The following is a 72,089-nucleotide window of genomic DNA, read 5'->3' on the forward strand; positions in this document are numbered from 1 at the left end:
AAGGAAAGCCAAAGTGAACTGTCAGGGTCCATACACAGAGGTGAAAAAGGCTGACTTATACAATGTCCTACAGTAGTCAGATATGAGATGAGCTATGCCAGTCTCTTACCTGTGTCTCCTGGAAGTACTGCATGGTGATGTTGTTTCGGTTGTCAATATCTTCTTCCTCTGCCTCCTCTTCCTCAATGTCCACAGGCTCAACAGCTGCCACAAGACCAACATCAGGGCCATCCTCCTGCAGGAAAGGCACCTGGCGTCACAATGCCAGGTTGTGCAACAATGCAGCATGCCACGATTATCTGGCACACCTTCTTGGTTGAGTAGTATAGGGAGCCACCTGTTAGATGGAGGCACCGGAATCTGGCCTTCAGGAGGCCGAAAGTCCGCTCAATGATCCTCCTAGTTTGGCCATGTGCCTCATTGTAGCGTTCCTCTGCCCTTGTCCTGGCATTCCTCACTGGGGTCAGTAGCCATGAGAGGTTGGGGTAACCAGAGTCACCTGTAAATGTCAAGGGATATCGGTTAGACATACACCAACCCTTAGGGACTACCCCATACCCAGATACCTATTCATACTGTGTGGGGACCTTGGGCTCACCTATTAGCCACACACAGTGCCCCTGGAGTTGGCCCATCACATAAGGGATGCTGCTATTCCTCAAAATGTAAGTGTCATGCACAGAGCCAGGATACTTGGCATTTACATGAGAGATGTACTGGTCTGCCAAACACACCATCTGCACATTCATTGAATGGTAGCTTTTACGATTTCTGTACACCTGTTCATTCCTCCGGTAGGGGGGACAAATGTCACATGTGTACCATAAATGGCACCAATGATGTTGGGGATATGTCCCAGGGCATAGAAGTCAGCTTTCACTGTGGGCAAATCCTTCACCTGGGGGAAAACAATGTAGCTGCACATGTGTTTCAGCAGGACAGATAACACTCTGGACTACATGTTAGAGGACATTGGCTGAGACATCCCTGATGCCATGGCCACTGTTGTTTGAAAGGAACCACTGGCCAGGAAATGGAGCACTGACAGGACCTGCACTAGAGGGGGGATACCTGTGGGATGCCGGATAGCTGACATCTGGTTTGGCTTCAATTGGGCACACAGTTCTTGGATTCTGGCACAATCAAGTCTGTAGGTGATAATGATGTGTCTGTCTTCCATTGTCGACAGGTCCACCAGGGGGCTGTACACCAGAGGACGATGCCATCTCATCATCTGCCCCAGCGGAACGGCCCTAAGGAGGAGAATGGTGAGCAGAGGGTCATGTACCACATAGGTTGCACAAGGGTTTTTGCACTAATGTGAGTAAATTGGTGTGTGGCGTTGTCTGTCTGTATTTGTGCCCAAATGTGCTGTGACACAGTTAGGTGCCCTGCCATGTGCCACCCTGAAATGGCGGCTGCCTGACCTGTAAGGAGGGACAAGGGGAAATAAGGTAACTGCGCTGGCGTTGTGCAGCGTCGCGGTAGGCAGTCGAAGACCACTGCGCAATTCAGCATTGGTTATCATTGGGCCATATGGGTTCCAGGAGCCAATGACGATGTGCGCCAGCAGTGACTGTACACACCGCCGCGGACGTGATTGCCATTTTCTATCTGTTCACTCACTTGATACCTAACCTTCAAAAGGAGAGGACCTCCACTGCAAGTGCTGCTGTGACTTCAGTCTGGAAGTGACAATGGCTTGAGTGTCGGGGGAAAGGGCCCCTGCCTTCACTGTGGGGTCCTCCCCAGTACACGCTACTCTACGGTCCTCCAGACAAACAGGTGAGTACACTGTGAGCATGATGCGTGGGACATGAATGTATGGGGTGGTGTGGATGGAAGAGACATGTTTGGGGGCTGAGGCCTGCATGTGAGGATGGTGAGTGTATGTGTGTCAGGGTATGGGTGGGAAGTGGTGGGCAATGAGTATGATGAACCGGACGGGGGAGTAATTTCCTTTCCTCCTGTACCTTTCCTCTAGGTCTGCGCCCACCAGAAGAAGGGTATTTGGCGTGCCATTGCCAAGGAAATGCGGACCCTGGGGGTCAATCATGGACGGAGCACCCACTGCTGCAAGAGGTGGGAGGACCTGCGCTGCTGGAGCAAGAAGACGGTGGAGTCCCAGCTGGGGATGGCCTTCGAACGTGGAAGGGGTGCCCATCGCACCATTACCCCACTGATGTTCCGGATCCTGGCGGTGGCATATCAGGAGTTGGATGGGCACTTGAGGACATCACAGCAGCCACAAGGGGGTGAGTACAGTCTCATTCAACTGTCTCTGCACGTTTTACAAGGTGTCTGGGTGGGGGATGTGGGATGTGGGCTGTGGGTTTCCCTAAGCCAGGGAGAACTTGCTAGGGTAGGTCCCTTCTTAGGCTGGCTCTGTGGTACTCCAACCCCAAAAGTGGTAGTGGACATCTACAGCTAGTCAGGCTTCTGTGGGTTCCAGGTGTCCAGCAAATGGGGTTAGGCATGGTCCTCCATGGGCAGGTGATTTTCCTACGAACTGTTAGTGCATGGCCTAGTGCATAGGGCTGCTCCCTGTGTGTTGTGTCCGCCAACGGTAGTGGTGTTGCTGGCACTGACCATGTGTCTCCTCTGTCTTTCTCCCTCCTTTTTGTTTTGTCACCCTCTCATTGTGTGCATTAGCATCATCTGCTGGATTAGCAGTGGCACCGGAGCAGGAGGGAGATGCAACCCACATGGCCCAGGAGGGTGAATGTACAGAGTCTGAAGGCACCACTGGGATGGAGGGTGAGGGGAGCTCCACGATGGGGACAAGAGGGGACACCACCGACAGTGACTCCTCCTCTGATGGGAGCTCCCTAGCGGTGGCAGGCACCTCTGTGCCCACCCCAACAACAGGTACAGCCGCCGCCCCCCCCCCCCCCACCAGCACCGCCCTCCCAGCAGCCCCTCAGTGGGTTTCCCGTGCCCAGGAGGGTGGGCATCTCCTTCGCCCCAGGCACATCAGGCCCTGCCCCAGTCAGCCCTGCTGCCCTCAGTGAGGAGGCTATTGACTTCCTGAGATACCTCACTGTTGGGCAGTCAACCATTTTGAATGCCATCCAGGGTGTCGCAAGGCATTTGCAGCAAACAAATGGATACCTGGAGGGCATTAATTCTGGTGTGGCAGCCCAACAGAGAGCATTTCAGGCTCTGCCCTCAGTACTGATGGCAGCCATTGTCCCTGTGTCCAGCCTCCCCCTCCAACATCCACTACCCTGACCCAATCCCCTCTACCTAAGCCTATCCCAAGCACACCATCAGACCAGCATGCACACACTTCAACACACAAAAGTGGCTCAGGCAAACATAAGCACCACACAGCCCACTGGTACTCACACAAGCACCATCCCCATGCAGACACACCAACATCCACTTCCTCCACTGTGTCCCCTCCTCCACATCCTCACCTCCCTCCCAGTCTCGTCTCCACTCACACATGCATGTACTACATCCTCAGCCACCACCTCCATCACCAGCACACTCATCACCACACACCGCTCACATGCAATCACCACCCCCAATACCATTCACACATCCCCTGTGTCCTCTCCCAGTGTGTCTGTGAGCCCTCCTCCCAAAGTACACAAATGCCAGCACACACCCACTCAACAGCCATCCACCTCGCAACAGCCTCCAACCCATGCACCTTCACCCAAACTCAGCAGATGTACACCTCCTACAACCATTCCTCCACTCCCAAACCCCCTCCATCTTCCCGTCCCAGTGTGTCTAAAAAACCTTTTCTGGCTAACATTGACCTCTTCCCTAAACCTCCCCCCCATCCTTCCCATAGGGCAAGGTTGTCTAAAGCCATGACCAGCACCTCAGCCACCAAATTGTCGTCCACTGTGGTCCCTGCACATCCGGGAGGATTGAGGGGGACACCCATCAGGGCTGCCAGTGTGCCACCTACTGAAGCTAAGGACCACCCTATTCCGCCACCTGCCAAGGTAAAGAAGGGGCCAGCATGCAGAAGAGAAAAGCCACAACAACCACCTAGCAAGGCCTCATCCGGAACCAAAGAGGACCGTGCCAAGGTCCCAGCAGCGACTTCCAAGGTGGGGGAGGGACACAAGAACAAAGGAAAGTCACCTCAGGGCACGGAGCCTCTGGGTGAGGGACTGGTGACCCCCATTTCTCAAGACAGGCCAACCACCTGCACCTCCACCGCCACCTCCACTCCCATCTTCACCACCACCTGCATGGCAGCTGCCACAACTACAGTTACCAGCATCATCCCCAGTGGGCAGCCTTCCGAGGCTGCAAGAAACGGCTTGGTGTCTCCCTCCACTAATACAGGCACCTGCACGACAGGCACCACTGGCAGCATCTCCATCGTAGACACCGCCGCAGCCACCGCCACAGCCACAGCCACTGCCACCTGCCTTCGAAGTGCCCAGCCAGTGCCACTACAGCGGACATCAGCATCATCCCCAGTGGGCAGCTGTTCTGAGGCTGCAGGAGACATCCTGGACCCTGCACACACTACATGAGGCACCACCACCAGCACTGGCACTACCAGCAGTTTGCAGCCTAAGTCATCGCAAGGTGGGGTGTGGCTCTGCCTCCATGGAGTATCATGCTACCTGTTACCAGAAAATCTCGTGGCTCAGACACCCAGGTGAGGGAATGGGAACTGCCACACCCCTGGTGCTGCAAAACTGTGCACCAAGCCCTCTCCAGAACCAGTGGCGAAAAACATCCATTATCACGGTCCTTGGCAGGATGAAGCACTCTGAGCACACAGCCCCCTCCAGAACCAGTGGAGAAAAGCATCCACTAACACAGTCCTTGGCAGGATGAAGCACTCTGGGCATAAAGCCTCCTCCAGAACCAGTGGAAGACACCACCCACTTGAGGGACTTTTCTTTGCACTCCCCAGGACCAAGCTGTGGGCAAACCCCCCCCCTTGAGAGAGACTGTGGCTTTGCACTCCCAAGGACCAAGCAGTGGGCAAAGCACCCACTTGAGAGACTTGAGAGACTGTGGCTTTGCACTCCCCAGGACCAAGCAGTGGGTTACCCCCCACTTGAGAGGATGTGGCTTTGCACTCCCCAGGACCAAGCAGTGGGCAAAACACCCACTTCAGAGACTTGATAGACTTTGGCTTTGCACTCCCCAGGACCAAGCAGTGGGCAGTGGACCCACTTGAGAGACTTGAGAGACTGTGGCTTTGCACTCCTCAGGACCAGGCAGTGGGCATGGAGCCCCCTCGAGGAGCAGTGGGGTTGTCCCATCATCCGGCTGAGGTGCCCCCATTCCCTCCCCCCTGAGGTGCCTGTTTTTTTTTTAACCTGATGCCCCTGCAGTGTTCTCTCCGTTTTGAGGCAGGTGTCATGTGTGGGCTTCGCCCATGCTTTTTGGGACCAATGGTCCACGGACATTTAATGGGACAGTGTACAGACTTGTGTACTTGCTGTTAATATTGATATATACTGATGATTTAAAGTTATCTTGGGCTATCTGATTGTTCTAATATTACACTTGTTAAACTCATTTCATTTGGACCTTGGTTCTTCCAGGGGGTGATGGGGTGTATCTGTGATGTGATTGCATATGTGTGTGTGTGTTGTTGGGGGTGGGGGGTGCGGTTGTTGCGTGCGTGTGTCACTCTCTTTTCCCTCCTCCCCTCCGCGGTGTGCTAGGTGCAGTACTCACCGTCATCGTCGCCACCGTCTTTGATGTTCCTGGTAGATGAGGAGGTAGACCAGCATCGGCAGGACCTGTAACTCTGGCTCCATGACGTCCTGGTTGTTCTTTGACTGTCGAGAAGTGGTTTCCCTTCCATAGACTGTTTCCACTGTGCTTTTGATGGCATTGGTACCGCCCCAGAAAATCTGACGGTATGGTGCCTTGTAATAGTGTGGGCGGTACATTGTCTTCCACCTGTCTGTTGGTGGTTACCACTGCGTTGTTTGTTTCTACCGCTGTGGCGGTCGGAGTGTTAAACTGGTTGTCTGTACTGGCGGTTTCTGCCATGGACGTAATTAAAAAATGTTTTTCTGCCGGCCTGTTGCCGGTATTACCGACGCTTTATCACCGACCGCCAGAGTTGTAATGAGGGCCCATATGTTGTGGTGCATGGATCTAGGCCTTCATGAGTCACATGCCCGTGAGTTACATGATACTGATGTGTAACATGGAGGTACAACACCCTCTTACATCGCAAATTATATTGTGATTCTATAACTGTTGTGTTTCTTACCTGCTCTCTGAGGTTAGAGTTACATTCCAATGGTATATGTAGTGGAGAATGAGTAGACCAAGAAGATTGAGGTGCAAAGTGTTATTGGTGATATTTACTAAGTGATAAGGATTGTATAGTTAATCTGTGTAAATGTTCTGCACAATTTGTAGTCTCCTGCAAACTCCTGCAGCAGTGTTATGTAGTTTCCCCTCAAATGACCTGCCCCATTGTCATCCTCCTCCTTGTTGAGGACATCTACCTGTTCATCCTAGGGAAGACTGGTCTGTATACATATATTGTGCAGGATTGCACATATCAGTATGATCTTACATACCAGTGGTGGAGCATACAATAGGCTTCCTCCTGTCAGGGCCAGGCACCTGCACCTTGACTTCAGAAGCCCAAATGTACTCTCCACAACATTGCATGTTCTTCTGTGCCCTTCATTATATGCACGTTGTGCCACCATTGTTGGATTGTCAAATGGAATCATGACCCATGGCTGTATGCCATAACCTTGGTTGGCTGCAAAGGAATGAGAAAAGATGTGTTTATAAATCTTGATAGTGGTTTGGTGTATACCATGGCAGTTGTTAGTTTTACGTGGAGTGGTGAGTCAGACTTGCTTCTGGTATTGTGTATGTTCTTGTGCTCTGAAATGGTTTAATAGGTCTGTGTTGATGGACATGACAATCTTGAGTTGTGGCTCACAGACATTGGGATTGTAATTTTCTATCCAAGCAGATGGCTCTGCACTTGAAAATATATGTTGTATTTTCCATAATTGTTCCACTGTCCTATTATTGGTGGATGCTTCCACCTCCTTGCACCACAGTGGTGTCATATGTAGAAACACCATGGGAGCCCTGCAAAGCCAAACTCTCAAAACCATGTTACCATACGGCACTAAGCATGCAATGCAACACATAGTGACCCTTTCACTATCGTGTGCAAGCCATCAAGTGTACCAGGGCGTGAATCACACATTTGTATGATAATCAAAAGTTGTTACAGTGCAATCTCCAAAATTCCTACACATGATTTATCACAGACACCTTCAATACATGCACAGTGCAGGCATTGCGAGGAGGCACACCATTCTTTTACATGGGTCCCTCTGCAAGGTGAATGAAAGGTCAAGTATGTCTCTTATATTCCTACAGAGTCATATAATAGCATCCATGATCTTTAGAGTATTGCACAAACTCTGTGCCATGGTGGACCGTTTCTTGTATACAGCACACACATGGTGGTGTCAGGGGGCACTAAGGGGCACGTGTGAGGTGGCTCTGGACTAGGTGCAGAACAACTTCTTGTCATTCTGCCCCATGGTCTTTAATGTCAGGTAATATTGTATTCCTATGTGTGCATCACAGTATAGCAGACAGGTGAATGTGCACACTACAGATATGTCAGGTATGTCAAGGGGATATTTAGTTGGTCAGCCAACGCTTGGGTGGCATTTGATATTAGTGCTGCCAGATGATTGTTCCCCCATAAGTGATGTGGGGCTGTGGCTATGTGTGACTTTGTTTACACTGACATGGCCTATGCAATTCACATTGAAGAGCTAAACATTGTAAGGTGTAATGTGTGTGGGATCTGTATTTAGTTGTCAACCAGTTTACAGATGTTGTGGTTCATGCCCAGCTTCTGAATGCAAAAAGGGGACATAGCTCTAACTGTCCTTATATGATGTGCCAATCAGGTTGTGGCTGTATTATGTACACGTGGATGTATATGCGTGTGTGATGCGCAATGATTACAGTGTAGTGTGGCATGTGGCATATGTGTTGTTGCCTGTACATCTGTGTTCCCCTGCCCAGGTGTGTTTAGTGTGGAGTATGTCTTGTTTGTCCTACATCGTGGCTGTGTTGTCTGTATACTGTTTGGTATGGTGGCTTACCTTTGAGTAGGCAATTGCCATACTGGCCATCCTGGAGCCGCTCAATGATGGTGGAATGCTGGAATATGTAGTCATCATGTACACTTCTGAGGTATTTTGCAAGGATGTTTGTGAAGAGCACACAGTGGTCCACAATGGCCTGATGATTTATGGAATGGGTGTGCTTGTGGTTCCTGTACAGGTATTCAGTTCCTGCAGGTGGCACCAGTTAGACATGGGTGCAGTCCATTGCACCCAGCACATGCTGGAACCCAGAAATTAATGGAAACCTTGCTTGGCCTCCTGCTGCAGTAGCTGGGTGTTTGGGAAGCAGATGTGGTGGAGTTTGAGGTGTATTATTGCACCCAGAACCTTTGGAAGGAGGACTGAGAAGGATGACTGGAAGATGCCAGCTGTTTGTTCGCCCGGTGTCTGAAAAGATCTAGGCACCATCATAAGGAGGACAGCGAGGAGTTTGGTCATGGGTGGTATGTTTGTTGGAGTTGCAAACCTAGCAGTGATATCTGGCACAATGTAGTGCAGCAGTTGTAGTATTGACTCCCTGTTCAGATGGTAAGTCCTGATGACATCTTGTTCTGTGAGCCAAAGGATGGTTGTAGGCTGTCAAAAGATCCTCTCCCACCTTCTGTGCTGCCTTTGTGGCTGCTGTGGTGGTGTTTGGGGTTGCTGCGGTGGTTGTGGAGGGACCTGTTGTCGTCACTGACATCTGCGGCATGTGCCAAGCTGGAGCAGTAACACTTCCATGTTGTCTTGGAGTTTGCAAATGCTCCTTCAGTTTGTTTTCCTTAAGTGATGGTGTGTGGGCCTCTTTTTAACGCCTGGTCTTACCAAGTATTACCGTTTGACGCAAATCGCCTTTTGCATCATTTTTTGGGTCCGCTTCCTTAGTGTGCTTTGTTTTTGCATTGGGAGGTAGATATGGCACTGGAGGGCTAACATAATTTTTTGGAAGGGAATGCCTACCTTGCATATCATTGTCGCAATACGATCCAAGGTGGGTTGGAGCTCCAAAAAATGGCGTTAACCCAGATATTTTGACGCTAGACAGGTTTAGCATCAAAATATAAATATGGAGTAATGTTTGAGCCGCTTTTGCACTAACAAAAATAATTCAAAGGTGGCACAATCTTTTCATCAATATGGGCCTGAATGTCTTCACAAATGTTCTCAACCTCTGCCACAGTACCATGTAAGAAAGCTCTATTCAAATCCTTCAAAAATGAAGCTGGACATTTTACATAATAAAGTCCCCAGATTCACAGTTTTGACTGATGCATACCTAATGTTATAAAAGGATCGAAAAGTGCTTCTACATACTTTATTTGAAAGACATGCCAATGAATGGTCTTGTAAGTTTGTGTATTTTCTAACTTTGCATGGATCTAATTCTTGTAGAATTTTTACTTTCTGTTTCAGACTTCTCCAATAAAATTCTTTTGAGAACATTTTCAATTTATCTATAGATTTCTGTTGGATACTACAAATACTACTAAACTTGCACTTGTACACAGGAGCCTGTTTATGCCTTCCTTGCACTTCTTCAGCTATCACTTCTTCTACATTCCTAGGAACTATCTCTTCTTTTTCTATGGGAGTACCGTCTTTTACTTCATAACAACAACCAGTTGTGTCTACTGCATGCACTAATGCACTCCCTTGTAAATAACTCTCTTCATTAAAAACCAGTTCTGTACTTGATGTATGCATCCATTCACCTTTAAAAACTAAGCAAAAATTAGTTTTGTTCATAACTCTTCTTCTCGATGTTCATTTTCTCATGTACATTACTTTTTTCTCAAGTGACGATATTCTTTTCAATATTAAGATACAATGTTTTCTCTTCACAACAAACACTTTCTCAGATGTATTCTCAATATGCTGATTTTGCTTTAGAAGAACAGTTATTTTCTCATACTTATTCACCTAATTCCATAAATTTTGAATAATTCTGTTTTCAAACATTTTTACTCCTAATTCCTTAAACTGTTTTTGTCTGAAAGTCTCTGATTTTGTTAGATTTCCTAATTTTCACAACATCAATTTGCTCTTCCTTCTCATTGTGCTTCAAGCTTTGTTTTCTTAATTGATGCCTTTGTCTCCTTTAGCATTTTATGGCATATTTTCTTTTTTAATCCTAAGTACTCTTACCAGTGAGTGTTTTCATTCTCTTGCCATTTTCCGCCTTGTCTTCTTTTTGACTGTCATTTTTAAGCAGGTAGTATTGTTACTACTTTTTTTTCTTATTTGTGTTTTGTTTGTGAATCTTCTAATATACCTGGAAGTATATATCTTAAAAACAAATAAACAATACCTCTACCTTTGCAGAACAAAACTTTACAAGAATATTTTCTAATGAAAAGTTGAGTTCATAGTAAATACACACTCATGCACCAGATCAGTATACGTCTGGGTGTGTCACTATGCATCAATGTGTGCCTCATTGTATCAGTGTATGCATCAGTTTGTCCTGGGTGTGTGAGTCTCTACATGACTGTCTGTCTGGATATGTCAGCATATGCATGAGTGTGTACCTCTATGTATCACTGTATGCATCAGTGTGTTACTGGGTGTGTTAATATATGCCTCAATATCCCCCTACATATGCCACTGTATGCACCTGTATATGCCTGGATGTCTCATTAGCATGCATGTGGGTGTATTACAGTATGCAGTTGTCTGTAATTGGGTGTGTCAGTGTGTGCATCAGTGTCCATGGATGTATCAGTGTACGCATCAGTATGTGCGTTGGTGTAACAATGTATAAGTTAGTGTGTGCCTGGTTGTGTCGTGAATGTATCAGTGTGTATCTAGGTGCATAGTAGTATGCATCAGTCTGGGCTGGATGAGTTAGTATATCCATCAGTATCTCCCGGGATGTATCACTAAATGTCAGTATATTCATCAGTGTGTGAATAAGTGTGTCAGTGTGTGTATCATTATCTACCAAGCTGTGTGAGTGTATGCATCAGTGTCTGCCTGGGTGTGTCAGTGTACGCATAAGTGTCTGCCTATGTGTATGTGTGTATGATTCAATGTGTGCTTGGGTGTATTACTTTATTACTGTATGTATTACTGTGTGTCTAGCTGTGGTAGAGTATGCATCAGTACACCCCTAGATGTGTAACTGTATGCATCTATGTGTGCCTGGATGTCTCATTGTATATATTATTGTGCACCTAGCTGTGTCAGAGTATGCATTAGTAGGTACTGGAAAATGGATTATTGGCAAGGGTAGGAAAGTACTTACACTTAGTAATAGGCCACTAAACCCCACTAGGTCCACTCAGGTCTCAATAAATTAATCCCTGTTCAACCCTTGGTTGCATGGAAATTAACAACAAGGCTTAACAAAACAGTAAACAAGTAAAACACAAAACACAATCGAAATCCTCCACCAACTCATAAAAAGGTTATATTTTTATCTTTAAAATGACACCAAAACAATTAAAATAGGATAAGGGGAACCGGAGATTTTAATTTTTAAAGATTAAACATAATTCTAGCACTTAGAAGCAAATAGGGCTCAAAGGGTTAAAAAAAAGTCAGACTGGACAGGGACAAAGTCCAGAGTTCAGGCCACCCACAATGTAGCACTGTTCCATTTACTTTCAGAAGGAAAGTGGTACACAGCACCAGCCAAGAGTTCAGAGGCTCTTGTTTGCCTGTCGGGGTCTGGGACTACAACTCCCACAATGCACCTCTTCAATTTATGGAGCTGTTTAAAACAGTTGCGCCAAATGTCTCCAACTTCTGGATCTTCTTCCGGAGGTCCTTTTTGGATCCTTGAAATATCCAGAACTTGATCCAAGGTTACAGAAGCTCTGAGTTGCTCCTTGGACGTTTGTACTACAATTCCCAAAATGCACCTGGCCAGAATTCTCAAACGGCCCCGGGTGCTGGTCAGCTGGGCTCTTCTTACAGGATTTGATGAAGGGGCCTCTGGGCAGCTCCTTTGTACCTGTAGCTTACCGGGAGTCCACTCCTGGAGTTGCAGCAGCAAGGCAAAGTAATTTTCTTGTTGAAGCCCAAAGTGTGCAGCTTGTGCAATCTTTCTGGGTGCAGTGCCTAGGTGCAGGCCAGGGGTCCAGCAGGGCAGTCCTTCTTCCCCACTATCTTCGTCCAGTAGGGATCTGAAGTGTGGGTATAGCTCTCCCAAATGTATCCTTGTTCCTTGGGTGAAAAGCAGCGGACATCTGTCCAATCACACAGAAACCACTACCCTCTTAGATGACCACTTTCTTGGAAGTGTGGCTAAAAACCAATCCCAGGGAGCAACATTCCTTAAAAATCCAAAATGGTAGAAAATGAATTTTGTAGGTTAGGTCTGGCTGAGCCCACCCAGTGATGTGGTTACAAATCCTTAACACATCCCTCTCCTGCCCTCTATCAATGCAATCAAGAGGCCATCTGGTTGTCTGGGTTTGCAGGAAATGGGGGGAGGAGGGCCCTGAGCTGCTTCAAATCTCCTTCCTTCCCTTGAAGACCAGTTTGGATGCTCTCCCCTCATACTGTTTCACCATCTGCTGAGGCAGATATCCTACCCCCAGACACAAAAGGGCACTACAGAGCTGGAACTGGCAACTTTAAGAAGAGTTCTAAAACTCTGCCCCTGAACTAGTTATACTAACTCCAACAAGGGCAAGTTGTTGCATTTATTATAGCAATCAGTTTTAGAACAAACTACCTGACATATCCAGCTCCTTTAAAAACTTTATTAATTAAAATAATGTCTCCTCATTTAGCCTATGGAGCCTATTCACTACAATGAGAGAAAAACAAATTTGGCTATTTCTCCACACCAGGGCTTGTAAAACATATTTTATAAGGTCCCTGCTTGTAGGTGCACAGCACCCAACCAAGGGGGCACCTAGGACATAGCTTAGCAGTGATTTATATGTAAAAACAAGGTAGTTTAAGACTTTGGAATTACTTTCAATTCCAAATTTGCATGTAACTTTAATTCAAAAACAGCCAGCAAGGCAGGCCTGCTTTTAAAATGACACTGGGTACATCAGCAGTGCACCTATAGGGGCACTACCTATGTCCTACTATATACTAGGGACTTATAGGTAGGTTCACATAGCCAATTATAACTAGCCTAATCAGCATACTCATTTTACATGGAGCACAGGCCCTGGGACTGGTTAGCAGGACCCAGGGCACCATCAGAGTCAGGAAAACACAAGTAAAAAGTGAAAAATGGGGAAAAAAAGGTTAGGGGGCTTCTGCAATCAGCCCAGTTTTTCACAGTAAGTGCCTTGATGAGTCAGTGTATGTATCGGTGTCAGTGTGTGCCTGGGTGTTACGGCATATGCATCAGTTTCTACCTAGCTCTGATTTTGGATGCACAATGGTTGCCTGGGTGTGTTAGTGTATAAATCAGTGTAACCTTGGATGTGTCAGTCTATCCATCAATTGGCTGGTTGTGTTAGTATCTCCATTTCCTATTACGTATATGAGTACCTCATCTCTACTACAGTGTATATATACCTGGGCATAGGAGTCTGGAAGACAACACCTTACTTAGTGAAACTCAAAAGATAATTTCATGTGTTAATAAGAAAGAAAATCAACTTTATGGCCTGTTTGCATCTCACTTTAAGGTTTGATTATCTGTACTAAATGGGTTGTATAAAGATTGCTGATTATGTATCTATGCTCATCATTACACAAATATCATTTTAAGGCTTCATAAGCAGCTTTCCTCTCTATGAGTTCTACATTGCTTTTATCAATTTCTATATCAGTATAGGCATAGACATTTTGGCCCATAATTATATTTTTTAGCGCCACATTTGCGTCAGTTGTTTAATGCAAAAGCGGTGCAAATTTACAAACTATTATTGCATTTTGTAAGTTTGCACTGCTTTTGCATCAAAAAATGATGCAAATGCGGCGCTAAAAAAAGTATAAATATTGGCCTTATTCTTTTAATACTCAGTACAACATTTAAAATTGTTTAATAACTAATCACTGCTTTCTATATATTAGCTTTATCATAGTTCAGGGGTCAGTTTAGTATACTGAAACAAAATAGAAATTGACATAAAGTACCTTTTCTAATTCCTACTAAATCCTTTAGTTGTTTGATGGATGGCTTGAATAATTTATTTACATCAATTACAAACTCTCTACTTATATTTGTGATGACATTTTGGCAACAAACTTCTGACTTTCATTCACCTAATATTCAATCATTCCTTGACTAATAATTTCTAACATATAGGGCCTGATTCTAACTTTGGAGGACGGTGTTAAACCGTCCCAAAAGTGGCGGATATACCACCTACCGTATTACGAGTCCATTATATCCTATGGAACTCGTAATACGGTAGGTGGTATATCCGCCACTTTTGGGACGGTTTAACACCGTCCTCCAAAGTTAGAATCAGGCCCATAGTCCAGTTTACTACACATAATTGATAAGTGTATTTTTTGGAGTGTATGCTTGTTTTTCAGTATCAGTTAGAATTTCTTCTCACTGAAAAATTGACAAAAAAACAACTTTAAGAATGGAAATCCACTCTCACAGAAGTCAACCATTAATGACAACCTTTTCAACTTTGCTTTCAAGGTTACTCAATCAGAAAACCAATAACAATCTCCCTTTCATGTTAAACCTAAGACTGGCTTCTATACTTACCCGCCCAGCACTTCTCAAAAGATTGCCCAATACGGTAGGACTTTTTGCCAGATCTGCATATTCCCTGCTGAGCTCAGCAGGCCCCCCATGTCATTTTGCAGATTGATCCCCAGATCCACTAGGAAGTTCGAAACACACATCCATATGAAAGCTTGTTTTGACACGAAACCAAATCTAAACAGCAAATAATCTTTTTTAATCATTATTGCTTCCACATTTGCACCAATGAAGTCACAGTCTAGCCTTTTTTTGTATACTCTTCCCCATAAAGCTCCTATAGCCGTGTTACCTTGGTAACACAGTTTGTAACATTCTGCTGCAACAGGTCACAAGTTCATAACAGTTTCTGACTGGAGTCTACTTATTTCTTAACAATCTTTAACAGGTGGGGTTGAAGCTTTCACAATAAACATATCACAGTTAGTAATACTGTTTTCCAATTTTTGGAAAGTCAATCCAATATTCACTTACAATTCCCATTACCTCACTACCTACCTCCTCCACCAAACATATCTACAAGAGCCAATCAAGTCTGTTTTTTCAGATTCTACCTTCTGCCCTCCATTTGAACTGAATTTCATTTCAAGTGTACCTAATTCAGTTGCAGCCTTCTCCTGTGTGCTTCTCCAAATTCCCTCCAAAAACCTCAGATTGTGGATTGTGGAACTTAGCTTTGTGTTTTGGGCCAGAGAGAGTGCAAAAAAGAGGTATTGCCAGGGACCTAGGTTTATGTAATGTGGATATTACTTGTGTTCGTCAGAGAGGATTTAAGTGGCATCAATTGTTACCTTTGGATGACTCTATTAAGGATTGCCAACATCCAAACCTTATGATTGTGCACTATGGTGGCAACAACCTAGGCTTAAAAATCATTAAGAAGGATACCTTTGGGAAATTAATGACACTTTTCTCACACACTGCCTTTGTTTTTTCTAACATTTGCCAAAGGCAGAAGTGGGACTGGTCAACTGAATCCTGTCCACAAATAGACAAATCCAGAAAACATGTTAATAAAACTGTTTCTGCATTCCACAGAGACCATAACATGGCTTCTATATATCAGAACACCATATAGTTTGACATGGAGGGTATACAGAAATGAAGGAGTTCACATAACAGACATGCATAACCTGAGAGGCTGTATCCTTTATCACCAGTTTTAATCATCCATACATCATAAACACAAAGGCTCTTTTCAGGGCCAAGCCATAAACCATTCACATATTTATTTATTTTTATATACTTATTTTTTTAACGTCCTTCGGATCCGTTGGATCAACCCTCATATCCCATAAACAAAAAATATATTTTTCTAACATTCTGGAGACATTTTCTTCAATATGCCATAATGATTTATATTTATTTAGTAACAGGACTTGTTCCCTCACTCATTTATATGCATCAGTGCCCACATATTGGCCCCGGCACCCTTTCCTTTTAGCTGTCTGGATATGTTGCTGAGTGTGACAACATCTCTCTAGTTGTGAGAGGGCTGTGACACTGTTTATCCTGCTGTGACAGTGAATGTGAAAGTGTATGGCTCCATGCGAGTGTGAGTGTCAGAGTGTGTTTCTGGGTGTGAAACTATGTTATTGTGAGACTAAATATGATACTCTCTGGGTCTGAGATGGAGTGTGACAGTGTCTGCCTGGATGTGGGAGTAGGTATGAAAGTGTCTCTCTGACTCTGAGACTGAGTGTGTAATTGCCTGTGTGTAGGTGTGGGAGTGGATGTCTCAGTGTCTCTCTAGATGTGAGAATGTGTGTGAGAGTGTTTATTCTGCTGTGAGACTGCGTGTGAGAGTGCCTGACTGGATATGAGAGTGAGTGCAAGAGTCTGTCTCTGAGTGTTAGACTACGTGTGAAAGCATCTGTCTGGTTATGAGAGGGAGTGTGAGAGTTTCTGTGTGGGTGTGAGAAGGAGTGTGAAAGTGTCTGCCTGGATGTGAGAGTAGGTGTAAGAGTGTCTCTCTAAGTGTTAGAGCGAGTGTGATAGTGTCTTGGTGTAAAAGTAAGGGTCACAGTGCATCTCCACATGTGGGACCACATGTGAGAGTGTCTGTCTGGGTGTGAGAGTAAGTGTAACAGTGTGAGTCTGGATTTGAGAATTAGTGTGAGATTGTCTCTCTAAGTGGAAGATGGAGGGTGAGAGTGTCTGCATGAGTGTGGGAGTGAGTGTGAGAGCATCTGTGGGGGTGTGAGAGTGGATGTGACAGCGTCTCTCTTGGTGTGAGAGTGGATGTGAGGGTGATGAATAGGTGTTTGAACTTATTTATATATATATATATATATTTAATGTTATAAAATATCCACGGATCCACACATGGATTTACACCGGAGGCCACACTGTGCTATGTGGATAGATCCAAAAAATATGGTCAAAGGCATTTGAAGCTCAGCAGAACAGGATCTAGCTTCCAACCAAATTTGATGTAATTCCATTCAGCGGTTTGGACTATAGGCGTGTCTAAAGGTTGTATGGAAAAATTAATGGGGAAAATGCCTTTTGGGACCCCCCTTTTCTTGGCGACTCCATAACAGATCACCCTGAAACTTTAAAGCAGAAGATAAACTAACCAAAGTATACATTTTGAAAATTCTGTGACGATTCATCAAGCAGCGCTAGAGATATAGGCAAAACAAAAAACGTTCCGTCTATAGAAACTAGGTCCTAACTATAACTACCTAGTGGCGACTGTCAGTAGGATATACATATTCATATATATATATAAATTCCCTAAAAAGCAAAGGTCACAAGGACATTATATTTAGATTCAGATTTTACACATGCAAAACAATAGAAATTCACCTTCTATAGTTAGAGTTGTTTCAAAGAACTATCATTATGAGCTGTGACTTACATACCACTGAGATATTGTTTGAGTTTTTTTATAATTGTAATACACAGTGGAGTAATTGTTACTTATATATTTCTTATGCAGGTTTTTAACTTTAACAAAAAGTTTGTTTTTGTTGAGTATTTTTGTGGGAAAATGTGAAACACTTTTTAATCTTTATCCTGAAGAAAGTGTCAATATAGTACAAGATTCACTGAAACATGTTTACGTATTTTGCCTAAGCAGGATCTGATTCATACCAACCAACTGAGACACTCACTCACCCACTCACGCACTCACTCACAGATCAACTGACAGAAGCACTCAAACATCCACTTATATTAATGCACTAATTTTGCTGTACAGAATTATTTAAGCGTGAAATCTGCAAGGGTCTAAAAAATGAGATATTAATAGTTATATATATTTATATACATATATATATATATATATATATATATATATATATGTATATATACACACACATATATCTATAGATAATTATATACGTATATTTTCCTGTAAAACTTTTCACAACTGCAATGACTTTACCATTCATGCCTTTATAACAAAATGTGATGTAAAGACACGTGTGGTGAAGGCATAGTCATTGCAATAGCTATTTCCCATTTGTGCACACTACTGTGACAATGCTGTTTATATGCAAAATCTTTGATTGCAGGGGCAGCTGGTGAATTTTAAAAGTGATGGGGAAAAAATGTGAGACCAGAATATAAAACACTGGTGAGTGTAACGAGTGCACTCAAACTGAAGTAGGTGGGTCTGGGGGGGGGGTCCCCTCAGGGTGTGAGGAAAGTTTCATTACGCTCACAGAATTTTGGTCACTCCACATACTCTTTAACTCAGAGCTGTGGCTGAATTCCACCAATCGCCCTGTGTTTCAGAATTTTGCTCCCATTCAAGCAATGCAATGACAATGGGAAAAACATGAGGCCCCAGCAAATGAGCTGACAAATGCAAACAAGATCTGCCATCCCCTAGAATTATTTCCGGATGCTGGGAAGCTTTCTGGCACCATTTTCTAAAAATGGGCATTTGTGAGCAGTTGTGTTCAGATGACTGCTTCTTGAGTAGATTTTCTTTGTGAGAAGCAGCAAAATCAACTCAAAATTGGATTACCACATAACTATTGTACCTGGATCGATGAGCTGATAACTTTTTAGAGTGAAAAACATGTTTTTAACTTACTTTTTTTTAACAGGAAGGAAGTGTCATAGAGGCTTCAATTTCCTCTTTCTGTCCAGAAGGCACCTTCCAGTGCTTTGCCCCTCAATTGGTCACTTTTCATTTGAATTTTGAGAGGAAAGGATCACTCTCTTCTTTGTTTGTAATCCCTTCTGCTTATACTATTGAATTTTCAAGGATGTTATTTTGAGGAATCAAGTGAGTTAAAGAATCTTTTGATAATTTTGTTTTTTGATGAACGGCATGTAACAGTATTTTTTGCCTTATATGCTTTTTCCATTTCCAAATTTCATTGTGGATGGCCTGCAGTTATAATAAGGGTCTATTTTGCATCAACGTTTTAATTTTTGTGAGAGGAAAAGTTTACACAGGTATGAGAGGGCTGAAAGCCTGGTTTTAAAACTGATAAAATACTTTTTCTCCATTTTCTTTTGTGTTGTTTGGGAATTTTGCACTAATATTTGATCATTTTACTCTGGGGCCGAGTCTGCCTACAACACAGGCCACAGCCATTCAGCTATTATGGTTAGACATTGGATATATATATTACACAGCTGTTGTTTATGTGGTATATGCTTTCTTTTAAAAAAACATCTATTAGCTTAAGGATGGCCTTGGATTAAATGCAAAACTTTTTTTGTATTTTACATTTTTTCTGCAGTGTTAGAGTATTTGGTGAGGTAATTAGTGATGCCTCTAAAAGTGTTAATTTTTAAAGTTGGTAGATTAATTTCATTTTAGGCATTGCTGAATTATTTATAGTGTTTTCTTCTTTGTTTACCATGCCTCCTTTCTTTGCTGGCCAAGTGGGAAACTTTTTTGTGTAACCAGTGTTTGCGTGCGCATGTGCGTGCGTGCATGTGTGTGTGTTTGCCCTAGGCCACCTTTTTGTCTTTGCCCCCCATGCCATGTGGCCGGCAGCCAATTTGTAGTCAGTGGTCCTTGCTTTTCCCATAATCCTGAATGGGTTGTTCGTTCTCTTTTGCCCTAGATGGCCATTTGGCCATCAGCCTTTTTATAGTCAGTATACTTTGCTTTTGGCATAGTCCTCCATGTTTTTTGTTGTACATGCCTTTTCCCTTTGAGCCAATGCAGCCATTTTGTGCAGCCAGTGTGTTCCTCTTCTTCCATTTTTCAAAACATTTTCTAGGGACATTGATAGAAGAGGCCTGTTTTCTTAAATTTTCCTCCCCCCTGCCTAATGTGAGTCTAATGTGCTTGAGGATAATTGTTGCATGTATGTACTTTGATCTTTGTGCATTTTCCCTGTGTTTCCTGCCTCCAATATGATTTCTCATATCTCCTTTGGAGACAACAGCAATATGCTTATTTTATCTACTTGACATTTTCTTGCACCCCTGCCTCCCATAGGCTTGCACCAGCAGTAATGTTTTTAGGGATTATTCAATTTCCCTCCTGCACCTGCTGCCTTCCATAGGCCATAGTGCACTCCAACAATAAATATTTTAATGATTATTTCATTTTCCACCCAGGACCCACCACCTGCCACAGGCATCTCTTAGGTCAGAGGTGCACACTAAGTAAACGTTTCATATGTGTATGTTATTGAAATATTATATTATTATGGCATGGAATGAATACACTATTGTTAATTATTTGTAATGTGACTTCATTATATTATATTGCCTGTAGATCCAAATTGCAAATTCCACATTTCACTGACATTTTTCTTGTTTGTTAGCTTTTAGGTGGACAAGAGACATTATCATACAGAGCACAGCATGACTGAAGGCCGGTAGCGACACACACCAGCTGAGTCAACCTCTGCTTCTGCTTGTGCAGGTAAGTGGAAACTGCTAGAAGTAAGAAAGAACTTGAAGATGGCCCCAAAGAAGGGTATTCCTGCCAAGAAACTGACCAGTGAGGGAAAGAAGAAGAGGGTTTTCACCACCAGTGGCATGCTTGCCCCCACCTTTTCCAGAAAATGTGGTGTATCTGCTGCAGCTGCATCCTCCAGTGGGCAGTAAAAGGCTGGGAGCAGCACTCCTGCATCATCAATAGCACCACCTCAACCTAAGTTAAAGCCAAAACCCATGTCTCTTAGTGATGCAACCACTTAGGTCATGGCAAAAACTGTGAATTTGAAATGGATTTGTCTCAGATGCAAACTAGTACCCAATCATCGCAGGAAAGTGGACAACAGGAGCCACAGCCAGCAATAGTTCTGCGTGAACTAGGATTGTCCAGTGTCCAAACATAGTCTAGACACTGGTCATACTGGGCATCCTCCTTTTGTATGATGAGGAGATCCTCCACCTCCGTGGCCTCCTCCTGGCTGGTTGGTGCAGGACCAGACACTCAACAGGAGTCTGATACATGAGGAGTACAAGGGGCACGAGGGACATGAGGGAAAACAGTGTGAGGAGGTGTACAGGGAGACACATGGAGGGTGGTATGGGAGGGATGCTGTAACATGGCAGACAACATGCCTGCACCCAAGGAAGTGATGTTGGCATTGAGGGGGTGGCCATGTCTCTAACATGTTGTTCTCAAAACCTACACAGTTCATCATAGATCCTGAGCAGGATCAAAGAGGATATATATGGCTCCCCCTCAGATGCCACCATCACTTCTTAGGATGCATCCACAGGAGTGACAATACACGGATGGGTTTGGGTCGCACATGAGCGGTTTGGATGTTGGGACATAGATTTCCCTGGGGTCTTCTGGGCAAACACTTCGAGTGCGACTACGGTGTGCAGCTGGGGGCCCTGAATGAACTGGGGGCCTCAAAAGGTAGGGAGGGGTTGGTGTCAGGCCCACACAGTAATAGGGCCTGCTTTGTGGACATCTTAGCAGTGTCCAGTTCGTGTGTGTCAGGGAGAGAGTCAAATTCTCCCCCCCCTAGCCTGAGGTATCCAGATTGGTTCCCCACACAACGTCTACTGCCTCTACCCGGTCTGTTGTAGATGTTGGGCCTCTGTTCAGGTGGGTGCACTACCCATCCCATACCTGATGATGTTCCAGACCCCTCCTTATCCTCCTCTTCAGTGGAGGAAAGAGGCTGTGCCCTGTGCTGCTACTGGTCCTGTATCTGGTGTTCCTGGCCAGCCGGGTCAACTGAAATAGAAGTAAATACACTATGTAGTTGTTTACAATTCATGACAAAGCATGTAACTAGATGAAGCAATTGTAAACTTTGTTCTACTTTGATCTCACTAACCAATTAGGTGTGTCTTGGAGCCAAAATGTATGAGTACTATCACTGTGATGTTCTATGATGTCCTGAAATAACTCACACATTGATGTCTGTCACAATTGTGGGAAGAATACACTTGTGTACTGACCAAACCTCACCTTCAGCATTATTGCAATCATTAGGCCTGATTCACAAAGGTAAACTCAGATGTTTGGTCTAAACTTCTAAGTTTACAACTTTGGGAATTCACAAAGGGCATTTATGAGTACTATCTTTAGGTGCGCGCTCGTTGGATCTTCTTTGCAAGTGTGGATCTAAAATTCCCAAAGTTATAACCTTAGACGTTTGATCTAAGTTTAGACCAAGCATTTAAGTTTAGCTTTGTGAATCTGTTCCAGTGTTTACTGACCTTGGTACATAGTCATCTTCCATTGTCAGTCTACAGGTGGAGATGGAACACAGACTGGATGTATATATATCCACACCTAAGCATGGATCTATGATCATCCTGTAATATGCAGTCTTAACAGTCTTACACTTACTATTGAATGTCATCTGAAGTGTAGCATGGTCTTATACCACATAAATCCTCAATTTAGTGCACTAATACAAAAAAGGCCTTCGGACAGCCATTGGAGGAACATGACGGTCAGCTAACGAGCTGCCGTGAACTCCCGTCGGACGGATGTGACGCCGAAACCGCGCGTCTTGCATTGTGAGCAGACCTTCCCTCGGTCTCTGCTCGGGAAAGCAGCAGAGGTTTCTTCCCGTCGGATCCACGTCTGTTTGTCCCCCCTGGCCCCCCCCGGGCGATGGCCTGAAGGATAAAGGGGCGAGGGTGAGGATTTTCCTCATCTCGCCTTCGCGCTCCGGTTTGGGAGTCTGGGCGCGTGAGACTCGGGAAAGCTGTGGTAGCTTTCACTGCCGGATCCGCGTGTGTTTGTGCCCCCGGCCCCCACCCGGGCGACAGCTTGAACGACAGGGAGGCGAGGGTGAGGATTCTCTCCTCTCGCCTTCGTGCAACGGATTGGGAGCCCGGGAGCGTGAGCCTCGGATCTCCCGTTTCAGCGTTTCTTGAGGGAAGCCCCTGGAGCTGCGCTAACGGAGCAAGGAGCAGCAAAGACGGTGACAGGGTATTTCTGGTGGAGTGGGGGGGTGCCTGGGTGACTAGTCCTATGATTTTTGCTTGACTATAGCTTGTCTCCAGCAGGCAGAGACTGTTATCATTATCGTTGCTGCCCTCCCAGGAGTATTGGGGAGCTTAAAGAAAACATTTATACCTGTGAAAGTGCTGCCTATTGCAAGAATAACCAGATGCAAGAGTCTTCTACTAGAAGTTTGTATTAGAGGAACTCCAAGCCTAAATATTGAGTTTTACAGCTGCATATTCGCTAGGGATTGTTACGTTTCAGCGCTTGTCATTTTATAATCACAAATTCTGTGCAAAACTTGCTGCTTTATACAGAAGGGTAGTGAGACTCAGAGGGACGCCAAAACTCAAAACGCTTTTGTATTCATGGTGCTTTGCCGTTTCCTGGAAGGACTGAGAGTGTAAATTGTTGTTTCAATTGAGAGCTCCTCAGGTTTAAGGGTCTTGAGAAAGGAGGTGGGACATCGCTTAGATAGGTTCCCTGTCGGGTGGGGGTACTTGGCCCTCCACTTCTTGTGCTGTTTTTCCCCTGGATTTCTAGGCGTTAAAAAGAGAAAAAGAGGGGGCAAGAAGAATACTTTTGGTTATTGCGCCTTGTTAATTTCATTCCTCCTCTCTACAGTGTTTTCCTTTTTCCGACTTTTGTCGGGAAAACTAGGGAGGAAAAACGGCGAACAAGAAGGGGGGGTCATTATCTACGGAGAGGGGTGGCGGGGTGCCTTGGAAGCAGGCTCTAAACTCCAGTATTTGGGCAGAAGCGGTAAAGGGTGTGCGACGTGGGAGATCTTATACCTCCCGCTGCTCTCTCCGTGGGAGCCTCCCGGAGTCCCCGGGGAGCCACACCAGATCCAACTTAAGTGGGACGGGGGCAAGAAAGGAGTGTGAGAGTGTTGGAACCCCGCAGTGCATGTCATTAATCAAGCGACGCCCCAGGGGTGCCCGGGCAGAAGTCAACGATGTGATTGTGGCCAGGAAAAGTAAGCCCGGTATCCGTGGAACAAGTGCTAATCTTCGGACTCAGGTCTCTGGAACTATAACAACAGGTATAACGGACTTAGACCCTAAAATCTATGGTGAAGGGCCACCCCACACAACACTATTAGTGGATCATCCTTTACCCCTCCGGGAAGAGAGTCAAATTGAGATCCAGGGGAGGAGTGATTCGTTGATCACAAGGTACTTCCAGACCCCAATTCCTCCACCACAGGATATGGCAAACGTTAAACCGGCCTTAGGCAAGCTAGAGGCTTCTAAGCTAGTTGAAGGTGGTTCAGTTGTCGGCCCAGCACAAGAATTGTTAGATATGGAACCAGCTACAGTGAGAGAGGGCCCTTTTAAGATACTACCCTTGCCGGAAGTCGATGGTAATTTTTCCAGTGGATCAATAACGCATGACTTGGATGTACAGGCTCTGCTAATTTCTCTCACTAAAGAAATTAGAGGGAAATTCGAAATTTCAGAAACTAATCAAACTAGGATTCGGGAAGCCTGTGAGGTCTTGGAAAGTAAAATCAACCTGTTATCAGACCGGCTGGGGAAACTAGAGGCTGTGGTGGAGGCCCACGAGGAACGAGTGTTAGCTCAAGCTAAGGACATTTCACAATTGAAACGGGGAGAAAAGATGTTGCAGGACAGATTGGAAATGTTGGAAAATAATATGAGGAGAAACAATATAAGGCTCTTGGGAGTTCCAGAGGGGTTGGAAGGGGAAAATATTAAGAGCTATGTGATTTCGCTGATTAGGGATGTCCTCCCCAGTATGGTAGGGATCAATCTGGAGGATGACATTCAGAGAGTCCATCGTGATCCTTTCAAGAAAAATCCAGGAAGGAAAAACCCCAGGAGGATTTTGATAAATTTCAACACATACTCTATTAAGGAAAGAATCTTGTCCGAAGCTCTCAAGGTTGGGGCTTTTCCCAAAGGGGAATGGTCTCTTAGGATAAGATCTGATGTGTCTAAGGCAACGTTAGATAGGCAGTGGGAGCTGGGAAGTTTTATGCGTGAGCTCCGTGAGCTAGGGGCGACGGTCCAACTAAGGTTCCCGGCAGCTCTCCGTATAATGTGGAAGAATAAAATGTACAATATGAGAGATCCTGGGGAGGTCAGTATATTTATAGAGCAGATTAAGGCGTCTCAATAAGATCTAGTGGAAAGCCCCCGTCCGGCGCGGGGTTCGAAGATAGGATAACAGGATGGTTATCCCAGTAGAAAAAGGGAGGGTTCCTCTGGGGGGGGAATGGGGTTTGGGGGGCACGTTGGTGGTGGTGGGTGTAGGGGTGGGTGACACGGGGAGTCTGGGTTTGTTTTGGGTTTGGTGGGTTGAAAGGGATAAAATAAGAAAGTCCTCATATGTTGCTAATATAGGTCGGGGGGTTGCTGTTCTCCCTTTGTTTTCCTTCTCGCTATGAATGAGCATGCAGGGTATTGAAAAGTTGAGATTTATCTCATGGAATGTGAATGGGTTAAGGGTGTCTGGTAGGAGGAGGAAGATCTTTGAGTACTTACGTTTGGTTGAGGAGGAGATTATTATATTGCAGGAAACCCATCTTCACCAAACTGAATGGGAGACCTGGCTTAAACAGCTGAATTGGGTTGCGTTTAGCGTATGCTCTTCTCAAACTAGTACAATAAAAGGTGTGGCAGTTTTGATTAAGAAATCCATGAGGTTCAGGGTAGGAATAGTACATGCTGATCCTAGAGGGAGGTGGGTAGTGGTAGAGCTGTGTGTAGGTGGTCATTGGATTACAGTGTTGGGTTACTACGGGCCGAATATTGACGACCCATCGCCATTTCAAGACTTATTTAATATTCTACTCTCAGCTAGGTACCCAGTGGTGTTGGGTGGGGATTTTAATATACTGCTAGACCCTGTACAGGATAAGTCAACCCCTAGGGGTACGGTTAATTCACCTAAAACAAGGGCAGTAGTGAAGCAAGCAATGCAGGATTTAGGCTTGGTAGATGTCTGGCACTGGAGAAGGGGTGAAAGAGATAGATATACATTCCACAATAAAAAATATGGGCATAGATCTAGAATAGATTTTTTTTTAATTCATAAAAGTTTATGCCCGGAGGTAAGAAGGGTAGCTCACAACACAGCACACATGTCAGACCATTCTGCAGTAATACTACATTTAGATATTAGGGTGAGTAACAGGACAATTAGGAGCACAATCAATCGTGCTCTATTTTTAGACGACGCATCAGTAGAAGTGTTAAAAAAAGATACTAGAGAATTTTTTCAGTTGAATCAAGGAACAGCAAGTTTGGGGTGTGTTTGGGATGCGTTCAAGGCTTTTATAAGAGGGAGGCTAGTTAACCTTGCAGCTTATAAGTATCGTGAAGAGAGGGAAAAGTTGGGAAACATGGAGTTGTCATTGAAAACCTTGCAGGTTGCAAGGTATAATGCGCAGTTAGAAGGGAAAACGGATTTAGTAATGGAGCTGTCTTGTCAAGAGGAAAAGGTCCGGTCTAATCTAGATGCTTTTTTGGAAAACCGCTGTAGGTTAAAATGGGAAAGTAGTCAATATGCTAATTTTGATTATGGAGAAGGCTGCAGTAAACTGTTAGCGTGGAAGGTTAAGTCGGACTTTTCCAAAAGGCACATTTTATCAGTCAAATCAGAGCCTGCGAATCAGGTCTGTACGGAGCAAGAGGAGATTGAGGGGGCATTCGTATCTTTCTTTCAGGAGATATATTCAGAAAGTTCGGTTAACTTAGAAGAGCCGGTAAGAGAATTCTTAGATAATGTAGATCTCCCAGTTTTAGAGGAGTCGAAGATGCTCCTACTGAATGATAAGTTAAATGAGGCTGAGTTGGCGGAAGGTCTAAAGGCACTAAAAAAAGGTAAGGCAGCGGGGCCAGATAGTCTCCCTAACGAATTATATAGGGCTTTGGGGGAGGAACTTATCCCTTTTTTATTAGAGTTATTCAACTCTATGTTGATAGAAGGGACCCAAATTCCCAATTCCTGGAGAGAGGCGACAATTTGCTTATTGCTAAAGCCGGGTAAGGATTCCACGTCTTGTTCCTCCTATAGGCCCATCTCTTTGCTGAACGTAGACTATAAACTTTACTCAGGACTTTTAGCCAAGAGACTGGGGAGAGTTGCTGGCAATCTAATCCATTCGGACCAAAAGGGCTTTATGAAGGGGAGGCAGCTTCACGAGATAACTCACGAGTTATTTGCTGCAATTGATTTGGCGGTTCACGAGAAGGCGCCTCTGGCGATCTTGTCTTTTGATGCGGCCAAGGCCTTTGACCGTGTTAATTGGTTATTTCTAAAGGTGGTTCTGGAAAAAGCGGGCTTGGGAATCCCTTTTATCAGGGCAATAGGAGAACTGTATAGATGTCCTCTAGCGAGAATTCTGGTAAATGGCCATTTAACACAAGAATTTAGGATTTGGCGAGGTACGAGACAGGGATGCCCCCTATCTCCTTTGCTTTTTAATTTATACATTGAACCCTTGGCAACTTTACTCCGGTCTTCTAAAGAGATTATCCCATTTCGAACTGGGGGATGGGAAAAAAAACTGGCTTTATACGCAGATGATTTGATGATATATACGAGTGATGTTAGCTCTACTCTACCTAAGGTCATTGCTTTGATGGAACAATTTGGAAGACTTTCTGGGTACAGCATAAATGCAGAAAAGACAGAAATAATGTGTTGGAATTTGATGTATGCTTCCCCTTTAGTTAAACAAGAGATCAGATATTTGGGTATTCGGTTAACAGCTGCTCTTAACGAGGTAGCTAAATTGAACTTTGATATAGTATATAGGGAAACCAAAAAACTGTTAAAAGCGTGGGCTGCTCTTCCTCTTACGATAATTGGGAGATCTAATATTTTGAAGATGTGTATCCTTCCAAAATTTACTTTTTTGTTCAACACTATCCCATTAGAGTTTGAGAAGAGTTGGTTTAAAAAACTACAAGGGGAGTTATCCTCATTTGTATGGGCTTCCAAGGGAGTTAGGATTGCTTGGAAGAAGTTGAGTAGAAAAAGGGAATGGGGAGGTATTGCGTCTCCAGACCTTTTTAAGTACTATTTGGCTTTTCACTTAAAAAATATTAGAGTTTTATTGAATAAAAGGACTGAGCACGATTCAGTCTGGGGAGCATTAACGGCTCACCTTGAAGAAGGAGCAGATCACTTTTTATATAAATTTGGACACCCCAGTTACTTCAAGAAAGTTCGCCTGAAACTCCCCAGACATGCATGTAATGTTTGGATGCATTTTCGGAGGGCGTTAGAGATACCTTATTTTTGTAGCTCAGCTCCCATTTGGGATTCGCCTGGCACTCCGGAATGCCTCATAGACAAACTATCAACTCCTTTGAGAACAAGTGGGGTGGAAAGATGGGGCCAGTTGATGGAAGGAGATGAAGTGTTAAGCTGGGGCGCATTCCAGGAAGGTACTGGTAGGACAGTTTCTAGATTTAAGTATCTTCAAATATCTAGTTGGGTAAAGTCCCGTCGAATTGGGGAAATAGGGAGGAGTATATGGGAAGGGAAGCTAAATCAGGGAGCTATCAACAAAGAGGTTGCATTGTGGTACCACGCTCTGTTAGAATCATCAGATGATAGCGCTTCCCTCCCCTTGTCGAAGTGGGGAGCAACTTTTCCAACTTTAGATGTTAAAACACTGTGGCAAAAGTCTTGTTCAATACTGTGGCTTACTACTAGTCCTGCAGGGCTGAAGAAAAATCATTTGTTCACACTCCATAGGGTTTACTGGACTCCGGCCAAATTAACAGCTATTGGGAAATCTCAGAAAAATTGTCCAAGGTGCGGGGATGATAAGGCGGATGATATCCATATGTTTTGGCATTGCACTAAGTTGTTGAATTATTGGGGGGACATAGAGAGTATTTTTAAAGTAATTTTTAATGTAAACTTAGTTGTAAATCCAGCATTGGTGGTGTTTGGGGTGTGGGATCAGGATACAAATTATCAGAAATTGTCAGTTCAGCAGGAGCATTTGCTGTTCATATTAATTCTTCTAGCTAGGCGAGAAATTTGTCGTAAATGGATTGATCCTCTGCCTCCTCGGGTGTTGGATTGGCAGATAGCTGTAAATCGAATCTGTACATTGGAACAATGGGGCCCCTTGTCTAGAAAAGATAATTTTTGGTTATATTGGGAAAAGGTGTATCAATAACATATTATTTTTTGTTGTCATATAAACTCCGTATACTTTAAAAAAAAAATTTAAAGTCCAATGATTAAGATCTCCCCCTCGTTCTCTGGAGGTGCTGCTTTGGCTACGATTGAAAGTGACAACTTTTGATCAATGACTCCCGTACGAGAAAGTACAATCAGTAGATTAGAGGGGATGATCTACTGAGGTTTGGTGGCATGTTGTCGTTTGTTGTGTCATTGCCTTTTTTTACTTAACCAAAGCACGGGGGATGAATATGAGGACAAAAAAAAAAAAAAAGGCCTTCGATTTGACCTTTGCTGAGATGTGAATCTATGTATTGGAATATCCCTGACAACATCAGGCAATCTATAAGGCAAGTGCCGCATTTAGCATGTCAAGACTGCTAATTGGTATGTGTGCATAGTTAGTACAGCTAACTCTACATTACATATCACTTACAGGCTGCTATTAAGAAGATGTGTGCATTTGGTACCCCTTGGAAGAGTTGGTACCATTTTGTGTGTGACAAGTATCCCAAATTAAGCCTTTACTTCAAGATAAAACACACACAAAAGGCATGCATGATACAGCATCCAGCACCCAACAGCTTCTTGCCCCCATATTGAACATTGTCTGGCCCATTCCTTTGCCATTGCATATATTAGTTATAAGGCACTTGGTTCACCAGTTATGGTGTTGGCATTGCATTTATTCATTCAAATGCGTGTGTGAAGCTCATTTGCCCAGTTGTGTTCAGAACATTACAACTCCAAGGATACACTTTGATTAGTACATCAAATGTGCTTCAATGAGGCATTGGCCTTATGACTACTGCAGCAGTCACTCAGATTATGTGAAAGTAGACAAGAGAAACATACAAAAGGCATGCATGATACATCATCCAACACCCAAAGACTTCTTGTTCCCACACTGGACATTAGCCCATTCCTTTGCCATTGCATACAATAGTTATATAAGGCCCTTGGTTTTGGCACTGCATTTATTCATTCAAATGCAAGGGTGAGGCTCATTCTCCCTAGTTGTTGTCAGAACACTACAAGTCCCAGGACGCACTCTGGTTGTGCATCCACCGTGCTCTAATGAGTCATTGGCCTTGTAAGAACTGCAGCAATTGCTCAGATTACATGAATGGTGACATAAGACACATGATAGTACAGCTGTATCACCACTCTCATTATACTACAAGACACATAACGCAGGCCATGCCCTTACCAGGTCTCTGCTGATTATACTCCACCAGCTGGGCATGGGGGGGTGGTCTGCCAGGTCAGCTTGAGGACCCTCCTTGACAGTGGTGTAAGTCCGGGCATGTGCATGTGGGGAAGGGAGGATTGGCCTAATAATTCTTGGGCCTTATGACGGGCCCAGCGTTTCATGTCCTTCCAGCGCTTGTGGCATGTTCTGGCCCATTGGAGGTAGGTGACCTGTGCATTGCAGTGCTCCACAAGGTTGGCCCAGAGTCAGCTGGTCCTGTGGACCTCCATAAATCTGAGGGTACTTTTCAAGCACCCCCTGCTAATATGTTCAATTCAGCTTTACAGAAGGGGGTGCCTTCTCATCAGGTCCATCAGCCATGTTGGGGGCAGTTTGGATGCACTGAGCAGCATAATTGCAGAAGATCTTATCTGGAAGTGAGGATGACTCAGAAGGTGCATAAAATGGCTACCTGCAACTTCCTGTGATGAACGTCCTGCCTTGTATTTCCTCTTTGTTATTTCCTGTATGAAAACACTGGGTTTAGTGTTATACCAAAGTTGGAGCAGATAGTGCTGTTTATCCCTAGACACATTGGGCTTGATTCACAAACAGTCTCCACACTAGTGTTACAGGCCTCTCAGTCAGGGGGGAGTCATTGCACTCGGGGCAGAATCTCCACAATGAGAATTCCAAATGCGGGAACCCATTGTGAATCAAGCCCATAAATCTGTTTCTGGATTTCGTTTTTCATCAGTACAGAGCAGCACTCCAAATCCCCTTTAATACATGGAGGGACAGACATCCATTTTATGGTCATTCTGAGTCAACCTCACCTCCGAGCAGGATCCTCTGCCATTCTGCTGCCCTGTTGGACTCACCTCACCCATCATGGCTGAGGGACCTGAGAACAAAGCATCCACACATTCTGTGATACTGATATGAATATTCTAACTAAGGGGGTGCTTCATAGGTACCCTCTGCATTACACGGGCACAAAGGAACAGATGAGTGCTGCTACACACAATAAGATCTGGGGCCTTATTACACATGGGATGCACTTTCTCTGTTTGTGCCATGGTAGAGCTTAAAACAGGTCCACCATGCACAAACAGAGAAAGTGTGCCCTATTACATTGAATTCCCTGTCCCCAGGCCAGCTGCAAACTCATGCTGCCCTGGGGGCACTGCAGTCAAGTGAAACAACAGAGCAGCCTTCAAGCAGTCTCTCCATGTAGCACTGTGCAGGCATCAATCTACATGTACAATTAACGGGGTTTAGAGATGCCCTTGCAGTCAGGTGCAGTGAGTGATTACACCTGCCTGCAAGGTGATGTCTGTGGGGTCCATAGAACCACCTTTCTTCCCTCCAGAGTACTGCCTTTAGGGGATGCACTAAAGATGCCCCACCCTTTTGTGGGGCACTGTCAATGCACCTCCTGTGCAGTTTCTTTGCCTGTGTGCCCACATCTAATATATGGCGTGAGTGCAGAGGCAAAAAGATTCCCTCATTTGCATGGGGCTATGCCCCCATGAAAATGAGTGTACACCCACTGGTGATAGGGAAGGCATTATGGCCCTCATTCTGACCTTGGCGGGCGGCGGAGGCCGCCCGCCAAAGTCCCGCCGTCAGGTTACCGTTCCGCGGTCGAAAGACCGCGGCGGTAATTCTGACTTTCCCGCTGGGCTGGCGGGCGGTCTCGTTCAGACCGCCAGCCAGCCCAGCGGGAAAGAGGCTTCCACGATGAAGCCGGCTCGGAATCGAGCCGGCGGAGTGGAAGCTGTGCGACGGGTGCAGTTGCACCCGTCGCGTATTTCACTGTCTGCGCAGCAGACAGTGAAATACATGTAGGGGCCCTCTTACGGGGGCCCCTGCAATGCCCATGCCAGTGGCATGGGCACTGCAGGGGCCCCCAGGGGCCCCGCGACCCCCCCTACCGCCATCCGGATCTCGGCGGTCCGACCGCCGGGATCTGAATGGCGGTAGGGGGGGTCAGAATCCCCGCGGCGGTGCAGCAAGCTGCGCCGCCGCGGAGGATTCAATGGGGCCGCGGTACACTGGCGGGACCCCGCCAGTGGTGCCGGTCTGACCGCGGCTTTACCGCCGCGGTCGGAATCCCCATTGAAGCACCGCCGGCTTGTCGGCGGTGCTCCCGCGGTCCTCCGCCCTGGCGGTCAAAGACCGCCAGGGTCAGAATGAGGGCCTATATGTACACCAGTGTTATATGTATTAAAGAATGGGCAGCATAGAGCATCTGTGGTCCTTTCTGTATTACAGAAGTGCCCTCGGGTTGCACAGAGTTGGTGCACTTTCCCGTTGCGAGCCTGGGGCACTTTGTAGAATACGACCAATGGAGTTTATTCCTTGCATGCTGCATGGTAGTGTGTCTTTGTACCTGCAATTGGTCTAAATGTACCATTTCAGCACTGTGTGTGTGTTAGTACAACATTACCAGCTCAGAAAGTGACAGCCACTCCATGTCATATATCTTTCAAGATACCTGCTAAGGGTACATTAGACCTGTATGTGTGATGAATTCTGCATTACACACAATACAAACTGCCTAACCATTTTTGAATGGGACCAGTAGATGTTGGTCTGATTCATGAGGAAGACCATTTCTAATCACACAGCCCTGCCAAGATTCCCAGGTCCATTCATGATTGGCTAAATCCAGGCCAGGTTATCAGAATGAATTCCGGGACTTGTAGTCTTTCTCATTCCATAGTGAAACAGGAACACGTTCCAGTTTTCACTATAATTATTCACAGGCTTCGAGTGGCACATCACATGAGCAGCTGGCAAACATGGCAGCTATGATCATGGGCTATCCATGTCTTTACACTGGTCCACTTGTGCCATGGTGTACGTATGACAGACATGTGACCACACTGCCACATGATTTGCAGCACACACACATACAAGGAGCCTGGTTCATGAAGGGCCTATGCCCTTGTGGTAGAAGCTCCCCAGTTGTGGGTGGTCTCCATACTTGAAGAAAGATCTCTGCACTGCAAAATTTCATTGCAGCGATTCTGCATTCAGTACAGAAACTTACCCTCTGATATGGCACCTCCGCCATGAGCTTAGAAGGCCTTTATGAATCAGACCCCTCTTGTGAAACTGTGGAGGGAAGTCTCACACATGCACTGTCATTTAATCCCCTGAGTCAATGGAGCCCTTAGAGATGTTGTCCACACTAATCACTGACATGTGCACGTAAGGTATTGCATGGCCAATCTTTCTACTCTTGTCAATGGCTGCTGTTTACAGACATTATCTATAGCTTGCTAAGTAGCCTCAGGATGGAATTTGGGGATTGAATATTAAAAGTCCATCTATCATAATTGACAAAAGACTGCAACCCCAATGAAGGCCATAACACAACATGTTGCACAGGTGAAAAAATGATCAACCAGCTGGTCATACAACTGCATACCCTGCCCTCTGTTTTGTACAATGGTCTGGTTGCCCATATTCAGACCTAGACGAGGGTCCAGAGGTATGTGCAATTCATGATTTAATGCTATGTTGTGCAAATCACAACAGTCTACCATATTCTTGCACACAGCTTGAGGGAAGTACAGCAGCACCCTTCCCCGTATGGTCAAGACATCTGAATCATGACTTCTGGAGAGAAAAACTACGCTCAATGTTGGCACGTGTATGTATGTGTGTCCTATTGTACCTCCGCTGAGGTACAGTGGTTGCACCTCTGTATAGTGTAAGGAGATGAGGAGAGAGTGCATATGCAGCATCACCTGAGGAGAAAAATGTTGTAATATTTGTATGTGTCCCTCTGGCAGCAGTACAGTATATGATTTATGAAATGATACATGCTGTGTCTGTTTGGGGCATGTATGTAGCATGAGGATTAGTGTTGTATAATGGTTGTGTATATTAAAAAGCAATTAAACATATCATACTTGTGGAGTGCCTAGTACTTACCCAATAGCCACATGCTGTCAAATTCTCCCACTGCCATCCACTGGGCAAGAGGTGACCTGTGGAATACAAAACTGTAATCAATGCTACCTGGAACAATGCATGCACATCAGTAAAGCTACCACTGGCATCACAGACACCCTGCATTTTGATATAGAGTACCTGAGGTGTCTGTTGCAGAAGATGTTTGCATTGTGGCAAGTTGGCTGAAGAGCCACATGAGTACAATCAATAGCAACTAGCATACGTGGGAAGTAGGAGATAAGGTAGAAATACCCTTGCAACCCTTTACCTTCTGGCCACTGTATGGTTCATTCATATGTGGAGATGGGCTCTCCTACTGATGCAACTCAGCACCTGATGCAAGCATCACGACTGAGCTGCCTGAGAGATGCCCACAAGGTCCTTTCAAGCACAAAAACAATCCTGCATGGAATGCAGGCACCCTTGCACCATGGTGCAAGGGTGCCTGCTTTGGTGCTAGGATGCCTAAAGGGTGCCAGCACAGGGGAAAGGACTGGAATGTGCAGTATTGTTTTAAATACCATGCATTCCTGCCCTTTCTCTGTGATGCAGGCCAGCAAAGCAAGGTGATTTGCTACACTGTCCTGCATCACAAAGCCCATAAATATGAGCATTAGTGCCAATAAAGCTTTTCTTGGTTACAAAGAAGTAGATCGTAATTAGACTTACAAATTAATTTGCCCAACCGTTGGGCAGCACAGCATAATCAGATTGCATGTATGGCCTTGATTCATTTGTCACAGAACATGAGGAGTTCAACAAAAGCTATATTGAGTGATACGCTATGTCAGTGGGTTTCCTGCACTCAATAAATGCATGGCTACATGCCAAACCCCCGGCTTGAAAGTGGTTTCCTCAAACAACGTCTTAATTCAAGAAAAAAGTATCAGACAAGTGCACTGAATATGTATTAAGGTTTCCTGTCCACACAACCAAAACATTATGGGATCTAACGTTCGAAGCCACGGTGATAGGCTGTCTAATGTCTGTAAGGCACGAAGCCTGTACCAAAGGAACTTAGGGCCTCATTTACAAGGCCCTATTGGCACACTACGCCACCAGAACGTCATTTTTTATGCTCCAGTGGCACAGTGTGCCATCCCATATTTATGAGGCCACGCAAAGCCAGTTTGCATGGCTTTTCATGGCCTTGTAAATAAGGACACCCATGGAACCTGAAGGAACCTGATCATTCCCAGATTTATCTGGGCCACAGGGCTTGTAAATAAGCCCCTTACTTTTTATGAAATGTGTGGATCAGTTGAACAATTAGGACTGTGTCCCCAAAGTAGAACAGGTGGTTAATGTATTCATCAAAGATACAGCAGCACTCCAAAACAGTTCACAAACAACAAGTCATCCAGATGATTTTGGTTTTAGTAGGTTCCGTTAATTTGTAGACATGGACATCAAAGTAGAAAGATGAGTTTTGTTCCACAATCACAGCCAACACATTTCGTCACAGCAGGTGACTTTTTCAAGGCTGTAAGAAATAAGGTTGCCAAGCCTATTATGCAGATATAGCAAAGAGATCCAAAGTGTGGAAACTGACAGTTAGGTATGTGTCCATCCAAATAAGGTGGCAGGTGGTGATGCATCCCTACACCCAAACAAAGGGAGCCAACAGGTTGTGAAGCACACAATATAATTAGTGATAGAAAAGTAATACCAGTGATAAGTGTGCAAAGAAAGAGCAGAAGTTATGTGCGCACGCCACATAGCAGTGCAATTTGACCCAAACTAAAATGTCAGTGGAGTTAGTTGACTATATAAGCCCATAGAAGGTGGCGGTGATTCTTGGAGAGGATTCTGCGTAGTGATGAAAGTCAACAAGACAAAAAGTTGAGAAACTTTAATAAATGTAGTACCTAGTTGGGTAAGCGAAGTGTGTAATGCAGAAAACTACAACAGCGTGTGTCTGAAGCAGAACAGGCGATAATAGTCAGCAACGAGAGAACAGCGTAAATATAATTTGTATGTGTACTGAACACCAAAACTTCAGAAAACTCACCTCTATATTACAAAGTGTAACAGAGGATGGAAAAGAGATCAGTCACTCATTCTTGCATCAAGGTAACAGGTCGTCCCTGATACGGCAGTCCATGGTAAGTCTAGAACTTAGAGGTTAAAACAAAAAAAGTAAAGAAAAAAAAAGTGAAAAGCTTTTGCTCAGATATCTATGGAAGTGAGGTGCCCAAAGGAGATGCCTGGTATGAAATACCTGAGCACCAACCCCAGTATCTATAAGGTAGGAATGTTCATCCAAGTGAACGTTATTAAACCATGTGGTGCCAAACGCCTCAATATTTATGTCCCCACAGCCAATGGTATGTGACCTGACACCGGTAAAAACAAAAAAAATAACAAAAAATAGGCAATACCCCCCACATAGCGATGGCGGGGATATGAATGGGCCTGGTGTCATAAAAAGTGTGCACCGCTAGTAGCATGTAACTTGGACCCGGTTAAAACAACAAACAGTAAGTAAAAACACAGCGAACCAAGGCAGGAATCTGAATTTGTACATAAGAAGAGGTGACTCAGTCAGAAGAAGCAAGATGAATGGTACGTAATCATTCTGCTCACTTTAAGTAGCATATAGACATGTCCCTGTATAAAAAGCAAACAGTAGAAATTGTCGGCGACTAGTCTAATGTGAGGCAAAATACCAAGGTAATCTGATTTAGCGTTCTTCTAAGAACAACTGGTGATAAATGACCCCAACTAGGCATGTTTCCATTTAAATAACTAACAGTAAGCATAGTCACTGCTGGGGATCACATCATTCAGTAGGTGAGCACTTGTGTCATCACACTCTAAAAATGCAGAATAACACTGGTGCCATTTGTTTAATATTTTATTCACTGAACTAAATGGTAGATGCCTCTTAATTAGGCAATTAAACAAAAATAATTTTTAAGGACACAAAAGCACTTTTGTGAATGGTCAACAGCAAATAAATATATATTTACTCATGCAGACTCAGACCCCAATTCCGCAGAGTCCTAAGGATGGCAGTTTGTATGCAGTTCGGGCTCCCATCACCATATTGCTTCCACCACACACCAGCTCCTTCGGGTAAAGGAACATACGAACTCCACAGCGTCTCAGGCAACAAGATTTATTAGTGATAAAGTGCAACCTCAAAAGCACATTGATTAGCTAGGTGTCATCGTTGTGCTTTTGAGGTTTCACTTTATCACTAATAAATCTTGTTGCCTGAGATGCTGCAGAGTATACTCCTTTAGCAAAGGAACTGGAGTATGGTGGAAGCAATGTACATGCATTAACTACTGGTGGTCGCAGGTAGGTAGCTATAGTTGGGACCTAGTTTCCATAGGGATAGGGTTACTTTGGCACTGCTTGCAAATCTTCAAAAAATTGTCAAAACAAATACTTTGGTCAGTTCAGCTGCTGTCTTAAAAGTTTTGGGGATGACCCATCAAGTGGGGTACAGACAAAAGGGTTCCAAAACATGTTTTTCCCATAGGGATTTTGAACATGACTACAGCCCGAACCACGGGATGGAATTACACCAACTTTGTCAGAAAGCTTGTCCAGAAAGAGTGCTTTTGTGATTTTGTGTAAATCTGTTAAGTAGTTTTGGAGATAATAATGGAAAAAAAATATAGATATCTAGGGACTCTGATCCTCCTTGGATCCAATTGTCCCCATGCTGATATCTGATTGGCTGTCAACACTTCAACAAGGAGGTGTTGACAGCCATCTTGGGACTCAGACTCCCAGAAAAAAAGTTAAAGAAAAGGGGCCAGAGCAGGGTTACCCTGAGCCCCTAGCCTTGGTCTGAGAGACGTTCTGGACCCCAAAAGGGCAAAAGCATTTTTTTAAATATCAGAAAAATCTGTGGATCTGAATCCACAGATTTTCCTATTATTATTATTTTTTTTTAAAGGGTGGTCTCCCACCCCTTTTATATTTTGCCCCCAGGAGGGCTTGTATTAGCTTCAGGGACCACCACCTCACCCCGGGTGGTGACAGAGAAATATTTGGGGGGGCCTCATCCCTCTGCTCCCCAGAGCCCACCACCTCCCTTGGCCAAAACATTACTTTTAAATGGGGATGGCCTGCACAACCCCCCCCCCCCCATAGCCCAAGAGACCGCCACCTCCCCAAGGCAATTTAAACAATTAATTAAGGTGGTTGCACAGCCCTGTGCAGCCCCAGGGACGGCCATCTCCCCATGGCTGAAAAATTATAATAAAGGGGGCCCGTCTCTGACCCCTAGCAAACACTCTGCTTCCAGCAGACAAGAGCTGTCAAAAAGCTCCCACCAGCTGGAAGCAGAGGTTTTATCTCTTTCTCCACCTGCACAGATGTGGCTAGGGAAAGAGATCAAATGATTGCTCTTGCACACAGGCTTTGCACAAGCAGAAAGCAGTAAGAAGGAGGGAAAGGAGGACTTCAGACACCAACAAAACTGGACTTAGAGCAAGAAGAAAGCAGCAAGAAGGAGGGAGAGGCAGGCAGCAGGCACCTACAAAACTGGGCTGAGAACAAACAGAAAGCAGTGAGAAGGAGGGAGAAGCAGACAGCAGGCAGGGACAAAACTGGGCTGAGCACAAGCATAACACAGTAAGAAGGAGGGAGAGGCAGGCTGCAGACACAGACAATATAAGTTTGAGTGCAAGCAGAAAACAGTAGGAATGAGGAAGAAGCAGGCGGCAGGCAAGCACAAAACCAGAGAGAGTGCACGCAGAAAACAGTGAGAAGAAGGGCAGCAGGTATGCACAAAACTGGCCTGATCACAAGGAAAAAGCAGTGAGAGGGTGGGAAAGGAGGACAGCAGGCATGCACAAAATCAGGCTGAGCACAAGGAGAAAGTAGTGAGAAGGAGGGAGAGGCAGCAGCATACACGAACAAAACCGGGCTAAGTGCAAGGTCAAAGTAGTGAGAAGGAGGGAAAGGAGGACACCAGGTGAATACATCATTGATCTACTGGAGAACAATCTGTATGTGACTGTGACAAGTAAGTTCTTTCTATTCCTTTCCTGGTGAGAGCAGAATGTGCAAATCACCTGGAAGCTTCACCCATTTGGCCCTGCCCACCCACCTAAGTAGTATCCAAAGGTCTTCCTGCCTTTCACCAGAATGATGGAGGGCTTAACAAGTGTCCTCTTTCCCAGCGTCTTACCTACCGATTTTGATAAGGAGTTCTTGATGCAGAGAGATATGAGGACATCTGCACCAAATAAACAAGCAATTAATTCACATAGTGAGGAGGAAAGATCCTTGTTTGGTGGTGATTTACCTGTTTCTCCTCTTGTTGTCTTCTCTATATGAGGATTCATGTTATCACACATTTCTGGATAAAAATGCACAAGGAACAATCATATTGCCATAATGCACACAAGAGACCTGGTGACTGTAGTGTAGAATACGAACTGGACATTTACCCAAGGAGGCAGAAAGAACTCCACTTGGATAGATATTTTATGAAAAACTGTGGACTCTTGTTGGATAAAAGATCAGTGAGGTTCCTTTGTGCTGAATCACTCACACAGCTATTGGTACACCCATACAGGCACTCACACGCCCACTCACAGACACACTCAATCACTCAGACACTCATGCACCCTCTCACAGACCCACTCAGACATTCATGCTCCCACTCACAGACCCCCTCAGACATTCATGCGCCCACTCACAGACCCACTCAAGCTCACACACCCACTCACCGACCCACTCAAAGACTCTTGCTCTCACTCACAGACACACTCAGATGCTCATATACCCATTCACAGACCTACTCAGGCACTCATGTACCCGCTCATAGACCCACTTACATACTCACACATCCACACACAGGCCCACTCAGAGTCTCAGAGACACAGTCACAGACCCACTCAGGGAATCAAGCACTCACTCACAGGCCCACTCATAGATTTACAAATCCACTCACAGACACACTCAGAAATTCACACATGCACTCACAGACCCACTAAGAGACTCAAACACTCACTTACAGACCCACTCAGATATTTACATTCCCAGTCACTGACCCACTCAGAAACTCACACACCCACTCACAGACCCACTCACGCATTCATGCACCCACTCACAGACCCACCCAGACTCAAGCACCCACTCACAGACCAACTCAGACACTCACACACTCACTTACAGACCCACTCAGATACTTACATTCCCATTCACTGACCCACTCAGAAACTCACACACCCACTCACAGACCCACTCACAAATTCATGCACCCACTCACAGACCCACCCAGACTCAAGCACCCACTCACAGACCAACTCAGACACTCACACACTGACTCACAGACCCACTTAGACACTCCCACTCACAGACCACTCAGAGACTCACACATCCACTCACAGACTTACTCATACACTCACACACCCACTGGCAGACCTACTCAGACAGACTCTGGACATGGATTTCCCTGTAATGAAAAAACACTTTAAAACAGGAAAAACTAAACAGATCTTTGGCATTAATTAAGGTCAAATCAAGATTCCAATAATTCACACTAGAAACATTCCCCAGTGTGATTCAAGAATTATCCAGGAATTATCATGAACTGGAATTATCATGTACAAGGATTTCCACTGAGAGAAAAATAATTGGGTTAATCACAACAGAAGACTTCAAATTCTTCAGTAAATAAAGAGACTCAAGAGTTCAACGTTCATATGCAAATATGCAATGGCAATCAGATTATAGTTCTCAGTTGTCCCAACAGTTTTTAGAACACCAACATCAGGTTCTGATCGAGAAAACACAGATTGAAAGCCAACTATGAGCACAAGATCCAGGCAGGAGCAGCTATTACAAGAAATATGACTTTTCTCTGATGTCTTCTCAGTCACAAAGTTGATCTGAATATTATTGCTGGCTTTAGATAGGTTTGATTAATCAAAGATGATCAAAATCACAAATTAAACAAAACGCATGTGTTATCTTATTTGTGACGACTTGTGTCTTTTTGCCAGCCCAAAAAAAGTGTGATGCAAGAGATGAATTGCAACCTGCACACTCTTCACAGGTACTATGGTAATTGCAGAGAAGATTGGAAATACTAGGTCAGAACTCAGGAAGCGCATCGCTGTGAGGAGAACCTGTCACTGTGAAGATATGGATGCTGCTTGGAAGAGAGGACTGCCACTGTGATGGGAAGGCTGCAGAATACTAGAGATAGGTAAGAGTTGCTTCCAAGTTAAACAAAGCTAAGTAGGATTTAGTCTGAAACACCAGCTTTTATAGCCAGCCGAATCAGGTGCAAGGTAACACATGGGGAAAAAAGGGGAACTTGTTAGTCATTATTGGAATTGCACATGTTTCTCAATTGTCTTTTTTCCATTAGGAGGATGAATGAAAGAACCAGCAGTTGTCAACAGTTGACATGTTCTTCCTGGATTACCTGGGTGAGGCCCATGTTGTTGTAGACAGTTGGCATGTGCTTCCTGGATTACCTGAGTGAGGCCCAGGTGTTCAAAAGTTATCTTGACAACAAGCATTGGTGTAGATCTGCTTTAAGCATTCTTTGACATTATGTTAATAACTGAGTTGACAAGTTACACAAAGTTTCAAAGGCATAACATGTGTCAAGCTGGTCCTGTGATGAAAAGAAAATCAGAACATCTCTGATATCACTCATAATTGGGAATAAGGCATGACGAAGGCATGGCTAGCCATGCTCACATCTGGAACCATGGCATAGTTAGATTTATTTCAAATAACTAGAGCTTGTGCCCTCAGGTAACTATAAATTGCACTGCTTATTACCCCAGATATTAGATCACTTATGACATCTTCTATGACATCATTGATAATATCACTGTAACATTTGCAATAAAACTATTGAGGCGAAAACTATGCATGGTGGGTGCACGAGATATAGTTATCTAAGGGCACGAGTTATAGTTACCTGAAATAACTAACTACAAAAGCTGAATTTCTATGGTTTTGTATGTTTAAAATGTGAGTCTAACTATAAAGCCCCCGTAACGTTTTTTTAAAGTGAATATATATATATATCTATATACATATATATCTATATCTCTATATATATATATATATATATATATATATACATATATATACAACATAAAATGATCCCGGTGTCTGCCCAGCTACTTCCACCTATCGGGGTCGGTGCAGGTCACGGTCACCAGCAGCCGTTATTTTATAACAAAGAAAATGCCACTCCTCACAGGCATTGAAAAGACCGCACTCCAAAGTTTCAGATGCAAAGCAAATTTTAATAGCGACATTAAAATTTGCTTTGCATCTGAAACTTTGGAGTGGAGTCTTTTCAATGCCTGTGAGGAGTGGCATTTTCTTTGTTTTATTATATATATATTTTAGATTCTTTATGAACGACCGCACTCCGGGATCTCGTATTTCAAAAGGTTCATTTATTTAGGCTTCCTTAAATTTGTTTTCAAGCACAAAAACACCCGCCCTACGCGTTTCGGTCTGAAGGAGCTTGATCACGGGCATATCTGGTTGAGGGATCATGTTTCCGAATTTATGTCACAGTATCACATTCTAACCCAAATTAACCCAACACATTTATAATTCCATTCTGGAACTACTCATCTCTGCTTATAAGGTTTAACAACTGCAATCCAAACATGTAAAACTGCCCCATAATCTCCAGATAAATTAAAATGTTATTTAGCACGCCATATGCTTATAACGTTGCATTCTGGGAATTGTAGTTGCCATTGGACACGCACAATTAACAAATGTGTTGGCCTGATTGATTCATCTCATCAGTATCCACCTCATAAATGTGTATCTGTGACATTTTATGTGTTTATCACCCCAAAATGAAAAAAGTAAAGATGTCAAAAACATTTTTTTTTTTTATTAAATTTTTTTTGAATATTAGCTACAAATGATTCAACCTAGAACAAATGATATTTGTAGTATTTACAGTGGCTAAGGTGAGCAATTACAAATGTACAAATAATTCCTCATCCTGGTTCATCCCCAGAGGGGTCAGAGTGCGGATCTCCAAAATATGTTTTGACTCCAGTTGTCGTATTCTCTTTTCTCTATCCCCTCCTCGGGGAATCATTGTTTCCCATTGGCTGTCATGTACTAACTCCATGTGTTTCGCAGTGGCATAACTTCTATCTATGTTTATGGTGGCACGAACATGTTCCAGTATCCTTATTTTTTGGTTCACATATGGTGCTCCCAACATACTTTAAACCACAAGGGCATTCAAGAACATTTACTGTAACCCGACTCTTACAGGTAATATGTTGTTTGATGCTTTTTACGCCTCCATTACCAATGGTATATTCCTTGGTGTTTCTCGCAATTCTACACGCTTTGCAATTGCCACATTTCCAGAAGCCCGTTTTTTTCAGCCAATTGCCCTTTTTCTGGGAACTAAAATGACTTTTGGTTATTCTGTCCCACAAATTCGGTGCCATTCTAAAGGTCATCCTGCGATAATCTCCCATGATCTCATTTACTGTAGAATCCAATTGAAGGATAGACCAGTGTTTTGTTAAAATCTTGCGTAACTGGGAGACATTGCTGGAATATGTTGTGATGAAGCGTATGGGATCCTCCGATCGATGTTTCGGCAAAGAGGATGTTTTGTGAACTAATTCCATTCTCAAAATCTGTTCAACTCACTGTTTTGCCTTAGTGATACATTTCCTGGGGTATTGTCTGGAAATGAATCTTTCTTCTGAGGCTTTCAAATGTTTAGCAAATTCTCCAAATTTTTTTGATCCGTAAGAATTCACCATATGGTATATTCCATTTGGTATTAGGTGGATGGAAACTATTGCCATGTAGCACTGAATTCGTGGTGGTGATCTTTCTATGTAGTGTGGTGTGTATCACTCCTTCTTTTATATAAATTTCTGTATCCAGGAAAGTCACTCTTGTGATGCTCATTTCATAAGTTAATTTGCAATTTGGCCACAGTGTTATTCAAAATATTGAAATACTCCTTAAATTCAGTTTCTGTGCCATCCCAAATCAGGAATAGATCATCTATGAATCGTAGCCAACTTATCACCTTCTCCTGAAATTTTTCATTTTCTTCTGCCCATGCTAATCTTTGTTCGAACCAGCCCATTGTTAGATTCGCAAAATTTGGAGAAAAGGAAAAGCCCATGGCTGTTCCTTTTATTTGCAAGAACAACTGCTGATCGAACTGGAAACAATTGTTGGTGAGGCAAAGATTGATCATCTCTAAGAGCATTTCATTATGCTGGGCAAATTGGATGTTTCTTTGACTTAGAAAGTGCTTACATGCCTGAATACCTATTTGGTGTTCAATGTTGGTATATAAGGAGATCACATCCATCGTTATCAATTTATATGAATCCTGCCACGGAATGCCATCCAAATGTCTCAATAAATCCCCTGTATCCTTCAAATATGAATTTAAGTTTTGTGCCACTGGTGCTAGAAAGAAATCAATGTAGTTGGATATAGGTTCCAATAGAGATTGATTAGGTGATACTATTGGCCTCCCCGGTGGATTTTTAGGATTTTTTTCGACTTTGGGGAGAAAATAAATTGTGCGATTATATATATATGTATACCATGACCATGTCATAAGTGATGTAATATGTGAGGTCATAAGTGGTGCATTGCGGGGGCATAAATTATAATAAGCCCAGATAACTATTCTTGTGAACATCCCAGTAACCTTTGATTTTTTAAGTGAATATCCATGTTTTTAAAAATTATTTTTCATAACTATAACGTTCCTGTAACCTTTGGTGTTTTCAGTGTATTTCTTTGTTTTTTTTAACGTAAAGTAATTTTACTTTGCTTACATTGGGGTGTGTGACAACCGAGTAGCAGAAAGGGAAAAGGAATGGGTAGTGGCTAGAGAGAATTTTAAATTCAAAATAGTGACAGGAAGAAGTGTAAATGCGGCACATGAGGGAGATAGCAACTCAATGGGTGGTGGAAAACGCACGGGAGGACAGAGCATAGTATTGACATGTTTTTGCAAGAGTAAAGCACATGACTAAGCAAGCAGCAACAAGCGAGTGGGAGGGATGTAATTAAGGGCCAGATGTAGGAAGCCTTTAAGGAAAACGGGCTGCAAACAGAAAAATAAAACTGCTTTATTAAAAAAGCAGTCACGGACATGGTGGTCTGCTGTCTCCAGCAGGCCATCATCCCTGTGAGTGCCTAGACTCGCTATGGGGTCGCAAACTGCGACCCACCTCATTAATATTCATGAGGTGGGTCTTTGCGACCCCATAGTGAGTCGCAGAAGGTGTCTGAGACACCTTTCTGCATCTCGTATTGCGAGTTGCAATTTGCGAGTCGCTATATCTCGCAAATTGCAAGTCGCAATTTGATACGTACCTACAATGCTGGCCCTTAAAGAAGAAAAAAGGGCACGAGGAAGAGAACTAAAAATTACCTGCACTCCAAACAAAATGTAAAAAAATGAACTTCTTAAAAGTGGACAAATGCAAGTTATCCCAGTAAAGGTTTGTTAAAGAGGCTATGCTCCATGGGAGGGACAAACAAAAGATGGAACAAGATGGTACATTGCATTAGAAGCAAGCAAATGAGATGAACAAGAAAGCCGAACAATTATAATGGGTTGGCTAAAATCCACTGTAAATTTTTAATAACCACGCACTAATTCTTTTCCAACTAGGCAGCTTGTGCTGTCCGGTAAGCAAGCCCTAAAAAAGCATGAACTGCAATAAGCAGATAAGGATGGCCAATGGATGTTCCTATCCTGGGATGTGGACATCACATGTTACTATGAACAAGAAAAACATGGTACAAGATCATTATTTTGTAACACTTCACACTGTAAAGTTCCCCAATATATGTTGCATCATAAGCATAAATAGCTGTGTCTTATCTGCTCCATTTTCATATATAATATAAAAGATTTCCAAGGCTAAAGACGCACTGGTCATGTCAGACTGTTCTTTTTAAGACCTATGTTAAATAGCCACAAATCTCTTATCATTGCTAGTGTTTACACAACAAGCAAAGCAATTAAATTGATTACCTAAACAATATCATCATCCAGTTTTTTTTGTGTGTACTTTTTGAAAACTTTTCTTGTGTAAAGAGCATTGCCATGTCAACAGTCCTTCACTATTCAGCCAATCTCTCTTCTTAGTAAGGTCAAATTCAGTTCCACAACATTGTAGGCCTTTGAATGAACCCAGCAGAAGCTCAGAAGCTCTTGTATACAACATGAACATTTTCGTCAGGTTTTGTTTACTAGACTACCATGCTTAATCCACAGCAAGCCGTGGTAAACATCACAGCCAGCGGCTTCACAACCATGCATGAACTGCCAAAATCACGCTCTGTAACAAGCGTTAGTCATGCCCTATTATAGTTGTTCTAATCCTACCGAGAGGGATTTATTTTAAGTTGTCTTCATGTTTTTGTCAAAAACATCTTTAACTTTATCATGTGCCCCAGTGACAGCATAGATAGGGATCTGTTTTACACGCTCACCTCTGTGTTAAACATAATTGCTTCTGGCTTGAATTACTGTGTTTGGCGCCATGCCTGCATGTATTCCCATTTAAATAATAGGGGACATGTGTGTCTCAAAGGAGCCCGTGGATGTCCAAACCATCTCCACAGAATCTGGATCTTCGCTCTTCATTTCTCTTACTGTGGATTCATGCCAAGGAGAGCTCAGACATGGCTTGGATCCTGAATGATTAGCAGTACCCTTGTGTATGGAATGCACATTTTAAAATGTAAAGTGCGACACGACTTCCTTCAATAAGTTTCAAATAAAGACTCACATAGAATATTTGACTTGTGAAGTGAGTCCCGTTTGTACTAAAATGAGGCATGGGAACAATCTATAAACCTTGCGCATTCATGAATTGGATGCATACGTGCCAGATCTAATGTGAATGCAAATGTTGTGAGATGCCAAAGAAGTGAAATCACAAATTAATATGTTTGCACGTACAGAGTGAGTAAAATAGACGAATGCATGTCTACTGCGTATGATTTGAGAGGCGAGTTATTTCGTGCAATACTATTTCCAATATGAATTTCTTTGGCATTCAGATGTCTTATTGGGTCTTACTGGCTCAGACTTCTAAACATTCAAACCTATCTAGACAATATTTCACCCCTTTGTGACTTCATCAGAGCACCAGTCCCTTTATCAGTGTATATTGCAGGACATAAGTACTGCACTTTTTACTGGTGGCCCTATATATTTTTTGGTATGAAGGGCGCAGATAGTGCAAAACTGAGAATGTGGGAAACTAATACATGAACTTTCCCTGAAAATACATTGTCTTAAATAAGCAAATAGTGACGTGAGATAACCTCGTGCATCAGCAGCTCCCCGATCATTTCACAAAAAAGTGTTGGTTTACCCAGCATGTGAGAGAGTATTTGGGCCTAAACTAGTCATACAGCAGACAAAAGAAAGGAGCTCTGTGTGTTGTACAAGAGGTAGCTTGTCCAGATCTAGTTTGATTGCGCTAATGGTTCATGCCAGTATTATTAGATCTGGTTTGTCCGGAAAATGGGTCTCAGAAGATCGTGTTTTCATGGAATTGGCCAAATATAACTCTCATCCATCACTCACTATTCTCGTATCCAATAATCACTCTTAAAAAAACTATAATGTCAGTTTTCAAAATAAATATTCCCCACATTCTCGTCATAGTTTCGTACTTTCTTAAAAGTACTTAAATAAAAATTGTCAGATTCCATCGACAAATTAACCCTCTCACATGCTCCCTTGCCCAAGTCTGCCGCTTAAATACTCTTCCTTGAGCCTCCTCTTTTTTAAAATGTCCTACCACACCTAGTTGCATATTTACAAGCCCTTGCCCCAACTTTCGCCGCCCTAGCATCATTTTTTACGTTAAGGCAGCGTTAAGGAGGCCTTTCTACCGCACCATATTTACAAAGTGGCGCAATGTTTGCATTGCGTCACTTTGTAAACCCTTGCTACACATTATGCCTGCGCTAGGCATAATGTATGCAATTCGGGGCGTTCTGGTGCAAGGAGGGCTGAAAAAATGCTGCAGTGAAATTTATACGATTTCACCGCACCATTTTTCCATCATTTTTAATGCCTGCTCAGAGCAGGTGTTAAAATGAAGCACCCTTTTTAATCAATGGTCCTCCCTGCGCTTTGCTGCACTAGCGTCAACATTTTTGACGCTAGTGAACAAAGCACCACAAAAGCTTCAAAACGCTTTTGTCCTAACGAATGCCATGGTGTGCCATATTGTAAATACGGTGCAACCATGGTGTCATTAGGTGGGGCAGGGGCAAAACAAGAAAAGTGGTGCATCTGGACTGATATGCCACTTTCTTGTAAATATGCTCCCAAATTCTCTAGGAATGCAGCAAAGACGTCTTCATTATTTCAGAAGCAAATTGTAGAATCTTGCCAATTTGTTGTAGCGCTCTGACAGTGGTCCTCTGCCTTTCTTTAAACTACCATGGTAGGACTTCGCCCATACGTGGCTTGGTAGGTTGCCAGTGCTGCCTACTACTGTGTTGTGCCACAATGGAATCCACTCAACTGTAAATGAGCGTCATGGCCTCAGCCTGTGGTTACTCTTTATGCAAGATGCCATCTAACTTCATTTAATTGAACAAACGCGCACTAGAAAGTGATATATTTTAATATACAATTTTTGCTGTCTTTAATTTAAATATGATGCTATTCATTCACAACTTAACGAAGAACACAGGCACCATTTTGATAAAGAAATACGCACAATGACGTGGTTCACTGAAAACCAAATATTATTTAGGAAGCATGGATTGAAGTCACCAGAGGTTTAGTCAGTATCAAAGGATATTTTTTAAGGCTCTGGCTTAAAAGCGATTCCTTCCAAATGAATAGTTTTTAGGAGCTATTTCTTTGTGAGTGAAATGTAAAGTTTTTTAGAAACAAGGACTGAAAATTATCCTTTTCTGGAATTGATGATCAGTGCGAAGCCATCCACAAGGACCTCGTCCTTCCATGTCATGGTCATAGATTTGTAAATTTAGGCCCATATTTATACTTTTCTAGCGCCACATTTGCATCATTTTTTGGCTCAAAAAGAGGTGCAAACTTATAAAATACAATTGTATCCTGGATGTTCCGCTGTAAGGCCTTTCTAGTTGTGTCCAACGTCAAATACATCATTATTTCTGTCACCTCCCCTCCTTCTGCTATGGTTTAAAGATCTGAATTTTTATCTAGGGCGCACAGCTAAGACTTGACTCATTACTCTGCTTACACTGGAGCACCATTCAAACTTAAAATCCTCTTTGAAGTGGAAATGGAAAATTGTTTAGGCACCACAGCATTGTCACCACAGCATTGTCATTTCTGAAACCCATGTCATCTAAATATAAATAGGTCCTTTACTGGGAAGGCCTAAAAAGGATACTATTAAATAAATAAATGAAATAGGGTGGAAGTTCTGAATATTTCTGAAGGGCTGTAGAAAATGGGGAAGGCATCTCTATTTCTATTTCGGTTTTCATCGAATGTGTATGTAAAGGTAATAATGTATAACTCAAATTCATTTGTAATGAGGTTGTCTCTCAAAAAATATCTACAAAATAGGGCTTTTACTAAACTGCTATATCGATTGACTTTTTAGAAAGCTCTGCTATTATTGTAAATAGTTACGTTTGTAGTAACTAAGGGCCTGATTTATACTTTTTGAGTGCCACATTTGCATCATTTGTTGGTGCAAAAGAGGTGCAAACTTACAAAATTCAATTATATTTTGTAAGTTTGCGCCACTTTTGCCTCAACAAATGATGCAAATGCGGCGCTAAAAAAGTATAAATCAGGCCCTAAATTTGGGTTGCCAAGGTGCTTGTGTAGCTACCAGAGTTGCAGATGCACATATCCCATTAAATCTCACATGTTAACTAATATTTTGAGAAAATTAGCATAAGGAGGGAAGAGAGACTTGGCTATTATGGAACATTATGACAGTAAACTAAAAAAGAAGGTGGCTTGAAAATTCACAGCTTGGAAATAAATAATTTGGCAGTGTAGTCTCAGTGTCAGGACTGTACAGGGCAAGGATTTACTAGAGAGGATAAATGGAGAACTAGTGATCGAACAACTGCTTTCGACACCATCTGACACAGATACAGTGAAACCAATCTCAAGCCACTTAGATTTAACCTAATGGCCTCAGCTGCCTAAAATGTTTTTGTGCTGATGACTGATACACCAACTGCCAAGTGCAAGGTATGGAGTTTGAGCAATATCATTAGGGTATGCTTGTGTTGCTTTGGAATGTCTTTGCAAACCTCAAGTTTGTTACATTGCAGAAAGCCCAACAAATGTGCAGAGTGGTGAACACTCAATTCCTAAACTAGGTCAGCCCACAGGAAGGCCTATGACATGGGGTCGTCTTTTCCTGACATGCTAGCTCTTCTTCCACAATGTCTGCAGTGCATCTTTGGAGCATCAACTCATCACTGTGAGAAAACTGGGCTGATTGCAGAAGCCCCCTCATTTTTTGCCCTCATTTCTTAAATGATGCAGGTGTTTTCTGACTCTGATTGTGCCCTGGGCATTGCTAACAAGTCCCAGAGCCAGTGCTCTGTTTAAAATGGTATATGCAAATTAGGCATTATTATAATTGGCTCTGACAACCTTCCTATAAGTCCTTAGTGTATGGTAGGGCATGTAGGTTTAGGGATCACAGTGTAGTTAGGGCACCCATGGGTGCACTACTGTGGTGTCTGGTGTAATCTTAAAGGCAGATCTGCCTTGCTGGCTGCTTTTAAAATCAAATTAACCCCAAATTCGACTTTGGAATTAAGAGTTCTTCCAAAGACTCAAACTGCCTTATTTTTACATATAGGTCACCCCTAAGTTTTTCTCTATGTGTCCCAAGAGTTGGGTGTAGTGTAAACATAAGCAGGGACTTTATGCAGGGTGTTTTATAGGTCCTGGTGAGGGTAAAACAGCCACATTTGTGTTTTCCCATTTTAGTATATTAGCTCCATAGGCTAACATTGTAAGGCTTTATTTAAAAATAATAAAGTCTCATTTCTGCTGGAAAAGAGCTAAATATGTCATGTGTGATATGAAAGTAAAATTTAGAATGCATCCAACATCTTTCCAATGTTGGATTTATTATAACTAGCACAGAGAAAGATTATTAGAACTCTTTCTGAAAGTTACCAAAATCAGCCCTGTAGTGCCCTTTCATGCTTAATGAGGTGTGAAGTGCCCTAGTCTGAAACAAATGACACATCAGGTGGGAGGAGACCTGCTGCAGCACATGGCATAGCAGGAAGGGGTTGAAATGGCCAAACTGCTTTTCAAATGAGGGAAAGCCACCTGGGACAGAACCTAGACTTCCCTATTTCCCTGTTCCTCCAGCCAGATTTGAGACCCAGTAATAAAATTAGGAGAGGGGCTGGAAGGGGTGTGTTAGGGAAATTTAACCACACCAGTGGGTGGGCTCAGCCAGATGTAACCTCCAAGGAGAGATTTTCTCCATGTTGTTTTTTTAAAGAATGGTGCTTTCTGGGTTTGATTTTTGCCACACTTAGCAGGAAGTGGTCACCCCAGAGGGCAGCACCCTGCAGCCCATTGGTCAGAAGTGCCCCCCTGCCTGCCAACCTAGGAGCAAGGATAGGTATGACAGAGCTGCCCAGCAATTCAGATCTCTGCTGGAAGAAGGTATTGGAAAATATAGACTACCCTGCTGAACCCCTGGTCTGCACTCAGGGCTTCACCACAAAAAGGTATTTGTCTTACTTCTACAACTCCAGAAGTGGACTTCCTGTATGCCACATGTACACAGGAGATGACCAGAGTCCCATGCATCAAGCCCTGCAAGGAGAGCCCAGCTGGCCAGTGTCCAGGGGCCATTTGAGGCTTCTGACCAGGTGCATTCTGAGAACTGTAGTCCCAACTTCCAAGGAGCAACTCAGAGCTTCTGGAACCTTGGATCAAGTTTGTGAACAATTTAAGGACCAAAAAAGGACTGCTGGAAGTACCTACACAAGTTTGGGGCAACTTTTTGAAAAAGCTCCATAAGGTGATCGGCCTGTTAAACAAAAAACAAGCCAACGATGTCCAAACATGACCCGGTCTGAATTTCAGGTTTGTCCCACTGAAGTTCAGGAGCTTTTCTCAATCTACAAGACTTCCAGATGTTGATCAGAACCTCACACTGAGCCAAGATGACAACGTCACTTCACAAGCAGGCCTGAAGTGGAGCCTTGCCCGATAACGAGAGAAAAAGCTCCAAAAAGAGACTAAGTCAGAAGGTAAAATTTTAACCAAGGCCTACCGCTCTGTGTATCCAGCTTGGGCTACATCGCTGATGGCCTTAAACTTTGACTTTGCCCTAGTCACGCGCAACCAGATGTTCCCAGTTTGTGGTTTTTGTTTTTAGGCACTCGAAAGCAAATTTTTTTATGGTTAATATTTAAAAATTCATATCTCCGGTTCACTTCATTGGCTTTTTTTTCATTTTGGTGTCATTCTAAAGATAAAAATATTTCCTATTTCATAAATTGGTGTTGGATTTTTATCATCTGTTGTATTTTACTTATTTACTGTTTTGTTTGATTTAAATGCTTTACACACCTGTCTCCTAAATTAAGCCTAATTGCTTGTAGGCCAAGCTACGAGGGTTGAGAAAGGGTTAATCTATCTAGACCTTGACTGGACCTAGTGTGGGATTGTGGCCTGTTACTAAGTGCACTAATAATCCACTTTCCAACAAACACCAAGAAAAATACACTTTGTGGAAAAAAAGTGAAGCATGTCTCGGTTTGGCAAATTAATTCATTGAGGCTGATCATCAAAACAACCAATTAATATTCTAGTTTTAAGCATCTCTCAAAATGTATGTTTTAAAAATTAGAGGCCTTATCACTAAGCTTAGTCATACTATCTCACTTAAGGCTATGTCAGAAACGGTGCACATATCTGCAAAATCTATCAGTTGAACAATGATCATGGATAAAGTGGAAGTTTAAGATAGGGGCAATGCATATTTTCTTATTTTCTGAGTCAAAGAACGAAGTCTTAAACGTTGCACATTTCTTTATAAAATGGTCCGCGAATTACCACAAATATTAGTGATTTACTTAGTGGCCTTAAATTATAGGTCTAACAGTCCTAGAACAATGAATTGATCTAAAGTATACACAGCAGTAATTGGAATACTCATATGATCAATGACTAATTGGCCCCCCTTCTGGATCATATCTATGTTTTTCTACACAAAAACTCAATGCCTGCTGGTCAGAAATCCTCTTTTTGGGATCATCTCATTCTTCAGCTGGTCGGTACCCTTAAGCTTACCCACTCAGCTCATGCAGTAAGTATGAAACTTGTTACATTAAAACATAGAGTTTTTACATCGACCTGTAAATACATTGATTCTACAGCATCAACTACCTACATATTACAAAGGTAAATTCATGGAGAATTAAGAATAATACATCTATACTTCCCTCTGTATATTCATATTGATGATGTGTCTGTAGTTAATATTCTCAAATCAATGCAAGTGCCAGTTTGTATTACTGACCACCATATGGAACTTGAGGAGTCACATTTAATTTCAGTCTGATTCTCTTCCCCAAGTAAGCATTGTGATTCAGAGCAGTCACATAATATGCTTACTTTGAGGAATGTTGCAATTTCTGATAATCATAAAATTGATAATGCTTGTGGTGGTCATTGTGTGAGAAAGTGGATTATTAGCTAAAGTGGATGGCAGTCCTCTTCATGTAATAAAGGCACTATTCCTTGCTAGGTCCAGCTAGGCCGCAATAATTTAAACCTGAGTTCGACCCTTGGTAGCTGTAGCATAGAGTAGGCAGGCCTAACTTAGGATAATTGTCTGAAATATTTATCAGCAATAAAACAATAAACAAGTACAAAATAGAACACAATGGAAACCCGACTCCAATGTATAAAAATAAAGAACATTTTCATGAGCAAATATACAACATAACAACAGAATCTGATGCAGAAAAACAGAGGTATGATCTTTCAAAGTTTTAGATGTTTAGAGCTCCAAACAGAAGAAGCCCCCAGCTGAGGGTATCTGGTTGAGCTAGACTGTGTCAAAGGTTAGGGCTGACCACGAAGAAGAGTGGGTCAAATACATGGACCAGCTTCATCCTGGTTGAAAATTTACCTTCTGAAGTAGTTTTTTTTTCTTTCAAAAAGCTCTAGTCAACAAGATTATTGGTGGGCCGAGAACATGTTTAATCCAAAGAGGGGTTCATTGCCAGCAGAAAAAGTCTGAGTGAGTAAAGTCACAAGTCTGGGCCAAAGAAGGTGTTGTTGTTGACGGGGCCACTTTGGCATTGGTCCTGGGGAAATCCTCTGCATTCAGACTTCGAAACTGTTCTGAAAGTCAGGATCCAAGTTCAGAAAAGGTTTGAGTGTGTCCAGGCTTGCAACTTCAAAGGGGGAAAGAGAAAACTCTAACATTAGCCAAGGATCCAGGACCTTTTAGACACTATTTGGAGGGTTAGGATTCAAGCTCCCAGAAGCCAAAAGCAGGGTCCATGGCAAATGATGTTAGAACCAGTCAGATGGGCTCAGCTGAGATTTGGGTTTTTTACTGTTGTTTGTTCTAGAGCTGAACAGGAGGAGAGGCAACTAGCCCTTGTAGTCAACTATTCTGATCTGGGCAGCAGGCCCACCCCTTGAGGTTCTTCATCTGTGTTCCACAGGTCCAGAGGTGTTTTGAAGAGGGTCCCGAGGGTTTCATTTTCATACCCAGTGCCAGTCAGTGGGTAGGGGAAACTCCTGGCCACTCCCTAACCAATGGGAAAAAGTGCCCAGCTGTGTCCCACCACACTTAAAGCAGTGCCTGTGTTTTGCTGTCACTAATCCCAATTTCTACTAGAGGTTCTAGGCAGGAAAATGCCAAGGCCCAAATTTAAGAAGGCCTAGCACCACATTAGTGCCATTTTGTTGACGCTAATGTGGCTATAGGCATGCAAAATTGCCATGCCATATCTACAAAGTGGCACAATGCATGCATTGTGCCACTTTACGACCCTTTGTTGCACATTAGGATTGCGCCATGCATAATGTATGCAAAGGGGGCGTTCCACTGCAACGAGGCCCACAAAAATGGTACAAAGATATCTACAAGATTTGATTGTCCATTTTTGGCATCATTGTTAACTCCTGCTCAAAGCAGGCATTAAAAGGACGCACCCATTGTAATCAGTGGGCCTCCTTGCACTTTGCTTCACTAGCGCCAACATTTTTGACGCTAGTGGAGCAAAGCATCACAATAGTGTCAAAAATGTTGATGCTATTGTTCCTAATACCACCATAGTGCACTATATCATAAATACAGCGCACACCTGGTGGTCCTAGAGGGGCCCAAGGCGGTGCAAGAAAAGTGGCACTTCATTGGATGGCACACCACTTTTCTTAAATTCAGCCCCAACTTTCTGAAAGTGGAATCTTCAAATTTACACTGTAGCTTCTGACTTAATCATTAATTTAGACTTTATAATACTATTAATTTGAGGCCTCGAATCATGGTTCTAGAAATTCCCAAACTGAAGTTATGCATTATAAGTTGTACAAAGATGTATAAAGTAAACCATAGCTTTTCTATAGAGAGCCAGCCACATTGAAAAATTACTTTTAATATTTTTCACTGCCAGGACATGTAAAATGTAGTTGATCCAGTACATTGGAGACATTTAAATTACAGGCCCTGGGTAATCTATAATAGGGACTTATGGGTAAGTTAAATGTGTCAATTAAGAGTTTTAACAAATTCGACAAGTTGTTGTTGTGCAAGAAGAGGCATATTCTTACACCTTCCGTGATTAAATGCAATGGAATATTTGCAAGGCCATATGCCGAAAGAAATCTTTGTGTTGTTTAGGATTTGCTGCACACCTTTTCTTGAGACTGCACCACTCAGAATAAATCACTTGAGGACTAAAGGCCTGTGCTGTCTACATATACACTCGCAAACCCAGCATGAAACCCTATACATTGTCTATGAAGCCTTGTTTTGCAGGATCATGGCCTGACCAAGTAAGGGCTACAAAAAGGGCTGAAAAGACAGCTAAGGTTAATATCCTTTAACATACTAGCCATCCAACTTACCACATATGATTCAGGAGAAGAGTTCATCCTTCTAAAGGATTCACCACTTGAACACCCCTCACTTCACAGAATGCTCAAATATGTTTTCTTTTGATCACTCATACTCTGATGTTACACCAAGAGAAGTTTTCAAAATATTTATAGGAGTAAATGGGGTAGAAGCATTACATGTTACACTTGTCATTTCTGACTAACACTAGAAGAACCTGATGTTTGTCATCAAAACCAAAATTTGTAGACAAGGCTGATATCTTATAAATCTCAGTTATCCTAATCAGTGACTGGATAAACCTTCAGTATTCTAATTGCATTCACATCCTACACCACTGTTAGCATCAATCAAACAATCAAAGTAGCTGATAAACTGAAAGGCTTGAAAGACACTTTAAACACATGCTGAAAAACATACAATCTACCTTCAGGTAACTGACATTGTGTGAATCATTAACACGTTACTCCATATTTACTTATATTTCATGCAGTCAGAGCACTTTCATATCTACCACAGTTGGCCTGCAGCTGTTGCACCCCCTCCACTGGCACACAGACTGCCTTACACAATGCACAGCTGCACCACAGCATATGAAAGTGTGGACTGGCTAGTATTGGATTTATCCAGGCACCATTACTCCATTCACATGCTAAAGTATTGTTGCCTTCTATTAGTTCAAATAGGTAAAACTAGATTTCCACCATCCTCCTCAATTCCAAGTGGTCCTGAATGGATCACTTCTTTCCTGGAAGTGAGTTCCACAGCTGAGCAGCCTGAAATGAAAAGTATGTTATGCCAATAGGTTTCTTCACGTAGGATGGTATGATTGGCTTTGGAGCTTGCCTGGAACACAATGTGTTTTTCAGGGAGTACCTTTAAGCTTTTAGGAAGGAAAAAGGGTCACTTTCCATTAATTATCTGTGCTTGCAGAGCATTTTGAATGTAGATCTTCATAGAACTGGGAGGAAAAAGGGGTCTTCAAGGTAAGAGAGATGTGGTCTAATGGTTTACATGCAACAGCTGTCTTACCACTCTAGTTTGATTAGTTTGCCAGTGTCTCATTATTGAACTTGATACTCTATTGTCCACAGTGTTTGAAATATAGGTTGAGTTACTTGGTTAACTTGAGAGTTCATAGAGGGGAATGAGACGATGATCATACTTTCATTTCACACATCATTTGAAGTTGGTGGTACTCCAATTTTGGGACAGAAAATCAAAGGTTCATAGTTTTTCCAATCCCTACACATTAAAATCTCAAGTTTTGTGTATGAGCCTATTTGTTGTCTTCCATTAGTCAATGACTGATTCCATGACCTACTTTTGAAACTTCAAGATCTTAGATTTTTTCCAGTTTAAAGAATCTTTGGTTGTCATCTGCATTGTTATAACATGAGGTGAAAATATTTGGATATGGTGAGATGATTGAGCCTTGTGGTATTGATTGTTTGGGACCATATGTTATAGAGGCAAATAGGGTTACAGAGATACAAAGGTGTTTGATCGATTCATAAGGTAGGTCAAGACCTACGTAAGGCGGTTTCCTTCAATACCAAATTCTTTTAGGATATATAGTAGTGTTTCATTTTCCATGACCAGACTGAGGAGTAGAGTTGTCACCGTTCCATTTTGATCCATCATTGTTTCCAGATCATCCCAGGTGATTCAATAGACCTGTTAGGATGGACAGCTGGTGATATGTTCTCCTTCAGATCTGGTAACTGACCACTCTATTAGTTTTCTGAGGAATAGGTTAGTTGAGATTGACCAGTAGTTGTTAGTGTCAGCTGGGCCTGAATTGTATTTCCTGAAGAGGCATCATACAAATGTTGTCTTATCTACTGTTCAAAATGTACCTGTGGTTAAGGAGTTCTTTATTATATTCACTGCTGGAATTGCACCAGAAGCTGCTCGTATAAATGTTTTGAATGTTTGTGGAGGACATTGCTTGAATGGCAAGGCTGCTCACCCATTTTTATTTACCAGGTAACGCAATTCTATAAGCGTAAGCTGAATTTATGAGGACAACTCATGAATTGTTCTATTAGAAGTTGTTCCTTTATATCATTATTGCAGTTGGGAGCTGGTTGTTTTGTTGAATAAAAGCAGTTCTAATATTTCTGCTATTATCCTGAAGTGATCTGACAGTGGGTCGCAGGATCCTTTTAGTTAAAGCTTCAACCCAGATGTGCATTATGAATTATGAAATGCTGTTTTGTTATGGCAGATTTAAAATTCCTTGTGACTTTCTGACGTGTTGTCATGTGCTATTTGATTTGAATCACTGTCAGTGATGATACACATTTGCACTTTTATCTTTTTTCATTTCAGCATTCATCTAAATTGTCCTTCGTTTCTATTGTTGTAGAGGTTTTCAATAGAATTATTCAATTGAACAAATTGTTCAAGTAATACAATTTGTCTACCATATTTATTTCTTTTAGGTGTTTACTTGCTGCAAGGTGAGCTTCTAGATCTTCTATTTTGTGTCTTCCATTGTCTACAGGATTTTAGGTGTATAAGAAATTTGATTGTATGCCTAGATGGGATGTCATAAATGAAGGTGCTGAGGTGAGTATCGCTTTGGTAAACAGGATGATGTGTTTGATTCTAACTGACTGTCAGCTGCTGATGACAATGCTTAACATGTGTCCTGATGTTTGCATAAATTTGAAGATAGAGATTTTGAGATTCCAGACTAGTTGTGATGCTAATTAGTTGTGGCCTTTATAGTTTGTCAAACCAGATGCTTCAGTTTCTGGGAATGTACAAATCAAGTTGTAGGAATAAGGTATCTGTGAAAGCTCTCTTCTTTGGTAGTGGGCCTGTATAGTAGCACACATATGCAAGAGAGAGTGGGTACAGAATTACATCTTAGTAGTGAATCAAAATCTGACATCATGTCTTTTACTTGTCTTTTCCTCTTGAGCCACTTTTTGTTTGTGAAAAATCAGGTCACAGCGGCAAACTCCTCCTCATGACAATGGTCTTGCATGGTGATGGATGTGTACATCTACCCTTTGTGCCCCAACTATAATGATGTCTGGGCCCTGATGCTGATCTCTCTTAATTGACAAACACAGATCATGAGTGTAGTCCATGACTTAGGCCTGTCTCATGGATTGTGGCCTTTCTGACTCCCAAACAACTACCCTCATAGTGTTGAGAGACAACTGCCTTTGTCAGGGTTTAAGCAGTATGAGTGGAGTGGTGGCATTATAGTGTGTAGTCATCAGCAGTAGTGAAAAGGTTCTTTTGACTTGTGTCACTGGAGTAAGGCCTACAGGCTCACACATTTAGAGTTGTCCAGCTTTGTGCTTAAATCACACTTTGCCTACATTGGATGGGTGTGTATTGTAGAGCAGAGTGTGTGTTATATACATGTACTGGGTGTATGTGTACAAGTAAACAATTCTTAGAAGATTCTGAGTTCCATTTCAGGAGACCCAGGGCTAACTGGAAGGACAACAGAAGGTAGACAATTCTCCCTAGACAGATTTGTTTATTGAGGTATTTCAATAAGCTTGGTGGGACTCACTGGAGAAAGAGAGAGCCAGGCTCTTCAATACACTTGAAAGGGTGCTCTTTGATTTGGAGTGAGGTCACATGGAAGGGGCCTGGGCACTTATTGGGGAGGAGATGGGGCTGATAAGAGAATCATAAAGAGTAATGTATTGCTGTTGAACGTATTTTGAGTTGTAAGCCTGTGTTGCCCTTCTCCCTACATTTCTTCATTCCCCTGAGAAGCTTTGGATTGTTGAGAATCTTAAACAAAAGAAAGATGTCTCCCGACATTTCTACATTCCCCTGAGAAGCCTTGGGGTTTTGAAAATTGTAATTAAAAAAAAGATGTCTCTGAGTGTTTCTTTGAACATTTTCCAAACCACAAAATGCAATCATAAAACGTATGCTAAAGAAAAGATTTACAGATATGTTAATTTTATTTTTTTATTTAAAACTTTAGTAAACATTTTTATGCTAATCATAGTTATTAAACATTACATTGTGTGATTTACTCAAACATTTAATTAAAAATATTGGTTTTGGGGGTGTGGTTAGCTGCCAACTGTGATGGCTGCACAGAAAAAGAGCTCCTGCCAATGCCCGGCCCAATCCCTTGAACATATACCATAATAATCCACCACGTAGGTGAACACAATCAGCCCTTGTTTTTGCCTCCCTCAGGGATGCTGAGGAGCTGACTTTGCAGCCTGACATAGCTAGGTAGACTGAGTCACACCATTGGGCCTGGCACCATGCCTGAAGCTGGGTCCCTAATTTACACCCCCAGGCCACTGCTCAAGCATAGTGGATTGGTGTGACAAGCTGAGGGGGCCTAATTTGCCTGGACAGTAAGGAGCCCCTGACCTATGGCCACAACATAATGGAACCAGACCTCCCCCACCAACTCGTGCTGAGGGACCCTCGTCTCTGGGACAATGCCTGACTCTAGGTTGGCACTGCAGGATGCACTGCTGACAGCCTCCTCTGCAACACAGCAGAAACCCTTAGGGGCCCCCAGAGATGTGCCCCAACATAGGTGATGTCTTGGACTGGGCCCCCAGTCCCTGATGAAGGTGTGGTCCAGGGACAACCATGAGGCCCAGGGGAGCTTGGAGGATGAACCCAGAGAACCTACTCAGTTACCCTGCCTAGACCTAAACACTGGCTGCAGAAGCTCCCCAGAGACTCTCGAGGATTTGAAGGCATCACTCACTAGATGCTGCCAGGGACCCACACAAGGCACCTGCTGACACTGAGCCATAATGATGCAGCCACTGCTGTTACTGACTAGACGTGGCTTGGCTAGACAACAGCCACACGTCTGGAGTGTCTGATGTACTGGAGTGTGCACCAGAAGAGGGGCGACAGTGGGACTTGACTCTCCCCGCTCCCACTTAGACCTGGTGAGACAGACTTCAGTGTAGTGGGACATGCTAGCCCTTGAACAACCAACAACTTTAGCAACGTATGTCACTGCTTACCAGGCCAAGTGTCATTCTTTTCTCCACCACTGTCAGTCTTTGAGATTGAGAGCTGCCCCCTGCCGTCTCTGGCCCTCTATGTTCTCCCACTTCTCCCACTTCTTCCACTCATGACTGCTTCTCTTACCCACCAGCAAAATGACATAAGCTAAGAGCAGAAGAGGCGGAGACACCAAGCAAGGAGGTGATACTCATGAGAGCAGACATCCACAGTTTGGGAGCCAGAGTGAAAGAGGTCGAGGATTCCTCAATAATTCTTAAAGCCAACACTGCAATCCTCAAAGACCAGGTTAAAAAGCTCAAAGCCACAACTGACATGCTAGGGGGGAAGCAGGAAGATTTAGAGGGCGGGGGCATAGGAACAATGTCAGAATTATTTGGTGTACCCCAAAAAAAAGAAGGACCAGCTGTTGACCTCATTCTGGAAGACCTGCTTCCAAGGCGTGGCCTTTCTAAATACTTTTCTGTGAAAAGAGCCCACCACATCTCAGGAACCCCACCAAAGCCAATGGCCATGGTGACTAGGTCAAGGGGGGAGTGGTCCTTCAATATACTAGAAGACAATCCCCAGATATAGTCATCCTACAGGACACTCACTTTCTAGGTAATACATGCCATGGACCCGACAGGTGGGGATATAAAATGGCTGCACATGTGGGGCATACTACCACCTCCAGCGGAGTAGGCATACTGGTAGGAAAATTGCTCCCCCTGACTGTCTGGCAGGTGTGGCTGACCAGCAGGGGCACTACATGGCACTTTCTGGATGCTGGGAGAGAGACTCAATAACCATACTTTCAGGTTATGTCCCACCATGATTACACAACACTGCACTTCCAGCACTGACCACACTGCTACTTAGTCTCCCAGAAGGGGACTTAATAATGGGAGAGGAATTGAATGCAGCATTATGCAATAGTATGGACTGGTATTCCCCCAGAGGTACAATCACAACCTCGCGACCATTTTCTAACTTCCTTACAGCCCAAGAACTTAAGGATGTGTGGCGTACCTTTAATCCCATCTCCAAAAATGTTACATTCCACTCAGGAGTGCATGACTGTCTCTCCTGCTTAGATTGCTTCATCATACTGGCCCACCAGCTCACAAGGGTGTGGGAGGTTGCTTACCTTGCCAGGGGCATTTCCAGCCAATCACCTTTGTAGCTGGTCTATGGTTCGGGCAGTAAGCCAGAGCCCAGGCGTATTGTGCTAAACCCCTGGTACCTTAAGGTGCTGAAGGTCAGAGCCACCATGGTGCATGTGATGGAACAGTACTTAAAGGAGAACGATAACTCAGTGGACTCCATGCTAACACCAAGGGGAGGCCTACAAGACAGTAATCAAGGTTGTTGGCCTCTCCAAGATAGTGGGACACAAAAAAGAAAAGAGGGTCAAATTAGAGACTCATGGGTGAGAAATATTGACCCTTGAGGCTGGCCTACCGGAGCGAGAGGGTTCAGATGTCACCTACATTCTGGCCCTCATTCTGACCTTGGCGGGCGGCGGAGGCCGCCCGCCAAAGTCCCGCCGTCAGGTTACCGTTCCGCGGTCGAAAGACTGCGGCGGTAATTCTGACTTTCCCGCTGGGCTGGCGGGCGGTCGCCTTCAGACCGCCAGCCAGCCCAGCGGGAAAGAGGCTTCCACGATGAAGCCGGCTCGGAATCGAGCCGGCGGAGTGGAAGCTGTGCGACGGGTGCAGTTGCACCCGTCGCGTATTTCACTGTCTGCGTAGCAGACAGTGAAATACATGTAGGGGCCCTCTTACGGGGGCCCCTGCAATGCCCATGCCAGTGGCATGGGCACTGCAGGGGCCCCCAGGGGCCCCGCGACCCCCCCCTACCGCCATCCGGATCCCGGCGGTCCGACCGCCGGGATCTGGATGGCGGTAGGGGGGGTCGGAATCCCCGCGGCGGTGCAGCAAGCTGCGCCGCCGCGGAGGATTCAATGGGGCGGCGGTACACTGGCGGGACCCCGCCAGTGGTGCCGGTCCGACCGCGGCTTTACCGCCGCGGTCGGAATCCCCATTGGAGCACCGCCGGCCTGTCGGCGGTGCTCCCGCGGTCCTCCGCCCTGGCGGTCAAAGACCGCCAGGGTCAGAATGACCACCTCTATCTCTTAAATAAAGAGAATGCCATGACGTGGCATAGGAGACCATTAAAGGTGCACCACAGGGCGGTACAATATGCCTCTATAAAAAAGGCAACAAGGCACAAAAACTCTTGGCCTGTCTGAACAGGAGGGAGGCAGCGAGTAGGTGGGTGGAAGGAATCCAGACAAAATCCGGAGAGCTAGCTAGTGATGGGGAGGGTATTGCTGAGGCCTTTGAACAATAGTACACCAAACTCTATTCCAGAAGAATCATTGCTACAAAAGAACACTCAGCTGCCCTTAAGCAGACTTCCCCCCTTGACCCTACCCGCAGATTATAGAGAGGCCCTGGAAAAAGAGCTTTCACTGGATGAAATAGTGGGGGCAATCATGGATTTGAAATCTTCTAAAACATACCTGACCCAATGAGGACCCAATACAACTGTGCAATCTAACAGCCACTAAACTTGCCCCTCATCTAAAAAAGATGTAGAAAGAAAGCCAGAAATAGGGACTACTCCTGCCAGATCAATGCAAGGCCTCCATAGTGGTCATCCATAAAGAGGAGAAACCAAGCAAAGTCTGCAGCTCCTATCGGCTCATATCACTCCTCAATGCGGAGGTGAAGATATACAAAACAGGAAGATTCTGTTATCCTCTCCATCGATCCTCAGATGGTTTTTGACTCTGTGAAATGGCCCTACTTACTCACCATGCTGAAAAGACTGGGTTTTGGCCTATGTTTTATGGCTTGGATATAGCGTCTCTATGCATCCCCCCAGGCTCATGTAGCGGTGAATGGTGCAAGGTGAAGGACCTTCAAAGGGGCACCAGATGGGATGCCCACTCTCCTGTTTGCCCTGGTTATGGAACCATTGGCAGCTTGGGGGAGACTGGACACCTTGATCATTGGCCTCCACTGGACTGAACAGTGGAAGAACAGAATATTGTTTTATGCTGATGATATTCTTCTCTACATGGCAGACCCCCCCCACTACCCTTGCCCAGCTAGTCCACATAGTGACCCAATTTGGGCAGTATTCTGGATATACAATTAACTGGACAAAATCGAATATCTAGATTCTTAAAGGGGCATCACCCCGACTGCAATGTTGGAGTCTGGCTGAAATGGCGACTAATGGCTTCAAATAACTGGGTATCTATATAACCACAGACCTGACACTCTTCTCTTCCGCAATATACTCCCCCTCTTGAACCGTCTCAAACACAATATCCACCATTGGAGGGCTCTCCCATTGTCGCTGTTGGGTAGTGAAGCCCTGTTCAAGATGATGGCCCTCCCAAACTCCTTATACATCCTACACAATACTCCCTGGCCCGTCCCCCCTAATTATTATAAAGCCTTTGACAGTTAGCTTGGAACTCTGTTATGGGATGCTGACCCAACAAGGATAGCATTTCCCAAATTGACCAGAGGGTGGTATGATGAAGGGATCGCCCTCCCCAACATTAGGAAATAGCACTGCGCAGCGCAGTTCACTACCACCAACTATTAGGTACATGCACCCACAATGATCCTTCATATCGTATGGATAGGCAACTGTTTCAGACAGGAGGGTACCTGAGAGCCATTTATGTAACCGACAGGCCATTACATACTGATGGGCCAATGGCAGTAAGATTCATTACTGGCATGCTGCGCTTTGTGCATTGGGCTGGGAGAAGAGGGCCACACCCCTCTGGGACTCCGGGGCACTTTCTCATCTTGGGCAATCTCCCCAGATTTGATTGGTAGGGCCTTATTGGTATTTAAAAGGTGGGAGGCCTCTAGTCATGGGGTTGAGTTCTCCCCTTCCCCAGCCTACAACAAGAGTTTGCATTTGCACCCTCTGAGTAGTACTGTTAACTTCAAGTGCACTATGTTCCTCAATTCACACTTCCTGGGGGGGCAGAGCAGACTGAATCTTCCCCTCTGGAAATTAGGTTGCTAGAGGAATACCTGCATAAAAAAGCTATATCCCTTACTTACCAGAAATTATTAAATAATTCCCCCGACTGTTAGCACACCTCAAGACAAAATTGGAGCAAGATGTGGGAAGCCTTGATGATGACAAATGGTGTGCAGCTCTGGACTCCCCACAAGAGGTAGGAATCAGATCAAGGTTCTGCTTGGTGCAGCTGAGGTTCCTCTATAGGTCCAACCTCACTTGCTCGGTCAAAGTCAAAATGGGCAGGTCACTGCCTAAGGGGATGTAGTCGGGAGGACTTCTTCCTGCATAGAATATGGAATGTCCAGCAATACAGGAACATTGGGCCTCAGTAATTAATTGCATGAATAAGGTATGTGGTAGCATGATGGAAGCCTCAATGAAATGGTGCTTGTTAAACATTTGAGACAATACAGACCTAAGGAGGGCAGAAGTACTGAGGATGACTCTCGGAATGATAGTCTCCAAGAGGAACATTGCAAGGCTATGGGGTGTACCCTTGGCACCAGTGTTGAGAGACTGAAAAAGAGAAATGGGCTGGTGCATGTTGGCGGAGAAGTTGATATATGAGGGTCGAGGTTGTCTGCAGAAGTGGGTAAAAGTTTGAGGCAGTTGGAACAGTTACAGGGGAAACCTATGTGCCAACCCCATTTTGGGCACAGCTACTGACCCAAACAAAAGTCAATAACCAGTTGGGCTTGAAGAGACAGGGGAGGAAATCAAGCATCACAAGAGAGTTGAATAGCCTGAAAATGTTGTGCCTCCGAATTTGATGCTATGCTCCTTTCACAATGTACTTTGGTGTGCATGGTATGTTCATGCCTAACTGTTAATAAAAAGAGCTTTATGAAAATATTATTGGTGTTTTTTGGACAAAGGCTCTAGATCTGCTTCATATTTATTTTTATGCTGAACCCTTGATAAAGTCAAAAGGTCCACTTTCAGTATTTTGGTGTTGTAACTCTCTTACAAGTCAGTAAGTCTGCCTTATTTAAGTGAGTCACTGTGACAGCAAGCATTGGAAATGCCAATAGGTCTAGCTTTAAAGGAATGTTGCCTGGTAATGAGAAACATTGCCAGCAAATAAGAATAGATATGTATTTATGTGGAAGCAAATAACTGTAGAATAACAATGGTGTGGCTTAAAAGATCAGGTGACAGTTTCCAGACCTAAATTCCATGTAGGTTAATGACTGTTCTCCTCTCATTTGTGCTGTTGCCGGAGAAAAACAAAATACATTATTTAGCTATCTAAAACACTTTAATAGCAATCCAGTGTCATTTGTGCGCCCCTGAAAGATCAAGCTTAGGCAGGTGGATAAATAAATAAAATAATCACAGCTGTGTGGAGGACAACCATTTTTGTTTGGAAGCACACAACTTCTGCTCAATCCAAACATGTACTCCTTGCTCCCAATACGTGGGCAGAGCCAAAGCCCCTCTCTTGGTAAAATCCAGTTTCTAAAGATGGCTACTAGCTTAAAAGCATAAACTTACACATGTTTTAAGTGCTCCATTCCTCATCTATACATCCTGCTCTATATATGCCTGGTTTTCTGTGAAAGCACAGATTTGCCGAGACGTATAGGAAAAGCACTGCAAATGCTTGTCAATATCAACAGTGTGATAACTTTTTCTATGCTCACTTCAGTCCTATGGTCCTCTCGTCTGACAGTCACATGGAATAACTCAGCAGGTGTTACTTAGCCAAATGTTTGCACTCATTTGTGGCACATAAAATCTCCCAACTTGGCTTTCAGAAGCAGGCTTTAATTTTGAGTGCAGTGATCTGATGTGTATGTGTGCTTGTGTGTGAAAGTGTGTATGTGCGCATGCATCTGTGTATGCGTGCGCGTGTGTTATGATATTTGGAATTTAGCAAGGAGTGGTCAAGAACAGTCAAAGTAATTAGGTGTACTTCCTCAAGAAGCGAATCTTGTTTCAACAGTTTCTTCCACAGGAACATTACCTCCACTGTTTTGCACTTTTCAAGTGAAGAGATGAAACAAATAATTTTCTCATAAAGCTTTAATATGATTACTCTCATAGCTTCAGATTTGTGATAATTCCTATGTCGAAAATGCTAATTGTGTATCAGGTTCATGAATTTTTCCATGAGAATAGCTTGTCATACTCAATTTATATGTTGTACAAAATAAAATGCTTGCATTTCACCCTAACATAATTTCTTTTGGTTCCAGTAAATTCACTTCAAATATCAGTGCTTTTATAAGTTTGAGTAGCCAATCAGCTAGGAGCTACATTTTTAACACTCTTATTTATTTAAGCAGCACTATATTGTCATAAATTATCGGCATAATCACATCATTAACACAGCAAAATATATACAGCAGAGCAGGTATTAACTGCTCAGAAATTATTATAGAAAGTGAACCTGTTTGCAGTGTAGTCTTTCATCCTTTTTCGCAAAACAAGTGTTCATTTATTTGGAAAGAATTGCACCTCAGTTTGAATATACTTCGCCACTTTCTTTTTGAATCCACAAACCTTTCTTGGGCCTATATTACAGACAGGGCACACTGACAATTCCTGCACCGTGGTGCAGCTTTCACTGGGTGTGGTGGGTACAGAACGGATTGGAGCCCCCTATCACAATTAATATGCTTTCTCCAATGCAGCAACAAATTATTGTCTACCCTGGGGGCAGCACATAAGTGAAAGGCAAAACTGTTGTTTGGCCTGCATTTGAAAGGGGAGCAGAGATCCACCTGCATGACTGTGCCTGTACACAGAGGGATGCGTGGGAGTGTTTCACGGGACATCCTTTACCCCCTTTAAAGCGGTTCCCTTGGGACTGCACAGACTGTGCATCATCTTAATGTGGCACACATTCAGTATGCCCCCAACGTCTCCTTCGCTTCTGCTCCTGCATCTATAGTACACTGTGGGCACAAAGGCAAAATGGTCCCTCAATTTAATGAGGCCAGATGCCCATGCAAATGAGGGCATGCCCCTTCTGATTGTATTGTCACGACATGTCCACCAGCCCAACCTGTGCTACAGAAGGAGCCATGCAAGCACCTACAGCCCTCTGTAATTCCTAAATGCTCTAGAGATCAAGAAAGGGGGGTGCGGATGCCAGTTGTGCCTCTGGGTTACTTTCGATGACTCAGCCACAGGAGTACTTCTAGACACCATTTGCAGGTTTCGTGGTGTAGGCATGCAACTTTTTATCTGGAAGCATTTTATCTATATGTAAGAACATCCACGGTACAATTCTGCACTGGGAAAAATCAATACAGATGGCCAACGGCACCAAGTTTGGGAGTGTTCTGTTACCTGTCTGATCCTTAGCAAAAACAAATCGCTGATCATTTCAGAGTAACAACAGAACAGAAAGCAGTGATTACATGCTCACAAACTAGTTAGTTGATGTACCAAAACACTCACAGTGCCAACCATGTGTTGCAGCATCTATTGTGCACCCCATTTTTTTTAATTTTGAAATTGTATGCATTCATGGTGTATAATTTGGCCGGTATTAATAGATTTATATCTCATTCTCAATCTCCCATGATGCACTCACCCCAACTTTTAAGACACTACATGGCACTGTCCCAGCATACTTCAATGCTTGCATCTGCTTTCACAAACTTTCCAGACATCTCTGCTTGACCGGACTCCTACTCCAAATCCCATGCGTACAGAAAACCAGGCCTGGCAGTAGACCCTTTTCCTACATCACTTAGAAAGCATAGTCTGACCTGCTGGTACACATAAGATTCTCCTCCTTACACCTTGCATTCTAGAATTCCACAAGAAGTTGAAGAACTGGCTTTTCGAGAAGTACCACTAGGCTAGGTATGGCTAGCAACAAACCTGCTCAGCGCCAAGACACCCTCGCAATTGACAGTGAACTCTACAAATCTCAATAAGATAACATAACATACTAAGTTGTCCAACTGCCGTAAATCTGACTGTTTTCAACCGTAAACATACATGTGTGGTAGAAAAAAAACTTTTAATCCGGGCATTTTTACATCATAGGCTACAATAAATGTTAGAGTTTTTTATTTTGTTTAATTTACATCTGTTCGAAGACTTGTAGGTTAAAGTGCATGGTTACAAAGACTTCTGTCTGCAAATCGTATCACCTTTTTATCAAAACATCACGAGATTGCTGAAGTTCAGAAAGATTTGAAAACTTTAAAAACGAATTTGCAGTAAAAAAGAACCAACAAATCAACGTTTTATAGCCAACAACCCCTTCAGTATCTATGTTTTGTGGTGCAATTCTCTTACCAAAATAACTTTGTCCAGGAAAATCCTTCCATAAAATGTTTCTGACATGGACTGCAGATGAAATTTTGCAAAGTGGGCAAATTGAAAATTCACCAAACTGCACAGACAAAATGTGAATTTCGCACAATAGTCCGGTGCACACTCTGGGTTATTTGGCAGTCCACATTAATGATGATCTCATTCCATTCGAGTGAATGAAGACGTTCTTTTCTAATTTGAGAAATTTATTTTGAAAGAACCAGAAAAATCTAGATTGTAATATTATTTTCAATTGCATCCCTTCTCTTCTGGAGATTGTACTATATACCCTGTTTGTCTAGTTTACACATAGTGTCAATAACAATGGGCTCCAGGTGCATTGGATAGTACTGGAAGGAGTAAAGAAGTCCCATTTTCCCAAGGTATTTCATGTTTCTTGCTGATCGATGAATGGGAGGTAAACACTGGAGTCATGCGCTTTCTGTGTAAAGAGCGACACACTTTAGCCCTCTAGCAAAACAAATTAAACTGGTAGCTTGAGCAAGAACAGTAAGACATCATCTTGGTGCAGAGAAATAATTCTGGTGGTCACACTCAGTAATATGCCGTGGTCCATATTTTAGATGCTCAACAGGGCTACATGTGGTTCAGCGGCAGAAATCATGAACGCTTAATGCCTTTTCGGTTGTATATTGTCTGCATTTTGTCAATTTTCAGAGTAATGCAGTGACTTACAAGATAATGTGCATGTATGGAATGTGCCATCAACATTAATAAATGATAATCTATTTGTACTTTTGACGTTCTATTTGCATAATATTAAGGATAAATACTTATGTCAACCTTTGCTAATTAGAGACAGCAACACTTGATGTCATTCTATATTTGAAATTTTAAATTGATGTCATTTGTCAGGTATGAAATTTCACAACATATTATCGTGTCTTCCGTGGGATCCAGATTATTATTGTTAAACCAGATAATTTCAATATATATTAAGTAATAAATCCTCGAGGATGCACAGTCAATAAATTATAGGTTGCCAACATTTGAGGCATGTGTATAGATAATTATAAAATTTATTACAGGATTTTTTCCCTGTTCTATCTCATATCTAACACCAACATCTCTTGTTAATGATTGGACAAGGGAAAGCCGTTACAATGCGGTCATTACCGCACATGACTGATGCCAAGAATCCATTACCAAGTATATGCCTTTACCACAAATATATCTTTATCACGTATGCCTTTACAATGAATTTCATTCTAAAGGCATGAATGGGAAAGGTATATGCGTGGTAAACGTTTTAGAGGTAATCATTATTTTTTTAATTCTGTAAAGGCATAAATAGTAAAGGTATATGCATGGTAAAGGTTTTACAGGTAAATAAGGGTCAGAATTAAGTAAAGTGCTATATGTATATTTATATTCACTGAAAAAAATTAGGCAGTTATAGTTAAAGTTCGTACAAGGAACTATAACTCGCACCCAACGGTAACTATAACTCACGCCCTTGCCATGCACAGTTTTCTTATCAATAATTTTATTGCAAATGTTGCAGTGATAAATTCACAGATGCCATACAAGATTTTATCAATGAAATAATGTCTGGAGTAATTAGCTGTGCATGGCGAAGGCACAAGTTATAGTTACCTTAGGGTGCGAGTTATAGTTACTTGAAAGAACTCTAACTAAAACTGCTAAATTTCTATGGTTTTGTATAAATAAATTCAGATCGTACATCCCTGTAACCTTTGGTTTTTCAGTGAATTTCTATGGTTTTTTTTAAAACCGAAAGTAATTTAATTACAATCAATCAATCATTAAATTTATAAAGTGCACTACATACCCGTGAGGGTTTCAAGGCGCTGGGGGTGGGGGTGCTGTTACTGATCGAAGAGCCAGTTTTTGAGGAGTCTTCTGAATGCGAGTAGGTCTTGGGTCTGGCGTAGGTTGGTTGGGAGGGAGTTCCAGGTCTTGGCGGCGAGGTAGGAGAAGGATCTGCCGCCGGAGGTCTTTCGCTGGATGCAGGGGACGGCGGCCAGGTCGAGGTTCGCGGAGCGGAGCTGGCGGGTGGGGGTGTAGAAGTTGAGTCTTCTGTTTAGGTAGGCAGGTCCGGTGTTGTGAAGGGCCTTGTGTGCGTGGGTGAGTAGTTTGAAAGTGATCCTCTTGCCTACGGGGAGCTAGTGAAGGTCTCTCAGGTGGTGGGAGATGTGGTTGTGGCGGGGTACGTTGAGGATCAGTCGGGCGGAGGCATTTTGGATGCGCTGGAGGCATCGTAGGTGTTTGGCAGGGATGCCTG

This window comes from Pleurodeles waltl, chromosome 3_1 (genome assembly GCF_031143425.1).
Source record: "Pleurodeles waltl isolate 20211129_DDA chromosome 3_1, aPleWal1.hap1.20221129, whole genome shotgun sequence".
NCBI classification, from domain to species: Eukaryota; Metazoa; Chordata; class Amphibia; order Caudata; family Salamandridae; genus Pleurodeles; species Pleurodeles waltl.